The following is a 72,089-nucleotide window of genomic DNA, read 5'->3' as shown; positions in this document are numbered from 1 at the left end:
TGAGGCTATATCTGGTCTCTCATACCAGTGGGAACAAATTTCCTATTACAATCTTATCTATCCCTTTTATAATTGTATATATTGCTTTAAAATCCTACCTTATTCTTCTGAATTTGAGCAAGTGTATTCACAGGCGACTCAATCTCTCCTCATAGGCAAACCCAATCATCTTTGGGATCAGCCTGGTGAACCACCTCCTCACTACCTCCAAAGCCAGTAAATCTTATCTCAAATAAGGAGAGCACATCATGTAGGAGGACATAGGGGTTTTTCCCGGGGTAGAAGAGAGCATGGGGGTAAGGTGAGAGTAGAAAGACTTAACGGGAATCTGAAAGGAAAGTTTTTCACACAAACGGTTTGGAGTATATGGGCTGCCAGAGGAGGCGTTAAACTAAACGTTTAACAGTTTTAAACATTCTAACTACAATGTTTAAAGGATATTTGGACAGATACGTGAGTAGGTAAACTTTAGAAATTTTTGGGACAAGTGCAGGCAAATAGGATTAGTTGAATTAAGCACCTTGACTGGTTTGGTTGAGTTATCCATTGGGCCTGTTTCCATGCAATATAGCTCTATGAACTATTTCCTAACCTTCAACCATTTCCTATCACATCAACATTCTCCCTTAATCTCTCTTCTCATCTTTGGGATCTATGAATTTAAGGCACTTTGAGATTGTATCCTACTAGATTTAATATGAAAACTCAGGATTATTAGTGCAAATTACTACAAATGATTAGTGAAATAATTACTCTGCTCAGACTGGACACAAGAACACTGAATTTGAGATGTAGAATAGTGCATAATAGATGCCTTTTGTAAATTGCATATTAGTGACTGATGGAGGAAAATAAACATTACTTTGCACTGCATCCGATTAAAGAATATTTTTGTGTAGCATCAAATAAAACAACATAAATATAGAAAACAAAATGATACGAGAATAGTTGTTATGTTGAATAATACTAACAAATCTCAATTAATATCTGTTAATGGAATTGTATAATTGCTAGCTGGGATTATTATGCTAATAGCTTTCACCCCCTCCCTCCCACAATAGTCACCAGGTATTCCCACGCAGGGGTACTGTAGAGAACATGCGAGATGGTGAATAATTTTCCTATCTATCAGTTACTGTTAAAGCTGCTGTGAACTAACAGTGCTGTGGGCGTTAAACTGAAAATTATTTTGTTCAATCAGACTTTATCCGACTCACAAATAAAGTAATTTGACAGCACACTACATTGATTCCAGTAGAACATTAAATTCCACATTAATCATCCAAAAATGTTTACAATTTATTACAGATGATAGTAGGAGAGGTACAGGGACTTGAATCAGTTTGCTTAGATGGCACTTTCTGCAACAAACTTGTGAAGAATTGTTTCCATCTTCACTCCTCCCTTCAGTTTTCATTTCTGTTTTGACCCTCTTACATAGATCGAAACTACTCAAAAATGACAAAATACACATTTTTTGTAAAAATGGAATGCAAAATTTCTTCAGTGGCTGGATTCTGCCACGTGTTTCATCAGTTTTGTACACTGGAAAAAAAAGTCTATTCACCTCATAAGAAATTATTGAAACCTTGTGAATAATACCTACTTCAATCTTGTAGGCACTTTGCTTAAATTTACACCTACTGCATTCTGTTAGTTTCATATTCTGATTGTGCTTGTACTTGGCAGACATTTCACTTTACAGTTCTGTTCTTGTTGTCCAACAACTAACTTGAGCAAAACTACAAGGAACTTCTAAATAAACATGGAATTAGACAAGACCATCACATTCTTCAATAAGTCCCATAAATTATCAGACCATCTCTTCATATCCTGAATAAAATGTTCCACCACACCCACCCGAATTTGCGGACTGAGTAATATTTTCAGTTTACCACCCAGTATAGATCCATTGTTCTTCTGATTTCAGTCAAGAGGGATTGTGGTGCTTGAATGAACACGGGGCTGATGCCTTGTAGCAAATTAAGGCATTTCTCAATTGACAAACTATCCACGTGTTCAACACTATAATACATGAAGAATACGCATTTTTGAGTTTCGGCCTTGCAGAAGTCTAGTGCACATAAAGCAAAAACCTGCGTGGGCCGCCAATGTTTTTTACATCAAGTGGGAGGATACAGGTAAAGAGCAAGCAGAAGATTATCTGGCCGGAAATATTTGGCCTAGATCGGTTTGTCTGTGGAGTCTGGTGCTGGTACCCAGAGAGATAAAGTTATGATGGTGTCTCTAGGACAAAAGTTATATGAGCATTGACTACATTGAGAGCCGGAACTTCAAGTACATCGCCAGAGATTTCAACACACTTCTGGACACAATTCAGTGCCGGAATAGAGGAGGTGCCCTGTGATTCTGAATTTCAAAGGAGGGCTGAAATAACCACTTCTGGAAACACAAAGTCACAGAATGGAGGACACACACAAGCCCCATTACTGCATCCAGGTCATAGGTCGTATTCTGCACACATCACATTATGTTCAATCCCACGCTGTATTGTTAGGAGCAGGAGCAGGACACTCAGCTTGTTCAACCATTTAATAAGATCGCGCCTGTTCTAACCTCATATTCCTGTCCAGCTGCAGCAACACTTTATCCCCTACTATCTATCCACCATCTTGAAAATTTTAAAATGATCATCTTCTGCTGCCTTGAGAGCAAGAAGTCCAAAGAAACTAACCTTCCAGAAATTAAGATTTTGCTTCATCTCTGTGTTAAATGGACAGACCATTTATTTTTATAAACAGAGATCCCCAATTCTAGATTCTCTCACAAGAGAAAATGTCTATGTCAGCTCATCCTTCATCCAGATTAAGGACCCTAATGATGAGTTAGCAGAATTCATAATGTTTGTCAAAGTGACAAACTATCACTGAATATCTGATTGAGGACAAAGGATCAATTGTGGATAAGCATCAGGTCTCCCTTTTCTGGCACATCACATAAACGATACCTGTCTTGGACAGAGACACAGGCCTAAACATAAAGATTACCAGAAAAAGCCCTATGGTTTACGTTAATTTACCATAGGCTGCAATTACATATCTGCGAATAAGAAAGGTAGAGAATGTTGATTTGATTTAGATAGATAGATAGATAGATAGATAGATACTTTATTCATCCCCATGGGGAAATTCAACTTTTTTTTCCAATGTCCCATACACTTGTTGTAGCAAAACTAATAACATACAATACTTAACTCAGTAAAAAAATATGATATGCATCTAAATCACTATCTCAAACAGCATTAATAATAGCTTTTAAAAAGTTCTTAAGTCCTGACGGTAGAATTGTAAAGCCTAATGGCATTGGGGAGTATTGACCTCTTCATCCTGTCTGAGGAGCATTGCATCGATAGTAACCTGTCGCTGAAACTGCTTCTCTGTCTCTGGATGGTGCTATGTAGAGGATGTTCAGAGTTATCCATAATTGACCGTGGCCTACTCAGCGCCCTTCGCTCAGCTACCGATGTTAAACTCTCCAGTACTTTGCCCACGACAGAGCCCGCCTTCCTTACCAGCTTATTAAGACGTGAGGCGTCCCTCTTCTTAATGCTTCCTCCCCAACACGCCACCACAAAGAAGAGGGCGCTCTCCACAACTGACCTATTGAACATCTTCAGCATCTCACTACAGACATTGAATGACGCCAACCTTCTAAGGAAGTACAGTCGACTCTGTGCCTTCCTGCACAAGGCATCTGTGTTGGCAGTCCAGTCTAGCTTCTCGTCTAACTGTACTCCCAGATACTTGTAGGTCTTAACCTGCTCCACACATTCTCCATTAATGATCACTGGCTCCATATGAGGCCTAGATCTCCTAAAGTCCACCACCATCTCCTTGGTCTTGGTGATATTGAGACGCAGGTAGTTTGAGTTGCACCATATCACAAAGTCCTGTATCAGTTTCCTATACTCCTCCTCCTGTCCATTCCTGACACACCCCATTATGGCCGTGTCATCAGCGAACTTCTGCACATGGCAGGACTCCGAGTTATATTTGATTAATCAAATCATCATTATATTATAAAAAAATACATTTATTCCAAAATCTTATTCCAAGATGGTGGTGCAACGCAGTTTACAGCAGCCTCTCCGGAGTTGATATCTGTTATTTGTCAAGCAGGGTGTCGTGCACAATCCTAATCTGATGAAAAACGGACGTGGGAGAACAGAGGAACATCTGGAAATCTCCTAGGAAGGCCTTCTTCGTTGCTGCTGCTGTTGTGAGGTCTGGGTCTCTGCTGGGAAGAACAGGCCCCCAGTCCTCGGGGTCGCATTGCCGGTGGCCGGGTGGCGGAGGCGTCATAGTGCGGTCGGCAGAGGATGGTGTTCAGGGAGGCTGTGCCAGAGGGTATGGTCGGAGCCTCGGAGGTTCGACGGACTCGGAGTCTGCTGTGGTCGGGGCGCTTTCACTGTGTGCTGTGTCTGCGAGGCTGAGTCGGGCGGCGCCATGGAAGTCCATAGCGGGGGTACTCCTTTCTGCCGCCTGCATGGGATGACGAGTCTATTGGGACCCTGAGGACTTGTGGAAACTTTAATGGAGTTGTTTAATGGAGAATGTGTGGAGCAGGTTAAGACCTACAAGTATCTGGGAGTACAGTTAGACGAAAAGCTAGACTGGACTGCCAACACAGATGCCTTGTGCAGGAAGGCACAGAGTCGACTGTACTTCCTTAGAAGGTTGGCGTCATTCAATGTCTGTAGTGAGATGCTGAAGATGTTCTATAGGTCAGTTGTGGAGAGCGCCCTCTTCTTTGTGGTGGCGTGTTGGGGAGGAAGCATTAAGAAGAGGGACGCCTCACGTCTTAATAAGCTGGTAAGGAAGGCGGACTCTGTCGTGGGCAAAGTACTGGAGAGTTTAACATCGGTAGCTGAGCGAAAGGCGCTGAGTAGGCTACGGTCAATTATGGAAAACTCTGAACATCCTCTACATAGCACCATCCAGAGACAGAGAAGCAGTTTCAGCGACAGGTTACTATCGATGCAATGCTCCTCAGACAGGATGAAGAGGTCAATACTCCCCAATGCCATTAGGCTTTACAATTCAACCGCCAGGACTTAAGAACTTTTTAAAAGCTATTATTAATGCTTTTTGAGATAGTGATTTAGATGCATATCATATTTTTTACTGAGTTAAGTATTGTATGTAATTAATTTTGCTACAACAAGTGTATGGGACATTGGAAAAAAGTTGAATTTCCCCATGGGGATGAATAAAGTATCTATCTAAACTGTGTGGTGGTTTCTTTCGAACATAGTGTTTTAACATCTTTGGACTATTTTTACTGTGCTCATGATCTGGTTTTTATCAGTTATGGTATTGTCTGCACTGTTGTAACTATGTGGTTTTGTGTAGGTCTTGTAGCTTTAGTTTTTGGTTTGTTGGGTGGTAGAGTTGGTCTCCTGACTTGTTCTGTCTGGTGGGTTTGGAACTCCTTTCCGGGTAACACACTAAGATGGTAGCGTGATATTAATACGCAGCAGCCTCTCCGGACTCTGGATTTGGGGATTGCCAAACATTCTATGGATTTTCTGGTGTAGTCTGTTTTTGTTGTGCACTTTTGTGATATCATTCTGGAGGAACGCTGTTTCATTTTTTAAACTGCATTGCAGTTGTGGCTTCTAAATGACAATAAACCGAAATTCAATTCAATTCAATTTTATTTTAATTACTTTGTAAAATATATTTTTAAAGTTCTTTTCCCTTTACAAAAGCCCATTAGAATACGATAATGAAGGGATTCTCCATCCATTTCTGGTCCGTGGACCATGAGCTGCTCCTATTGAATCAGAGTCAGTATTCAATGTAGTTTACCTAATGAATTGACCATCCACATTAATGAGAACATCAAGAGCTGTCTGACCCCAGGAAATCTGTTGACTTTGGATGGATCCTGAAGCTGGCAGACTATTTTGCTCCTGGCGTTATGTAGCATTGAATGCCAATAGCATCTGAAGTGCTAACTTCATTGAAAGTGATCATATCTCCCCAGTACTTAGCTGGCAATTTGGGTTACTGGAGAGATGGAGTTATAACCAGACAGCTGTGTCAAGGGCACTAAAGCAATTGTTCTTTTTTTTTAAAACAGAACTGAGGGAATACTTTGATCACAAACAAGAGAAAATCTGCAGTCCTGCTGAAGGGTCTCGGACTGTACTCTTTGTCTGGCCTGCTGTCCCTCCAGCATTTTGTGTGTGTTGCTTGGATTTCCAGCACCTGCAGATCTTAAACAAGAGAAAATCTGCAGGTGCTGGAAATCCAAGCAACACACACAAAATGCTGGAGGAACTCAGCAGGCCAGGCAGCATCTACGGAAAAGAGTACAGTCGACGTTTCAGGCCGAGGCACTTCAGCAGGACTGGAGGAAAAAAAAGATGAGGAGTAGAGTTGGAGGGTGGGGAGAGGGGAGGGAGAAACACAAGGTGAGAGGTGAAACTGGGAGGGGAGGGGTGAAGTAAAGAGCGGGGAAGTTGATTGGAGAAAGAGATATGGGGCTGGAGAAGGGGGAATCTAATAGTAGAAGAAAGTAAAGGGGGAGGAACACCAGAGGGAAGTGACAGGCAGGCAAGAAAATAAGGTGAGCGAGGGAAAAGGGGATGGGCAATGGTGAGGGGGGGGTGCATCACTGGAAGTTTGAGAAATTGATGTTCATGCCATCAGGTTGGAGGCTACCCAAATGGAATATAAGGTGTTGTTCCTGCAACCTGAGTGCGGCCACATCACGACAGTGGAGGAGGCCAAGGATGGACATATTGGAATGTGAATGGGAAGTGAAATTAAAACGGGTGGCCATTGGGAATCCCGCCTAGATGTTCGGTGAAGCGGACTCTCAATCTACATCGGGTCTCACCAATATACAGGAGGCCACACTGGGACCCCAACAGACTCACTGGCGAAGCATTGCCTCACCTGGAAGGACTGTTTAGGGCCCTGGATGGTAGTGAGTAAGGAGGTGTAGGAGCAAGTGTGGCACTTGTTCCACTTGAAAGGATAAGTGCCAGGAGGGAGATCAGTGGGAAGGGATGAATGGACAAGGGAGTTGTGTAGGGAGCAATCGCTGCTGATAGCAGAAAGTCGTGAGGAGGGAGAAATGGTGGGATCCCATTGGAGATTGCGGAAGCTGTAGAGAATTATATGCCAGATGCAAAGGCTGGTGGGGTCGTAGGTGAGGACAAGAGAATGCTATCCTTGGTAGCATGACAGCAGGATGAGGTGAGAGCAAATGAAAGTGAAATGGAAGAGATGCAGTTGAGGACTGCATTGACGGAGGAGGAAGGGAAGCCCCTTTCTTTGAAGGAGGAGGACATCTCCTTCATTCTGGAATGCAAAGCCTCATGTTGTGAGCAGATGTGGTGGAGACGGAGGAATTGAGAGAAGGGGATGGTGTTTTTACAAGTAACAGGGTGGGAAGAGGTATGGTCCAGGTAGCTGCGGGAGTCCATGGGTTTACAATAGACATCAGTAGATAAGGTGTCACCAGAGATAGAGACAGAGATTCTGAAAAAAGGGAGGGGGGTGTCATGAATGGACCAGGTAACTTTGAGGACACTGTGAAAGGTGGAGGCAAAGTGGATGAAGTTGATGATTTTCGCATGGGTGCAGGAAGCAGCACCAGGGCAGTCATCAGTGTAGTGTAGGAAAAGTGGGGGACGGACACCAGTGTAGGTTAGGAACATAGAATATTCCACTTCGCCAATTGGAAGAATTGGATCAGCCCATGAGTGAATAGTGGAGCAGACTCGATGGGCCAAATGGCCTACTTCTGCTCCTATATCTTATGGTCTTAAAAAGGCAGGCATAGCTGGGACCCACGTGAGTGCCTGTGGCTACATGTTTTATTTGAAGGAAGTGGGAGGAGCCAAAGGAGAAATTATTTAGAGTGAGGACAAATTCCGCCAGATGGAGGAGAGTGGTGGTGGAGAGGAACTGGTTGGGTCTGGTGTCCAGAAAGAAACAGAAAGCTTTAAGGCCTTCCTGGTGGAGGTATGTAGGGACTGGACATCCAGAGCAAAAATAAGATGATCGGGGCCAGGGAACTTGAAATCATTGAAAAGATCAAGACGTGTGAGATGTCACAGATGTAGATAGGAAGGGACTGAACTGGGGGAATAAAACAGAGTCAACGCATGCAGATATGAATTCAATGGGGCAGGAACAAGCTGAAACAATGGGTCCCCTGAGCAAGCGGGTTTGTGTATCTTGGGTAGGAGGTAGAAATGGGAGAAGTGGGGTGCGAGAACTATGAGCTTGGTGACAGTGGATGAGAGATCCCCAGAGCTAATAAGGTTGGTGAAGGTGTAGGAGACAATGGCCTGGTGCTCCTTAGTGGGGTCCTGTTCAAGGGGTAAGTAAAAGGAGGTGTCTGAGAGTTGTCGTTGGGCCTCAGCAGGGTAGAGGTCAGTCCGCCAGACTGCTACAGCACCCCCACCCCTTATCTGCAAGTTTGGTGGGTGAAGTTAGGATTAGTACACAGGGAGTGGAGAGCAGAGCATTCAGAAGGAGTGAGGTTGGAATTGGAGAGAGGAGGGTTAATGTCCCCTCAGCAGTTCATCAGAAAGCACCATAAACATGGCTAGGATTCAACCTGTCTCTTGAGCAGTAGACTGCAAGCTACTGCTGGTCTGTTCATGCTTCATGGCCGTTAGGCTCCTGGTCCTCTGCACAATCCTTCTCAGGCACAAGATCAGCCTTCTTTTTACCCATATACACTACAACCATATATCACTATGAAGTCTTCATACTAGTCAGGCCTTTAACACAGTTTAACAACCAGACTGATGAAGACACTGAAATTTCAGGAGATGAACAGTAATTGCCATGATGACTTGTCTTACCATGTGGTTATTGTATTGATGCTCAAAGGGAATGGAGCAGGCCAAATCACTGAAATCCATTCTATTACACAAGGATGTCAGATAGCGAGGGATTTCTGAGTATGAACTTGGTGTACCAACAGTATTGGCAAATCCCAGTGCACAAGATCTTTCTCACTAACTATCTTCTCGCTGCCGTAAACAGCAAATCCATGCATGTGGCAAAAGACATTGATTTTTACCCTGTGAGTTCCGAAACTTGAGGGCAACTGTGACCATGAAGTCCACTGAGGTTGTAGCTCAGATGTAAGAACTCGATGTGGATTGTTACAGGGACTTGCAGGATTCCCTAAAGTTCAACTTGCAGGTTGAGTCAGTGGTAAGGAAGGAAAATGCAATGTTAGCATTCATTTCAAGAGAACTAGAATATAAAAGCAAGGGTGTAATGCTAAGGCTTTATAAAGAATTGGTCAGACAGTATTTGCAGCATTGTGAGCAGTTTTGGACCCCTTAGAAAAGACATGCTGGCATTGGAGAGGGTCTGAACCAGAGGAAGCTCACAAGAGTTATTCCAGAAATGATTCATGTATGAGGAGTGTTTGCTAGCTCTGGGCCTGTTCTCGTTGGAGTTTAAAAGAATGGGGGGGGGGGGGGGAATCTCACTAAAACCTATTGAATATTGAAAGGACTAGATAGATGTGGAGAGGATTGTTCCTATATTGGATGTTTCAATCCAAAGAGTACAGCCTCAGAATAGAGTGACATCCATTTAGAACGGAGATGAAGAGGAATTTTTTTAGCCAAAAGGTGGTGAATCTGTGAAATTCATTGCCACAAATGGCTGTGGAGGCCAAATCATTGCATATATTTAAGGCAGAGATTGATAGGTTCCTGATTAGTCAGGGTTTTCTGTTTTGCAGCTTCAAAACACTGTTAATTCAAATGAAGACAGAGGAAGTCCGATATACCATGTTTACTGTAAGCGTGGCATGCATGCATCACATGGTAGCATGATGAGATGCAATTATCGTATTTTTTACATATTACCTGTAATTAATTATTTAAATGAACAAGAATGCTTCATCAACAATATATAAACAAAATTACTCAAATATCATTGAAATATCAAATACACCACACTCCTCCCTGCTTAGCTATAAATTGCAACTCAGTAGAGGATACAGCTGAGCCATACGCACAGGATGCTATATGATACGACCACTATCTAGCGATGTCCACAGCGTAGTAAATTTCTGAAATTGTCCCATTCAGACTGTTGGTCCTGCATCCTCCTTCTGAGATTGGGCTTGAAGAAATCCAAGCATGAATGCAAGGGACAACCCAGGGACCAGTGTAGCTGGTGGAGTGTGTTGCATTACGATATGCAAGGAGGGAATTGGCAACTTTCTGGTTCAGTATTAGAGTAGTGTGTTCTACTGACATTGCCAGTAATACGTTCTTTAGACTCTGTACAAACCTTTCTGCCAAGCCATGTGTAGCTGAGTGGTATGGTGCAGATATAATATGTCTTCTTCCATTGATTATTAGGAATGATCGAAAATATTGAACCACAAACTGTAGTCCATTGTCACTGATTAAATGTTCTGGAAAACCAGTCCTCGTGAAGAGGCCTCTCAATAGATTAACAATATGAGAGACTGTAGTGGAGGCTGTTGGAAACACCTCTGGCCACTTTGTAGCTGCATCGACTACTAACAAGAAACTTGTGCCCATTATGGGTCTGGCAGAATCCACATGAATCTTATGCCAGGTCGAGGCAGGCCATTCGAAGAGATGGGGAGGTGCTGCAGGTGGCATCCCCTCAACATGTTGCCAAACCGTGCAGTGCATGGCAAACTGCTCGATCTGCTGACCCATCCCAGGCCTCCAGACAAAGCCTTGAGGCAATGCTTTCATTTTAATCACGTCTAGATGACCGGCATGCAGCTCCTCCACCACTGTAGCTCTCAGCTTGGATGGTACTACAACTCACAATCCCCACATAAAGCAACTTCCATCAAGGGCAAGTTCATTATAAATGGTATAAATGGGGGAAGTGGGATTTCTGTTGCACATTCCAGTCATTATAGACCCAGGACTACAAGACATAGGAGCAGAATTAGGTCATCCAGCCCATTGAGTCTGCTCCACCATTCTGTCTTGGCTGATCCTGGATCCCACTCAATCCCATACACAACTCTTGCCATACCCTTTGATGCCTTGACTGATCAGGAAACAATCCACTTCTGCCATAATTATACCCACGGACTTGACCTCCACCACATTCTGTGGCAGAGCATTCCCCAGATTTACTGCTCCCTGGCTAAAAAAAACCCTCCTTACCTCTGTTCTAAAGGGCTACCCCTCAATTATGAAGCTGTGCCCTCTAGTTCTGGATACCCCCAGCATAGGAAACATCCTCTCCACATCCACCCTAGCTAGCCCTTTCAACATTTGGTAGGTTTCAATGAGATCCTCCCCCCCCCCCCCCAACAATCTTATAGATTCCAGTGAGTACAGGCCCAAACCTGCCAAGTGGTTCTCAAATGTTAACCCCTTCATTCCTGGAATCATTCTCGTGAGCCTCTTCTGGACTCTTTCCAATGACAACACATCCTTTCTGAGATATGGGTCCAAAACTGTTATGCAGCCTGACTAGTGTCTTATGAAGGCTCAGCATTAGCTCCTTGCTTTTATATTCTACTCCCCTTGAAATAAATGCCAACATTGCATTTGCCTTCTTTACCACAGACTCAACCTGTAAAGTAACTTTCTGGGAGTCTTTCACGAGGACTCCCAAGTCCTTCTGCATCTCTGATGTTTGAACCTTCTCCCCATCTAGATTAATAGTCTGCACTATTGTTCCTTTTACCAAATGCACTATCATACATTCGCCAACACTGCATTCCATCTGCCACTTTTTTGCCCATTCTTCCAATTTCCCTGCTGCAATCGCATTGCTCTTCAGCACTACCTACCCTTCCTTCATATCATCCGCAAACTTTGCAACAAAGCGATCAATTCCATTATCTAAATCATTGACAAAGTGTGAAAAGCAGCAGACCGAATACTGACCCCTGAGGAACACCATTAGCAGCCAATGAGAAAAGACCCCTTTTATTATCACTCACTGCCTCCTGCCTGTTCAGCCATTCTGACATCCATGCCAGTACCTTCCCTGTAAGACCATAGGATTTTATCTTGTTAAGCAGCCTCATGTGTGGCACCTTATCAAACACCTTCTGGAAATCCAAGTAAATGACATCCACGACCCCTCCTTTGTCCACCCTATTTGTTACTTCTTCAAAGAACTCTAATGAGATCTGTTAGGCAATATTTCCCTTTTGTCAGGAACGGGGGCCGGATGGACCCAAACACAGGACGCAGGCACTGAAGTACTAAGGGGAGGACAGGATGGGGATGCCATGGCATTTAAGGGTTAATGCAGGCCGGGCTGGATCCAAGAGTTCAGACGGGGCAGGCAGGCAGGAGGATCCCACTGTTCAGACGGGGCAGGCAGGCAGATTCCTCATGGCGGGCCGCAGGGATCCCGGGCAGGGCCGCCTCTCAGGCGGGAACACAGAGGCCTGGGCCAGTCGCGGACACCTAGGCAGGTGCGGGGCACAATCCATGCGACACGAGGGGAGGCAAGAGTAGGAGTCACTAGGGCGGGCCGCATGGATCCCGGGCAGGGCCGCCCCCCAGGTGGAAAACACAGAGGCCTGGGCCAGTTGCAGACACCTGGGCAGGTGCAGGGCACAACCCTTAGAGAGCAATAGGTGGAAAAGGTAGAACCCCCGCCAGGCAGCGGCAGTCCGGCTGGATCCACCCGACAGAAGCAATGGGTAGGAGGCGGCAGAACCCCCGCCAGGCAGTGGCAGTCCAGCCAGATCCGCCCGACAGAGGCATCGGGTAGGAGGGGGCAGAACCCCCGCTGGGCAGTGGCAGTCCGGCCGGATCCACCCGACAGAGGCAACGGGTAGGAAGGGGTAGAACCCCCGCCAGGCAGTGGCAGTCCGGCCAGATCCGCCCGACAGAGGCAACGGGTAGGAAGGGGCAGAACCCCCGCCGGGCAGTGGCAGTCCGGCCGGATCCACCCGACAGAGGCAACGGGTAGGAAGGGGCAGAACCCCCGCTGGGCAGTGGCAGTCCGGCCGGATCCACCCGACAGAGGCAACGGGTAGGAAGGGGCAGAACCCCCGCCAGGCAGCGGCAGTCCGGCTGGATCCGCCCAACAGAGGCAACGGGTAGGAGGGGCAGAACCCCCGCCGGGCAGCGGCAGTCCGGCCGGATCCACCCGACAGAGGCAACGGGTAGGAAGGGGCAGAACCCCCGCCGGGCAGTGGCAGTCCGGCTGGATCCGCCTGACAGAGGCAACGGGTAGGAAGGGGCAGAACCCCCACCAGGCAGTGGCAGTCTGGCTGGATCCGCCCGACAGAGGCAACGGGTAGGAGGGGCAGAACCCCCGTCAGGCAGTGGAAGTCCGGCCGGATCCACCCGACAGAGGCAATGGGTAGGAAGGGGCAGAATCCCCGCCAGGCAGTGGCAGTCCGGCTGGATCCACCCAACGGAAGCAACAGGCAGGAGGCTGGGTCCAGGGTGAGCAGCAGAACTACAGTGGGTACATTGGTAAAGGCAACCAAAAGCACAGGCAAGACAAATAAGACAGAACAGTGGGACCAGCGCACCCGAGAGGAGCAGGAAAAGCATGACAAAACAGGTACAGAGTGGGTTGCAGAGCAAAATACAGAGCCAGTTACAGAACAGGCAAAGGGCAGGATACAGAGTAAGATTCAGAGCAGACAGGATGCAGAGCAAAACAACCACCCACCCAGTCTCCATCCCACGTCCCACGGCCCCTTATAATCACCTGCAGCCGAATTGGCCACAGGTGTGCCTCCTTGATCCAGGATGATCTTAACAGGCTCAATGGGGCCGGGAGGGACAGCTGTAAGACCCAGAGTCCGGAGCACTCGGACTGGATCGAGACCCGGAACGCGGATTCCGGACTGGACTGGACCTTGACACATTTACAGAAACCACGCTGACTTTGACTTATTTTATCATTAGTCTCCAAGAACCTCAAAACCTCATCTTTGCCTTCCTCCCTTCTTAAAGAGTGGAGTGACATTTGCAATCTTCCAGTCCTCCAGGACTTCGACAGGATCAAGTGATTCTTGGAAGATCATGACCAATGCATCCATTACCTCTTCAGCAACCTCTCTCAGGACTCTGAGATGTTGTCCATCTGGCCCAGGTGACTTATCCACCTTCAAGCCTTTGAGTTTGGCTAGCACTTTTTCCTTTGTAATAACAGTGGCACTCACTCCTTCTCCCTGACACTCACGGACCTCTGGCACACTGCTAGTGTCTTCCACAATGAGGATAGATGCAAAGTACCCATTAAGTTCATCTGATATTTCTTTGTCCTCCCATTTCTACTTCACCAGCATTATTTTACAGTGGTCCAATATCAACTCTCACCTCCCTTTAACTCTTTATATAACTGAAAAATATGTTTGGTATACTGCTTTATATTATTGGCTAGTTTGCCCTCATATTTCATTGTTTCCCTTGTTATAGCTTTTTCAGTTACATTTTGTTGGATTTTTTTTTAAATTCCCAATCATCCAACTTCCCACTGATTTTACTACTTTATATGCCCTTTCCTTGGCCTTAATGCAGTCCTCAACTTCCCTTGTCAGCCATGGTTGCCTACCCCTGCCATTTGAGAACTTCTTCCTCTGAGGGACATATCTATTCTGTATCATGATAACTATTCCCAGAAACTTCAGCCATCTCTGCTCTGTTGTCATCCCTGCCAGTATCTCCCTCCAATCCACCTGGGCAAGTTCCTCTCTTATGCTTCTGTAATTCCCTTTGTGACATAAACACACATAACTTATGCTTCTCCCTCTCAAATTTCAATATGAAGATCAATTATATTATGATCACCTAAGGGTTCCTTTACGTTAAGCTCCCTAGATACCCATGTACACCTGAGAAAGTCTGGGGTCTTTTCTGGTTTCCCTTTGGATCATCTCTGCCATAATAGGGAGACTTTCTATTTGCATTAGGAAGAATACATCAAGACATAGAAACATAGAAACCTACAGCACAATACAGGTCCTTTGGCTCACAAAGTTGTGCTGAACATGTCCTTACCTTAGAAATTACTAGGGTTACACATAGCCCTCTATTTTTCTAAGCTCCATGTACCTATCCAAAAGCCTCTTAAAAGACACTATCATCTTCGCCTCCACCACCGTTGTGGGCAGCCCATTCCTTGCACTCACCAGTCTCTGCGTAAAAAACTTACCCCTGACATCCCCTCTGTACCTACTCCCAAACACCTTAAACCTGTGCCCTCTTGTGCTAGCCATCTCAACCCTGGGGAAAAGCCTCTGACTGTCCACATGATCAATGCCTCTCATCATCTTGTACACCTCTATCAGGTCACCTCTCATCCTCCGTCACTCCAAGGAGTAAAGGCCAAGTTCACTCAACCTGTTTTCATAAGGTATGCTCCCCAATCCAGGCAACATCCTTGTAAATCTCCTTTGCACCCTTTCTATAGTTTCCACATCCTTCCTGTAGTGAGGGTAAACAGAACAATTCATCAGCATTTTCATATTTAATCATCCTTTTGAATTCAATGTTGTAATTGTGTCCTCCAAGAAACAAAGCCCACCTCTGCAATCATGTGACTGCTGTTAGTGGAACAACTTTCTGTGGATTGAAAATGGACACCAGTGGTTGATGGTCATAATGAGGACAACCTCTCTCCCATACAAGTAGCGGTTGAAATGTTTTACAACCCAAACCGGACTCAAGACCTCTCTGTCAATCTGTCTGTAATTCTTCTCTGTAGCAGTAAGGGAATGTGGTGTAAAGGCTGTGGGGAGTTCACTCATCACATGTGACATGACTGCACCTATCTCATATGGTGAGGCTTCACAGGTAAGCTTCTCTGGACGATGTGGATCATGATGTGTGAGTACAATGTCTGACGTCACCATTTCCTTTACCTTTCTGAAAGCCACCTCACTCTACTTGTCCACTTCTTCCCGATCTGTAGTAATGGGTTCAAGGGGTGGAGCACAGAAGCCAGGTTTGGCAGGAACCTGTTGTAGTAATTGACAAATCTGAAAAAGGACTGCAAATGCAGCTGTTTCTCACAACATTTCACTTCAAACATCTCACTCGCTTTAACAGGTCAGCAGGCTTCTTGGGTTCGTTTTAGAAACACCTCAACGTCAACGTTATGTTTTGTAACTTCAGAACACTGACTTAATTGAAATGAAGATATGGGAATTCCGAAATACAGGTGTGCCAAGTTTACTTTAAGTAAGGCACGCATGTATTACATGGTGGCGCGATGATGTATGTCATTAATGTATTTTTATATATAGCCTGTAATTAATTATTTCAAAGGTATATTTAATGTCAGGGAAATGTATACAACATACACCCTGAAATGTTTTTTTCTTTGCAACTGTCCACGAAAGCAGAGGAGTGCCCCCAAGGAATGAATGACAGTTAAGTGTTAGAACCCCAAAGTTCCCCCACCTTCCCTCCCTCCCGTGTGTAAGCGGCAGCAAGCAATGATCCCCCTCCCCTCACCAGCAAAAAAAAAGTGTCAGCGCCCACCACCGAGCACTTAAGTGTGCAGCAAAGCAATAGCAAAGTCAAAGACTTTGCAGTACCCAAAGACTACTCGTTCACCCAGTATTTGACATACTCTCTCCCTAATAAGGGAGAAAGAGGTGTCTCCGTTTCACAGCTGAGCAAAGACATAACAGACAACTCCCCGGTTTATGATATTAAAAGTCCATTGCATTGCTTTTTCCGAGCTCTGTGCCCAAACATCTCAGGTCTCTGGGCACACAGCCGTAGATCTTCCGACTTCCACGATGACACTGATCTCCTGCCGTGACACTGTCCTTCGATTTGCCTATCTCCAGAACCACGAAATCTCGAACCTCCAAAGGCGAATGAAGCTCTTAGGCCGTGCCCTAGGCATGTTGAATAACAGCCAGTCGTGAAACCCCGAGAGCAGGTCCCATTGCTGCAAAGAGCCGAAGTCAGTGTGTAACTCCAGTCAGGGTCTTCAAAAGAACCCTGAAAGGGGAAAATAGAGGAATTAAAGATAGAAATAGCGCTGTTTCCAAAGCTGCAAGCAAAGGAGTTGCCGTTAGGCACCATTGACTCTACTAAGTCCTCCCCTTATGTAAGGAATGCTTAATCAGGCAAAATATTATTGCTCAAATATTATTGAAACATCAAATACACAACACAGGGCATCAAAGATTGTGGAGAAAAGGCAAGAGAATGGGGTTGAAGCAATAATAAATCAGCTATGGTGGAATGTTGGGGAAAAGTCAAAGGGGCGCATTGTATTCCTATCTCTTATGGTGGAATGATCTAAAATCTAATTCAATGGAGTTGTCCCTCTGAGGACCTGGGCAATCACTCGAATGTTGTCATAACCAGCAAATTAATGCATATGGCTAAGGTCATTGCTTGTTACCTTGTGAGTTCACTAAGTTGAGGGTAACTGTGACCTTGACCTCCATTGTGGGTGTAGCTGAGGCATGAGAATTTGATGCGGAATGTTACAGATCAAAGTTATTACTGATTTGACATATCTGATGTTATGAACACATTGCTTATTGTGAGAGATCCTCAGATGATCTAAAATCTCACTTAGAATTGGGGCTTAACAGAACATTGTTTCTGTAGTCCACATCTTCCCCAATTGGCTTGTGATGTGAAACTTGAAGCTTCCATTAATGAAATGCTGTTGGCAGTGTTAGCACTGCAGCACTCATTGAATGAGGTGCTCAAAAGTTCAAAGCTGGAACATGACTTCTTAGTGTCGCCTCACATCCAGCTCACATTTCCGAGTGTCAACATCTCTAAAGGTTCATCCTAGACACAATGTATTGATACAATTGCAAAGAAAGCACGCCATCAGCTATATTTCATTTGAAGTTTGAAGAGATTTGGTATATTTCTACAGATGTACCATAGACAGTGTTCTGTCTAGTTGTATCACCATCTGATATGGAGGGGCCAATGCACAGGGTAGGAAAAAGCTGCAAATGTTGTCAACTCAGGCAGCTCCATCATGGACACTAGCCTTCCTATCACTGAGGAAATCTTTGAAAGGCAATACCTCAGGAAGGTGACATTCATCATTAAGGACCCTCACCAATCAGAACATGCCTTTTTCTAATTACTACCATCAGGGAGCAGGTATAGGTGGTTGCATTTCAGTGAGGATAACTTCACTTTATCTCATTCACCCATCACTGAACTGTTTCCACAACTATAAGACATAGAATATGAATTAGGCATTCGGCCCATTGGGTCTGCTCTGCCACTTCATCATGGCTGCCATCTCCTCATTACCTTTCACACCCAGACTAATCAAGAACCTATCAACCTCTGCCTTAGATACACCCAGTGACCTGGCTTCCACAGCTGCCTGTGGCAATGAAGTCCACAGATTTACCACCCTCTAGCTAAAGAAATTTCCCCTCACCTCTGTTCCTCTATTTTGAGCGTGCCCTCTGGTGCTAGACGCTACCACCAAAGGAAACATCCTCTTCACACCACTCTATCTAAGCCTTTTAACATTCAATAGGTTTCAATGAGTTACCTCCTCATTCTTCTAAATTCCAGTAATTATAGGCTCGGAGCCTTCAACTGCTGCTTATATGATAATCTTTTCATTCCCAGAATCTTTCTCTTAAACTTCCTCTGAACCCTCTCCAATGTCAGCACATCCTTTCTTAAATAAAAGGCCCGAAACAGTTTGCACTACTCAGTGACTTATCCAGGCACAACGTCAAAAGGACAGGCAGGATGCAAGATGGGGTGGGTTGCACTGTTGGCAAAAGATGAAATCAAATCATTAGAAAGAGGTGACATAGGATCGGGAGGTGTTGAACTGTTGTGGATAGAGTTAGGAAATGCAAGGGAAAAAAAAGACCCTGATGGGAGTTATACAGACCCACAAACAGTAGTAAAGATGTGGTCTACAAATTACAGTGGGAGACAGAAAATCCATGCCAAAAGGACAATATTACAATAGCCATGGGGGAACTCTAATGTGCCGGTAGATTGGGAAAACCAGGTTAGTGCTGGATTCCAAGAGGGGGATTTCTAGAATCCTTACAAGATGGCTTTTTAGTGTAGCTCATGGTTGAGCCCTCAAAGGGATCAGCTATTCTGGGTTGGGTGTCGTGCAATGATTAGAGAGCTTAAGGTAAAAGAACCCTCAGGGGTAAGTAATCATAATATGGTTGAATTCACTCTGAAATTTGAGAAGCAAAAGGTAAAATCAGATGTATCAATATAACAGTGGATTAAAGGGAATTACAAAGACACGAGAGAGGAATTGACCAGAGTTGATTGGAAAAGAACACCGGCAGAGATGATGGAAGAGCAGCAATAGCTGGAATTTCTGGAAGCAGTTTGGAAGGCACAGAATATATACATCCCAAAGAGGAAGAAGTATTTTAAAGGCAAGACAACACAACAAATGATGGCATTGATAGCTTTGTTGCAAAGTTTTGCAGATGATATGAAGACAGGTGGAGGGACACGTAGTTCTGAGGAAGTAAAGAGGCTACAGAAGGACTTGGACAGATTAGGACAATAGGCAAAGAAGTGGCAGATGGAATACAGTGTCAGGAAGTGTATGGTCATGCACTTTTGTAGAAGAATTGAAAACATTGACTATTTTCTAAATGGAGAGAAAATACAGAAATCTGAGGTGCAAAGGGACTTGGGAATCTTTGTGCAGGATTCCCCAAAGGTTCATTTGTATGTTGAGTCTGTGGTGAGGAAGGCAAGTGGGATGCTAGCATTCATTTCAAGAGGACTAGAATATAAAAATAAGGATGTAATGCGGAGACTTAATAAAGCACTGGCGAGGCCTCACTTAGAGTATTGTGAGCTAACTTTGGCCCTTTATCACAGAAAGGATGTACTAAAACTGGAGAGGGTTCAAAAGATGTTCACCAAAATGATTCCATGATTGAACGGCTTTTCACGTGAAGAGGCTCTGGGCCTGTATTCACTGGAATTCAGAAGAATGAGGGGTGTCATAATTGAAACGTATTGAATAGTGAAAGGCCTTGCTAGAGTGGATGTGGGGATGTGGAGTGGATGTGGGGGTGTGGAGTGGATGTGGGGGTGTGGAGTGGATGTGGGGGTGTGGAAAGGATGTTTCCTGTAGTGGAGGAGTCCAAGACCAAATGACACAGCCTCAGTGTAGAAGAGCATTCTTTTAAAACAGAGCTGAGGAGGAATTTCTTTAGCTATAGAGTGGTAAATCTATGGAATTCATTGCCACAGGCAGCTGTGGAGGCTAAGTCTTTATATATATTTAAAGCAGAGCTTGATAGATATTTGATTGTTCAGAGCATAAAGGAATATAGAAGGAAGGTAGGAGATTGGGGCTGAGGAAAATTGGATCAGCTATAATGAACTGACAGAGCAGACTTGATGTTACAAATGGCCTAAGTTTGCTCCTTTATTTTGCTGTCTTATGGTGTTAACTTTACATCCTTGCTTTTATATTGTAGTCCTCTTGAAATGAATGCTAACATTGCATGTGCCTTCCACACCACCAATTCAACCTGCAAATTAACCTTCCGGGAATTCTCTTCAAGGACTCTGAAGTCCATTTGATCCTCGGCTTTTTGAATTTTAGCTCCATTTAGAAAACAGTCTATGCTTTTATTCCTTCTACCAAAGTGCTCAAGTCTCCATCAAAGAGATCACCTAATTATCGGGGTTTTTTTGTTGTGGTTCTGGTCACTGTGGAAAAAAATTTGGGCAACATTAACGGGTAGAGGGAACATTAACTGTGCTACCCGTTTCAAGAATTAATAGTTTGAGGTTTGCTATCGTAATGGTGTACTTCCTATTAGGAGGATCACGTCATGTCAGAGGCCACCCTCAGTTAATTGTGCTACATGAAAATTGGCTGTGGGACTTTCAAATCAAAAAGGGGGAGATCCCATTCGTCAAGGAGGTTTGGCTTCACTTTGTGGGGGTGGTGTTTCATATTTGCAAACAAGGCATGCCTTTAAACTCACTTGTGGAGGAAACTAAATTGCAGGGTTCCTAAGCACTGAGTGCAGTGTTCAGACAGCTCCACTCATTCATGGGCCTGGTCTCCCTGAAGCAATGAAAGTGATGGCTATACGACTGTTTGCTCAGCAAATCTTTCTAGTACTCTTTGTGACTTTGAGGCAAAATGTTCTGGGTAAGTGCACGTTTTATTTTGTGGACTTTAGACATGTTCAATGTGGAGGAGGAATGTAAAATTTAAAGAAGGTCGATTTTTTTTCAACACTTTTACTTTCTCTGCTTTAATCCTAAGCAAATTCCATTCATATTCTTTGCAACAAAATGCATTTTGCTTCTTGAAATTAATTTGCAAGCTATCCTGGATGTTACAGAGAGATATGTCAACATGCACCTTCATTAGAGTCCTTTCCAATTTCGCAATAATTCCATTGGAATATGAAGGTGTTCATAAAGAGCGAAGAGTGGAATTTGACAAAGATGTACTGTCTTCATGCTATAACATTAGTCAGGGCAATTACAGAGGTCAAAATCAGTCCTCTTTTACTTTAAGCACAAATGTTTGGTGATTCGCAAATTTTCACAAAAAGGAATTTTTTCATCACTAAGTATAATGAGAGTTTTGATTGCAATTAATATCTCATTGCATGTGAGATTCTAAAGCAACACACACAAAATGCTGAGGGAGCTCAGCAAGCCAGGCAGAATCTATGGAAAAAAGTAACCAGTCGTCGTTTCGAGCCAAGCCGCGATGAAGAGTCTGGGCCCCAAATGTCGACTGTTTACTCTCTTCCATTGATGCTCCCTGGCCTGCTGAGTTCCTCCAGCATTTTGTGTATGTTGCTTGGATTTCCCGCACCTACTGATTTTCTCGCGCATTTTGAGATTCTGATTTTATTGATTAATATATACTATGAGGGAAAGGGATTAGCAGGAGATCTCTGAGTGCAGAATCAATGGGCAAAGTTATCTTGAATTAATGTAATATACTGTATATGACTGTACATGAATCATAAAATGTGACACTAATTGAAATATGTTGCTGGATAGTACTGATTCAATCAATATAACTGAATAATGGGTAGGTGAAGGAACTCACTTTAATGCTAATTTAGTGAGGCATACAATTCACATATGTGACTTTATCAGATTTTTAAAACATCTTTAGATTCATTTTGCAAGTAAAATAGGATGACAAACAGTACTGTTTCCCCTTGCTGTTTCTTTCCATGTTGTGGTTCAGTTGAAAACTGTGTCACAGTATTTCCTTGACTTACTAGTGTGCTGTGACTAGAAAACACATGAGAAGGTTTGAAATTGGGGTAGGGTGAGGGGAAACATAGCTTTGTTCTTGGCAGAACATCTCGTAGAATTAGGTGCCCCTCGACCCCAAAACTATAATCATTAGGATGATGTGTGAAAGCACACAGTATGTGTATTTAACCTATACCAGAAAAAAATAGTATTTTTCAATTCCCTGTGCATAGCCTTATGTGAAAGAGTAAGAACGTGACCAAATCCCATATCTATTTTGCTTAATTCTCTATATTTGTACGTGCAGAGTACCGCATTTCACTTAATCACAGAAAGTCAAACGACATAGAAACATGCCATTTGGCCCACCATGTGCTCACTGATCAGTGGGCATTCATCCTTATTAACCCTGTCTTCCAGCACAACCTTCAATGTCTAGATGATTCCCACACTCGCCTAGGCACTTTAGTCAGTGATTGTGCTTCCCCCACTCTCTGAGTGAAAAAGGTTTCTTCAAAACCATTCTAAGTTTCTTACCCTTTATCCCAAGTCAATGCCCTCCAGTTTTCTCTCTCAGAAATTTAGTTCCATTGACTTCTTTGGAATTAAATTTATAGGCCGGAGTACAATATATGGCATCAATAATGTTGCTTTAATAGTGGAATAGACGCTGGGCAAGTTTTAGATTTCATGAATAAAGCAGAAGTCAGAGAAAACCCCTGTGTGGGTGTTTGAACTCAGCACAAAGGGAAGAATGTGGATAAAGAGAGGTCAGGCTGAATATATTGAAGGAGAGTTTACTTATGATTCATTTATAATTTAAGTTCCAACATAAATAGTAATGCCTAGATATTTGTCCTCAGTTAATACAGCTAAATACAACACATCAGCATTGAAGTTTCTAGCTTCCAAATGGAACAGGTTCTGGAAGCAGAGTACAACACAATGACATGGTTGTAACATGCAAAAAGGATTGAATTTCTAGAAAATATTCAACATATTTAAATTGACTCCACATAAATCTACAAGCAAAATTTAACATAAAAATTAATTCATCAACTAAAAACCAACTTCAACAAACAGTATAGTGCAGGAACTGGCTCTTCAGGCCACAATGTTGTGCTGAACTAATTAAGCTAAAAGTTGGCCCCGCACATCTCCTCTGAACTTTCCCAATCTCATTTTAAATGCATGCCCCATGTATTTCAACCCTGGGTAAAGATACTGGCTGTCTGTTCCGTCTAGGCCTCTCATAATTTGTAGACTTTTATTAGGTCTCCACTCAGCTTCCGCCACTGCAGACCACTCCTTATAGCATATACCCTCTAATCCAGGCAGCATCTGAGTGCTGATGAAGAGTATAGGGCCGAAAAATTGACTGTTTATTCCTCTCCATGGATGCTGCCCGATCTGCTGATCTCCTCCAGCGCATTGTGTGTGTATTGCTCTAGATTTCCAGCAACTGTAGTACCTCTTGTGTCTATAACTTCCTGGTAAATCTCTTCAGTGCCCTCTCCATAGCCTCAAAGACTTTCGTATAATAGGGAAACCAGAAACAAATGTAATTCTCCAGATGTGACCATCCAGAGTTTTATAAATCTACAGCATAACTGCCAGCTATTAAATTCAGTGTCTCAACTAACAAAGGCAAGCATGCCATAAGCTTTCTTTATCGCTGGCAGTTATAAAGAACTTGTGCGACCTCTTTCAGGGCCTCTTTCTACTTCCTTGCATTTATTTCACTGTTTATGAAGTGCTTCCACAATGTTAAAACGTGAAAGAAAGCAAATAATTTCAAGTCCTCTCTTTATGTACAATGTCAAACATTGGTTGGAATTTTACCTCAGTTATGTATTCCTGCTAAAGATTCACCAAGTGATTTTACAACGAAGTTCTGACATGACAAAAGCTCCGTTTGTTTTCAAACATAATAGCCAATTCTATGGAGAAATCTGCTATGCCTCTCCTTTTGCAACATGAAGTATAGAAGAAAGGTGTGCTAATACAGTAAACCAAGCTTCCCTTAGGTAAGCCAGAAGGAATAACAATATATTCCTCAATTATTACAAACTTATAAAAACAACAATTTTAACTGCAACTTTTTCCACAAAAATTGTTCTCCTCTTTAAATGAGGTGGTTTGCTGAACACTAATGAATAGGAAAAAGCCATTACAGAAGTATTACACCGCATCAGCGTACAAAATATGTAATGAAATTTGTAAAATAGCTGCAATAAATTATATTGATGCTTTTTGAGAGTGCTTTTAAACCTTTCAATCCTGAAGGATGTTATAAATTATGTTCTTACATATTTTAAAAAAATATATAGTAATCACTAACCCACTTTTGCAGGAAATAGTACTTCTGCAGCTTCCTTGTGGTATATTATGCAGATTTGAGCTCTGTAAATGAGGCCAACAATATAATATGTGATCTGACTGATTTCATTTTAAGAAATAAAACAAATACAGTAAAGAAATAAAAGAATATTAGAGTCATAGAGTTATATATAAACAGGACCTTTGGCTCAATTCGTCCATACTAAACAAGATGTCTCTCCCAGTTAGTCCCATTTGCTTGTATTTGGCCCATTTCCCTCTGAACCTTTTCTAACTAACTGGATTTCCAGTTTAGTTTTGACAGCACATTCCATGTATCCACCTCCTTCGGTGTGGAATGAGTTGCCCCAATTGTACTCTTCAAATATTTTCCCTCTCAAATTTTAATCTATGCCCTCTAGTTTTAGACTCCCTGGCCTGGGGGGAAAAAAACTATGACATCCACCTTATTCATGTCCCTTCGTGATACATCTCTTTAAGGTTGCCTCTCAGTCTCCTATACTCCAGGAGAAAAGATCCCAGTCTATCCAGCCTCTCTGTATTATTCAAGCCCTCCTTCCCTGGTAATACCTGCATGAATCTGTTCTGCACTGACTGAGCTTAATGAAGTCCTTCTTATAGTTGGGTGACAAGAACAGCGCATGAATCAGTGTGGCGCAACCAATGACTTGTACAGTTGTAACATGATGTCCCAAATCCAATACTCAGTGCCATGACTGACAATGGGAAGCATGCCACATGCCTTTTTCACTATCCTATCCACCAGTGTAGGGTGATGGGGTGGAGATACATCTCTATCAAAGGAGGTGTATGGTCCTCCTTCCCTCTGCTAACCAGCAGGTCGCTCGTGGTCAATATGTAGCACCTGTTTAGCTGGCTTCAGGGCTGCATACAGCCATGGGAGCAGATAGTGGATGGTCATATGAGCAGCTGGTGCATGACACAAGCCCTGGTTATGCGACCACTGACGCCCGGCAGGCAATCTCTGAAGAGCAGTGATAATTGCTGGGGTCACCCATTTTGTACAGAAGGCAGCACTGGCCAGAAGAAGGCAATGGCAAACCACTTCTGTAGAAAAATTTGTCCAGAACAATCTTGGAAATAAGACCATGATCGCCCCCATCATATGACTCAGCACGATGATGATGATGATCTACCTGTGTTGTCTCCTTTAGGGAACAAGATACCTGTGGTTGCTGTTTTACAACACCCTTCATGGCCCTAAAACTTATTGTGCATGTCTTGCTCTGGTTTAACTGGCTAAAACAAAATACCTCTCACCTGTCTAAGCCAAATGCCATTTGCCCACTTCCCCAATTTATGTTGATCCTTTAAGAATCTGAGATAGCTCTCTTCACTATCCACCATACCACCAATTTTAGCATCATCCACAAACTTACTAACCATATTAACAACACCGTCATCCAAACTGCTAATATAGATGACAAACATCAATTTTCCCAGCACTGATCCCTATGGTATACCAGTCATCACAGGTCTCCAATCTGAATAACAACCTCCACCACTACCCTCTGCCTCCTTCATAAAGACAAAAGTTATAATTTCAATTTTAAAGAAGTATAAAAAGAAAAATAAAGTAAGATAAGAAAGACTAGATGAGTGAAAAAATATCAACAAAAAAAGTGAGAAAATGTTTTAAATTATATGTTAAAACATCTATAATGGCTACTATAGAAATGAATGGCACTGTACACTTTATCTAAATATAGAAACCATGCCATTCAGTACAATTGATGAGATTCCCTTTTCCCAAACTTAATGGTGAAACACTATAACTTGAGAGAAATGGGCTGACGTGCGTTCCCTTATCTATCTGTCATCTGAGCTTTCTGCGTCATTTAACCTTAAATAACAGTGAGCGTTAATATTCTCAGTAATATTTTGACAGGAAAACCTATGCTAATAATAGATACAGTTCCAAGATCAAAAGAATGATTGCCAGAGCATTAACATATTTTACTGGGTCTAGTCTTAAGTTCATGCTCTGAGCAAACTTCTAATATTTAGATTTTTATTGAGATTATTTTGGGGATGGGATAAATGTGTTATAGATGCTGAAGGCAAAAATCTTTGTCTAAATTTGTTCCAAATCTAATACTTCTGGCAGAATATTAAGGCCAGAAACCTACCACCGTTCAAGTACGTTTATTATTTTTATATAAATATATAGTTTCTGGAAGTGAGAGAATGCCATAACTTTTTTTCAAATCCGCTATGTGCATTTCATTTTCAGAACATTTAAGGTAACTTGAACAATGATATATTGTGGCTGCATTTTGATTTAATTCTTAGAAGTAGGAAATATTGCATTCAAAAGTGAATGTCAAACTGTTCTGAAGATTCACAAACAAGATAAAAGTAGTTGCTGGAAATCCAAGCAACACACACAAAATGCTGGAGGAACTCAGCAGGCCAGGCAGCTTCTATGGAAAAGAGTACAGTCGACGTTTCAGACCGAGTAACATCAGCAATCCTAATGAAAGGTTTTGACCCGAAACTTCGACTGTTCTCTTTTCCATAGATGCTGCCTGGCCTGCTGAATTCCTCCAGCATTTTGTGTGTGCTGCTTGTTTTAAAGATTATTACTTAGTAACTGTTAACAGTACGGGGAACCAATAAATTTTCACATTTTAGCAAAACATTTTTAGCGTAGTGGTTAGCATAACTAACTCTTTACAGTACAAGTGATCTGGGTTCATCTCCCATTGCTCTCTGTAGGGAGTTTGTACATACTCCCCATGACCGCACGTGTTCCCTCCGGGTGTTCCGGTTTCCTCCCACATTCCAAAAGATGTCCTGATTGGTAGGTGAATTGGTCAATGTAAGTTGTCCTGTGATTAGGCAAGGGTTAAATCGGGGGGTTGCTGGGTGGCGTGGCTCGAACGGCTAGCGCAGCCTGTTCTGCATTTTATCTCAATACATAAATAAATTTAAAAAGTCTGCATCTCACGTACTTAAGCCTACATACAGCAATAAAATAATGCAACACGAGTGAATCTGCAGATGCTGGAAATAAATAAAAACACAAAATGCTGGCAGAACTGGCATATAAAACCAAATGGCAGTTTTAGTTTGACCCAATTTTGATGGCTTCCTTTTTAGAAGAAGCATTTTGTAATTATGCAGAGAGTTTCACATCTCTCCTCTCATGGACATGCATGTGTAAAAATGTCAGGTTTCCAAATTGATTTAGTAAATAAGTTTTGATCACAATTTAAAATCTGATCACACTCATCTGTGTCATAAAAATTAAATGATGGAAACAATCTGCAGTTCAAGAATAATTGTGGAAAGAGAAAGAGAGCTCACTTATCAAACTGAAGACCCTTAATCATGTCAGCTCTCTTGCTGCCTTGCTTACCATCAACCCTTCAAGTGAAAAATCCGCAAAATAACTGGTGTTAAATGTGTTCCATGTATAAAACAACAGTGCTGTTAAAGCTTTGCAATCTACAATTGAGGTCAAGTGAACTAAAAGCTGTGCTGAATCCAACATCTCTCTCAATCTACATTAAGAACGTTGGATCTCACATGTCGGCAACCTTGACTCAGTAATCTATAATATAAATAACTCAACAACTTGGCAATAAGTTGCCAAAATTGCTCAAAAGCCTCGGGAATAGCTAATGAAAAGGTAATGAAATCTAATTAAGAAGGGACTACTTTGCTGTGGTTCACATTAAAGTTCATTATTGGGGTTATGTTAAAATAACAACTTTTTACAATGATTAGTTTGGTTTCTAATTTATCATTGTTAGCTGCTAAACAACGGTGTTTAGAACAGTTTTGTGTTGCCTAGAGTAAACATTCATTAATCACTGTTACTTTAGTCCGTTATTGAAGCAACCATGGATATGCAGATACTTTAACTGATTCTCCCTGATTAGGTAATGCAGTTGTGAACTTTCCTTTTACTTGGCTTTACCGTGTTCCTGATCAGTTTACTTGGTTTACTAGTGTTCCTGATCACCTTTGCTTATTCAATTCTGCCTAATAAGCATTCTGTGATGGCACCAATTCAACTAACCTCACAAGTGGGCAACTTGGTCGGCACAGACGAGTTGAGCCAAAGGGTCTTTGTCCTTGCTGTATAGTTCTATGACTTTCTGAGTCTGTTCGAGTCTCCCCTCTCTATAGCTGCGTGCTGTGATTATTCTATTTCTGCAGAGGAATGTGGCTTCACTATTCCTGGTAACTGGTGCCGCGCACATATGCTTGTTGAGCTCAATGAACAGTGTTAGAACTTTTAAGTCAAAGAATGTTATCTCAACAGCCATCTATTTTTCTTCTTATTTAGTTTCCTGCGGGGCCACAAAAGCTTATTCTAGGTAGTTAAGATTTTCTGTGCATTGAATATGTCAGTCTTTTTTCCTAATCAATACTCATACCAACTAATCTGTAAATTAAATTTCGACATGCTAACAATACATATATAAATGTTTACACAAGCTATACTGTCAATGAGGGATTGATGAAGACCTGATAGTTCCACAACTTGTTCTTAAAGGGTGTAATATTATTTTGAAGTTTGTATATCCGTACTGGACATTTTCCTGGTAAATCCTAAACACATGCTACTTCACTAACTTAGAACTAGTGTGTGTGTGCTGTAAAATACTTAATACCACTGTTTTAATATAATTTTATCAAACTGGAGCAGCAACAATTTGAAAACAGAAATGCACAGCACTTCAAGTTGTCCACTTTTTATTTGTAATATGCTGGCAGCTACTCGCAAAACAAACTTGCGGCAGAACACTATAAGTAAATGGGCGCCACCACTAAAAGCTAGCAGCAATCCCTCCACTGTGGAAATGGCAGTCAATGTCTTTGGTCACTTAATAATAGTAATATAAAGTATTAAAAGAAAATCATTAGCTTAATATTGTACCACTTGACTATTCAAAATTTATTGCCCAAGTTCAATCTTTATTCAATAGACTGTAGTTTATTAACATTAAAGGATACTTTTACAGAAATTATATTTCAATCAGCCTCGCATATTTGAGGAACATTTCTCATCTATAGTTAGCTAAAGCATACTACATCCAGTGCTAATTTTGCAATCCAAATCCATTTTAGAAATAAATGGAAATTAAGAATAATTGAAATCCATTTGTAAAAACAAAAACATGAGAAATAAAAACATAAAATATTGGAAATATGTAGCAGGTCAGGCAGCATCTGTGGCAAGAGAAACTGAGTTAGCTTTTCAGTCAATGATGTATTAGGAAAAACGGGGCTTCCTATTGCTTGTGGCTTTTATTCTCCACCTGACTCCTACTTACACCTTTCTAACTGCGACCTCCTGCATTGTTATATTGTAGTCCAATGCAAGTTTGAAGAACAACATTTCATCTTGCATCGGAGCACTTCGCAGCCATATTATTAACTTGATTTATGTACTTGCACTAGCATCATCAATTGCATTTTTGCATTGAGTTGTTTGCATTCTGCCATCATATCACAGTTTGTTCCTGTTCTCTTCAGCTGCCGTCATTAATCGATTAAATGCATGACTACATCTATAACCTATCTCCATGGTAACCCTTCTCTCACCCTTTTAGAGTTGTCTTCATCTTTACCCTATCTATCTATTTCCCACCCTATCTACAACTTCAAGTGAACTTGTTTCCTCATCTGATGAAGACTCTTTAGCTTGAAATTTAACTCAGGTTGCCTTTCCATACACGTTGCCCGGATTGCTGGGTATTACAGAATTTTCTGCCTTCAAATCAGATTTTCAGTATCTGCAGTTTATTTCCATACAGCTGTGCATATTTTGCACAGAACTTTCACTTTATTCAAAGAATGGATTTGCATTATAGAAAAATGCAATACCATAAATGTTAATATAAACATTTAATCTGGCCATCAGAAATTATAAATTATCCTGCCTTATTAGTCACTGAGTGAAGGATTATTCCCAGTTATCATTCACATTACTTTTGATTTATTTTGATTATCAATTGATTCTTTGAATAAATTTAACAGGACTGATAATTGACCACAATTGACCACAGTTAAGAAGGTTCAGTCGTTAGGTATTAATGCTGGAGTAATAAAATGGATTCAACAGTGGCTAGATGGGAGATGCCAGAGAGTAGTGGTGGATAATTGTTTATCGGGATGGAGGCCGGTGACCAGCGGGGTGCCTCAGGGATCTGTTTTGGGCCCAATGTTGTTTGTAATATACATAAATGATCTGGATGATGGGGTGGTAAATTGGATTAGTAAGTATGCTGATGATACTAAGGTAGGAGGTGTTGTGGATAATGAGGTGGGTTTTCAAAGCTTGCAGGGAGATTTATGCTGGTTAGAAGAATGGGCTGAACGTTGGCAGATGGAGTTTAATGCTGAGAAGTGTGAGGTTCTACATTTTGGCAGGAATAATCCAAATAGAACATACAGGGTAAATGGTAGGGCATTGAGGAATGCAGTGGAACAGAGATTTCTAGGAATAACAGTGCATAGTTCCCTGAAGGTGGAGTCTCATGTAGATAGGGTGGTGAAGAAGGCTTTTGGAACGCTGGCCTTTATAAATCAGAGCATTGAGTACAGAAGTTGGGATGTAATGTTAAAATTGTACAAGGCATTGGTAAGGCCAAATTTGGAATATTGTGTACAGTTCTGGTCACCGAATTATAGGAAAGATATCAATAAATTAGAGAGAGTGCAGAGACGATTTACTAGGATGTTACCTGGGTTTCAGCACTTAAGTTACAGAGAAAGGTTGAACAAGTTAGGTCTCTATTCATTGGAGCGTAGAAGGTTGAGGGGGGATTTGATCGAGGTATTTAAAATGTTGAGAGGGATAGATAGAGTTGACGTGAATAGGCTGTTTCCATTGAGAGTAGGGGAGATTCAAACGAGAGGACATGATTTGAGAGTTAGGGGGCAAAAGTTTAAGGGAAACACGAGGGGGTATTTCTTTACTCAGAGAGTGATAGCTGTGTGGAATGAGCTTCCTGTAGAAGTAGTAGAGGCCAGTTCAGTTGTGTCATTTAAGGTAAAATTGGATAGGTATATGGACAGGAAAGGAGTGGAGGGTTATGGGCTGAGTGCGGGTAGGTGGGATTAGGTGAGATTAAGAGTTCGGCACGGACTAGGAGGGCCGGAATGGCCTGTTTCCGTGCTGTGATTGTTATATGGTTATATGGTTAATGGAAAAACTTCCTAAACTCACTATGTGAATAATTCTGTTACTTTTATTTGTAGGTAAACCCTTTATTCTGTCACAGTACCCGAAGACCATTGAGAAGAACACAGGGGAATCAGCTACTATCTTCTGTAAACTTTCCAATGAAACAATCACTGAAAATATGATTCTGGTATGGTACAAGTACACATGTAAGGACAAATGCAAACTTGGAGAAATCAATCTGAAGACAAAAAACTTTACAGCAATTGACCATATTCAGTTGATATGGGACCATGGCAACCACACAGCAAAAATGTCAGTGCAGCAGCTGAAGGTGAATGACTCCGGAATTTATGGTTGTGAGCTAATTGCCTTTGGTAACGATGTCGATATCAAGAAAGCCAATGCAACAAACATCACTGTTGCCTTTGCTGGTATGTCTGCTCATTCTTCGAATATCTAAGTAATTGCTTGATAAATCTTTGCATAGAGAGTCATGGAGAAGTACAGGTCAGAAACAGGCCTTTTGGCCCATCTAGTCCATGCCAAAACCATTTAAACAGCCTAATGCCATTGACCTGCATCGAGACCATAGCCCTCCAAGCTAACCACTCTGAGAAGATAGAAAAATTGTCAATGATATATTTTATGGTTTAAATTCCACTGAATTTAATGCATCTGTGCTTCACAGCTTATCTTGCAGTTCATAGAGTAAGATCCTGTAGATGGGTGCTTCACACCTTATCTTGCAGTTCATAGAGTAAAATCCTGTAGATGGTTAACTCAATACTCATAGATACTGTATCATAGATAGAGTAGCAGAACAAAGAACTCGAGGTACTCAAAGGCTTTATGAACAACCCCACTAGCGATCAGGAGTACCTTCAAATTTTGCCACGGCCATATAGTGAGTTTTATACCTAGATATAGCGTCCAAGTTAAATCATAGGAGTTTTAATTTTGTTTTTCAAACCCTTTGTCAAACTCTCCTCATGTAATTTATTGCACGTTTCTTTTATTATTTGCTAAATTACACTTAATCATTCACTACTTATCCTTTCATGAATGTTGCTGAGGTTAGTGAAGTTTATTTGAAATAATGCAATATTATAAAAAGTGTCTTAAAATTCATTTGATATTCTTCAAACTCTTCTCGATTTAGGGCAAGTTATCATCATTGTTTAAGATTTCGAGGTTTACTGTTATTACCAGCTCTCAGTAATGCACATTAAAGCATTTTGAATAATATTTTGAGTGAGGCATATAAAGAATGAGATTCTGGGGTGGGAATTATAGCTTGTATCAATTCAGAAAGTTTAGTTTTCTTGAAGAACACATGCTACAATATGGATTGTCAATGGCTATTTAATGCTTTCTATAAAACAAATTATAATATTCATTCTAGGTTGCTTTCATTTCTGAGAACAAATTGCTCATTTTACAAAAATAATTTTAAAAATAAGACAATAAGACATAGGAGCAGAATTAGGCCATTTAGCCCATCAAGTCTGCTCCTCCATTCCATCATGGCAGATTTATTATCCCTCTCAACCCCATCCTCCTGCCTTCTCCTGTAACCTTCAACACCCTAAATAATCAGGAACCTATCAACCTCCACTTTAAGTATACTCAGTGACTTATTCTCCACAGCCGTTTGTGGCAATGAATTCCACATATTCACTACCCTCTGGCTAAAGAAATGCCTCCTCATTGCTGTTCTAAATGGATGTCCCTCTATTCTGAGGCTGTGCGTTCTAGTCCTAGACTCGCTCACTATAGGAAACATCCTCTCCACATCCACTCTATCTGGGGCTTTCAATATTTGATAGGTTTCAATGAGATTCCCTCTGTTTCTACTACACTCCAGTGAGGACAGACCCAGAATCATCAAACACTCCTCATATGTTAACCCTTTCATTCCCAGAATTATTCTGGTGAACTTCCTCTAGACCCACTCCAAATACACTGATTTCAGCCACTCATCTGCCTTCATCCCCTGAGTTTATTGACATGGAGGTGGGCTTTTATACTTCCTGAGATTAGCTGGTGGTAAACCTATCTCCTGAACAAAGAGAAAGTTATATTACATAGACAATTAAAAGTGCTTGTAAGGTCGTATCTTTTGATGACAATATACTACCTTCATTTGCTTAAGGATGACTTTTTAATAACAATTAAACACAGAATGAATTGCTTCTACTGTGGTCCTTTTGACAGAAAGACAATAGTAATTTGTCTAGCAGAACTAATGTAAACATTTGAAACAAAGTCCAACACCCATTATATTATGTATATAAACATGCTGCATCCTTAGTAACACCGCAATCCTGGATTAGATCTGTATTCCTAAAGGAAAAGTAAACATTTGTATGAACATAATATAAAGCATTTGAAAAGAACAGAGTGACTATCCCAGTCCAGAGTCTAGTCAGAAATTATATTGCTTCCATTCTTATCAGAGTGATGTCATGTAAATGACATGACCTTTCATATTTTATGGCTCACTAAACAGCCAGATATTTATTTATTAAGGTTTCAATTAATACATTTAACATGCTTTATTGACATTAATCCATACATAATGGAAAGAACAATTGTTTACTAGTTCCAAAATATTTAATCAACAAAAAATCAATGATTTTGTACTTAGATGCAAATCAGGCAAATAAGAAGCAGGCAGGAAAACTTTAAATAAACCTTACTCACTGAAGATATTACTCATCATTATTAAATATTAGATTTCTATAAATCTGAAAATGGAGACGGTGAGTCATAAGTCAGTGTACTATATCTTTCATAGACTCGTAAACAACCTCCAGAATCATTTTCTCACAATGAATATTCCATTCATTCGTTCACATACAGTATGTGGGTTAGGTACAAAAATGGTCAATGAGCTAATGTTGCATTAAACCTTGTTAAGGAAAGAGTAGTTTCCGTGGTTTTTTCAAACCACACACTGCAAAGAGTGACAGGTAAAGGAGTTTTCCAGTGTACTGTACATTACACTCAGTGGCCACTTTATTAGATAACTCCTGTACTTGATAAAGTGGCTGCTGAGTGAATGTTCAATCTTCTGCTGCTGTTGCCCATCCACTTCAAAGTTCAACGTGTGATGTATTCAGGGAAGCCCTTCTGTACACCACTGTTGTAATGCATGGTTATTTGAGTTACTGTCACTTGAACCAGTCTGGCCTCTCTCATCAACAAGGCATCATCACCCACAGAACTGCTGCTCACTGGATGCTTGATTTTGTTTTTCACACCATTCTCCATAAACTGTAGAGACTGTGGTGCGTGAAAATCCCAGGAGATCGGCAATTTCTGAGATACTCAAGCCAAGGCGTCTGGCACCAGCAATAATTCCACAGTCAAACTCACTTAGATCACATTTCCTCCTCATTCCGATGTTTGAACAGAGCCTCTTAATCATGTCTCAGTGCTCTCCGTGCTTAGAGTTGCTGCCACATGATTAGCTGATTAGATATTTGTATTAACAAGCAGGGGCACAGGTATGTCTAATAAAGAGGCCAGTGTGTGTACTTTTAATTAAGTATAATACCTATTTGTTGAAAATTACATATATATATTACATTGACACAAAGGATTTGGATGATGTAGGAAAATTTAAGTAACACACACAAAAGGCTGGATAATTATATAATTACTTTATATGTTATGGCTCAGTACAAAAATAAAATACACAGAGATTGTCAATGTAAATAATATTAGCTTTAATAAAAATGCCAGATAATCACAAGAACTAGACTGAGCAAACTAATCACAGAGCCTATGTTTTACTCAAGTACTAGATTTCAGGACACTCGTGCAAATTTCCAGGAAAAGTTCAATTGTAGAGGAAGTTTAGACTTTCCAGTTAAAGGCATAGAGTCACAGAACCCTCAGCATGGAAACAGTTCTGACCTATCTAGTCAGTGCTGAACCATTAATCTGCCTAGTCCCATTGATGTGCCCTTATCCCAGAGCCCTCCACACCCCTCTCATCCATGCACCTATCCAAATTTCTCTTAAATGTTGACATCGACCACACATCTACCACTTACACTGGCAGCTCACTCACCACCCTCTGAGTGATGAAGTTACCTCTCATGTTCCCCTTAAATGTTTCACCTTTCACCCTTAATCCATGCTCTCTAGTTGTAGTCTCACCAATCTCAATGGAAAAAGCCTGCTAGATAGGGAAAAATCCTATCTATACCCTTCATAATTCTGTATACGTCTATTAAATATCTCCTCAATCTTCTACATTCTAGGGAATAAAGTCCTAGCCTATTCAACCTTTCCCTATAACTCAGGTCCGCAAGTCTCCGTAAAGCCTTGTAAATTTTCTCTGTACTCTTTCAATCTTATTTACATCTTTCCTATAGTTAATTGACCAAGACTGCACAAAATACTCCAAATTGGGTCTCACCAACATCTCCTACAATTTCAACATGTCAGGTTCACCGGCCTATACTCTCATGGTTTATTCTTTGAGCCTTTCTTGAACAACAGAACAACTTCAGCTACCCTCCAGTCCTCCGGCACCTTACCTGCAGCTGAGGATGTTTTAAATATCTCTGCTAGGACCCTTGCAATTTCCGTACCAGTCTCCCATGGGGTCTGAGGGAACAGCTTGTCAGGCCCTGGGGATTTATCCACACTAATTTGCCTCCTCCTCTGTAATCTGAATAGGGCCCATGACTTTGATGCTTCTTTTCCTCACATCTATAGACTCTGCGTCCAACTCCCGAGTAAATACAGATTTTTTAAAAAAATTAATATTTCCCCATCTCTTTCAGCTCCACGCAGAGATTATGATGCTGATCTTCCACAGGACTAATTTTGTTCCTTGCTAACCTTTTGATCTAAATATATATATAGTTCTCTAGCATTTCTTATACTCCTCAAGCACCTCATTTGTTCCTACCTGCCTATACCTCCTATGCACCTCCTCCTTTTTTCCCAAGCAGGGCCTCAATATCTCTCAAAAAGCCAAGGCTCCATAAATCCATTATCCTTGCTGTTTATTCTGATTGGAACATACCAACTCTGTACTCCCAAATTTACACTTTTAGAGGGCTTCACACTTACCAAGTACTACACGGCTTTGACAAAAAACAACCTAACCCAAACCACACTGGCCAGATCCTTTCTGATTCCATCAAAATTGACTTCTCTCCAGCTCACAAACTCAACTCGAGAGCTGGGCCTATCCTTTTCCATAATTACCTTGAAACTAATGGCAATATGATCACAAGCTAAAAAGTTCATCTTGTCCAAAAAATTGCAGCGGCCCTGCAGAAAGTTATGTCACCTGCCCTGTCTCATTTCCTAATAGGAGATTTAACATCACACACCCTCTAGTTGGGACTTTTATGTACTGATTAAAGAAGCTTTTCTGAACACATTTGACAAATCCTTTCCAATCAAGCCTTTTTACAGTATGGGAGTTCCAGTCAATATATGGAAAGTTAAAATCACCTATTACCATAACCGTATATTTCTTGAAACAGACTGCATTCTCTCTACAAATTTACTCCTCTAAATCCCGTGGACTATTGGATGATCAATAATATAATCCCATAAATGTGTTTATACCTTTTTCATTTCTCAGTTCTACCCATTAAGCCTTACTGGACGAGTTGTGCTGTCTGAGTACTGCCGTGACATTTTAACTGACCAGTAATGTCACCCCTCCACCTTTAATGCCTCCTGCTCTATCACAACCAAAACAATGGAACCACAGAAGACTGAGCTGCTGGTCCTGCAAGCAAGTCTCACTAATGGCTGATCCACACTGATCCATGCCCTAAGCACTTCCGTCTTTCCTACAACACTCCTTGCTCTGAAAAAAAATGCAGCTCAGAACATGAGTCACACCATGCTCAACGTTTTGATTCCTGACCTTGTACGTAAGTTTAAAAACATCTTTCTCCACAACCGCTCCACTATCTGTTCTGGCGATGCAGCATTAGCAAGCAAACCTTCTCGCTAGGAAAGTCTTCAAATTTTTACAACTTTAGAACTTTACTAAAATCTTCTTGTTTAATGAGTATCTCTACTGTGTAACAGGAAGCAATAAAAAAAAAGCTCTGTATAATTTGAATTGATATTTTTGTAGACTATAGCCTACACGTAAATGCAAACTGTCACACATTTTCTTCAAAATTTTCAGTCTTTACATTGCAGGAATATGATTATAATCTAACAGACAGACGCAGATGTTTCAGCTCACTGAACTCACACTAACAATCAAGCGACCATGGGTTTGCCAAGAATAGCATCTGTTGATGTTTTGACTCAAGACTCTGCATCAGGACTGAGACTGTAAAGGAAAGATAGCCAATATATGGAAGTGCGTGAGTGAGGTGAGGCAGAGGATGGAAGGTGATAATGAGGTGTGTAGGATGGGGAGATGAAGTCAGGAGAAGAGGGGTGAAGGGGGAACAACTAGACAGATGCTGGTGGGAGATAGGTGCAACCAGAGATGGGGTGAAGAAGATGAATTAGAAAATAAAAGAGGGATGAAGGGCAATTGAAATCAAGTGGGGGAGGTGATAAGAAATGTAAGACAAAGGAGAAGAAATCCCACTGCATAGAAGGTGGGCTGACGGAACCCGATGGTGTTAGAAGGGGTGCGGGTATTGAGCAAGATGGGGAGAAGGAAGAGAAAGGTGAACAAAGGGAAAGATCCTGAGAGGACTGTGGCAAAGGATGGGTTACCTGAAGCTGGAACCTTGCTGGCTGTATGATTGGGTTTGTTAGATTAGGGTTTAGAATCATTATTTTTCTTTTATTTGTAATTTAACTTTATTCTGTTTGCTTCCTATTTCTATATAATCACCTATATTCATGGAATTGTTCAGTAAATGCTCTAGTTTTTGTAGTATCTGATCTGTATTTTCTAGAAGCTTCACAGCTTTTCTGCGGCAGCTGTCATGCCTCTTGAATCTTAGGTTACATCTCATCAATAGAATGCACTTTTATCTTTAGTCTCAGTACGGGCTGATCACAACTTACTTTGCTTGCTCTTTGTTCTTGTAATACTTAATAAAATAGCATTTCTATTTGGCCTCACAATGCCAGTGAACGCAGCCAAGGAGAGACAAGCTGTCGTGGGAGTAGGAAGGGGAATTAAAGTGACATGTGACCAGAACTAGAAGCTCAACATAGCCACTGCGCACAGAGCACAGGTTCATCCCAAAGTTGCTGTGTCTCTGTCGAGGAGGCACAACTCTTAGCCCTTCATTTTCCCTCTCACCACCATACAGGGACATTAGCAGCTCTTCCAGGTGACTTCTCCAACCTATCGAATGCATTCAGGCCTTGCAATGTGGCCTGTGAAGGATGTAAGAAATAAAGTCAATTCAATTCAAATGATGACATATGAAGAAAAATCACCCAGTAAATGAGACACTCCGAAGGTCTACTGTCCGCAGTAAAGGAGAGGAAACTGGCATGGTATGGCCTTGTAACAAGATCAAGTGGACTGCGCAGGGAAAAAGAAAAAGGGGCAGATGAAGGAAGAAATGAGCAGAAAATATTGCAGAGTGGACTACAGAGAACTTTGTGCAGCCCAAGCACTCGCCCACAACCATGAGGATTGGAGGCAACTGGTGCCGCGGTCAGTCGTACTCGCCCCTATGACCCAGGCGGGTTGCGGGATTCATAACCGTAACCATAATTCAATTATTTACATAGGCTCCTGCAAAAAATTGAGGGTAAATAGTGTAGGTCAGAATTCATGTGAATGCTTTAACATTTGTAGTGCAACTTTAGTAGGAAGAATTAAACAGCAATATGTTGGAAATGCTGGCACAGAGAATGCAATTATCAATCAAAATGCTCTTTAAATGTATGCCTGTTAATGAGACAAAAAGTTCTTCAAAAGCATTAATCTGGAATTTATTTTTATATTGCCCTTTCTTCATTATTTTACCCATATTTCTCCCTAACTAGATCTGATCTGATTTGCTTCTAACTGTCCATATACATTGCTTAAAACAAATCACTGAATATGATCTTTCAATTCGATCTCATCTCTCAGTTCTATCAATCCCTTTCTTTCTGACAGACAGCATTACAATTCTTGCTCACAATACTGCTGGAAGTTATGGCAAAAGTACTTCTATTTACTGTTAACTAAATATTCAATCCTGATCTTACAAATAATGGCATAATTTCAATTCCAGGCAAATAAGTGTTAGTATCAGGTCAAAATATAAGAAGGTAACTGGGAATTAATTTTGAATGAAATTTATTAGATGAATTTAATTCAATATATTAAATATTATTAATTGAGTGTGGCTATCAAATGAAATGAGATATTACTCCTTTTTTTTTGTAGGACAGACAACTACTCCAGAACCAAGGAACAACACGAACAGCACAAGTATTGTGACAGATTCCACAAGCATGGAAACCAGTATTAACATAATACTTGCAGCAGTAGTAGCTACTTTTGTCATTATCTGCCTATTAATTTTTATTTTTATCAGATACCGACCAAAAAAACAAGGTGAGTTGCATATCATTTTTTCTTCTATTGATCTAATTCAACATCTTAAGGAAATAATCTGCTCATTGCCTGAATATGTCTGTTCTGATTTTACCTGACTGGAATATTCAAAGCTCCAGCTTCCCAATCACACACATCTTGCCCAGTTTGTATCATCTGCATGAGTGACTTCCAGCAGCCACTGTGTACTTGTGGAGAAGGAGAATAGAATACAAATCACTTTTACCACAATATTTGGTCATTTATCATTTTCCAGGTTTCCTGCAGTTTTTTGTCCTGATGCAAATGGACATAGCCCCCATTAAATGTAATCACACTTCTATATTCCACCCATCCATCCAGAATCCTCTTTGACTTTCTACCATCAGGCAGGAGACTATGATGCATGAAAACAAGAATGGTCAGGAGGAGTAACAATTTCTTCCCCAGGCCATTAGGTTTCCGAACTGTCAGTTGCATTGTATTCGAAGTGTCACTGGTTAATCTGTTCCGTACTTTACAACATTTGTTAATAATGCACTTTAATTTTATTTATGTGTGATTCATCTGTAGATTTTATCCTTACCTTCATAACTTATCGTACGCTGTGTGTGTGTTATGTGCTTTAAACCCTGGTTCAAAGAAATGTTGTCTTATTACTTTACTTTACCCCTCCCCCTCTCCTGGTTTCACCTATCACCTACCACTTACCACCTACCACCTCGTACTTCTTCCTCCCTTCCACCCACCTTCTTGCTTTAACTTTTCATCTTTTTTCCAGTCCTGATGAAGGGTCTAAGCCTGAAACAAAGACTGTCTACTTTTTTCCATAGGTGCTGCCTGGCCTGCTGAGTTCCTCCAGCATTTTGTGTGCGTTGCTCACATTTCATAGCACCTGTTTGTATCATTCATTTGGCATCATTTCATTAAGAATTAAATAAACTACCAGTGATATTACTATATAAGACCAAAGAAAATATAGCAGAATTAGGCCATCTCAACCGAGTCGGCTGATCCAATATTCCTCTCAGCCCCAATCTCCTGCCTTCTCCTCGTATCCCTTCATGCACTAAACAATATGTTGTAGAAAAGCTTATTTAAAGAGCACAAACAGGGTCTGAATGATCACTTGGCTACCTTTATTATTCAACCTTTAGTTATAGATCATACAAAGCAAAAGACCTGCTGAGAATTGATTTTAAAAGCTCCTTCTTGAACATTTTGCGTTACTGGGGTGAGGTCCACAAATTAAACACATTTGACTGGAACCTCTCACAGATAAAAGTGGCAAATAAAATCCAGCCTCATTATTTTTCACTGCTGATGGGCCGACCATGCCAAACTTAACATAACCTAGTAATTAAAGTAAAAACATTAAGAAAGCTCATACCTTGAGGGAAGAAGATGGCCCCTTCCTTGCAAGAAGGATGAAAATTAGGAGCCAGTAGAATGAACTATTTCTGCATTCAAAATGAGATTGGCACAGGCCTTGGTTAAATCCTCCTCCTCATCAAGGTGGATGGTAGTAAAAAAAAAGAATTAAGATCCTAAAATGTACAACAATGCCTCTAAAGATAAACTGTCACAAAACAAGTTGAAGTTATAATGTCCTCAGGATCAAATTATCTCCATCCAGACAGATTAAAATGCAATGAAGAAAGTTTCAATGTGACGAAAGGAAGAAGTCATTAAAAGGCCCAGATGCTCTTCCATTGGTCGCCATTATTCATGCATGGCATGTGGTCATTGCTGGCAAAGTCGGTGCTTATTACTCAATATTGCTCATATGTTGCTCACCTGCCATGAACATCTACCAATATAACAAATGCCTTGCTGAGACACTTCCGACAGCAATCAGCCATGCTAGTTTGGGACTGGACTTACACTTAGAAGAGACCAGGTGGAGAAAGTGGGCTTTTTACCCAAAATGACATCAATGAATTTATTGGCTTTGTGACAGTTTTATTGTAACTTTCTAACATCAGCTTTATGGATTGCTAATATAAATAAATAATTGTAAATAAAAATACCGAATTTCAATAAAAGCATGTTTTAATGAATTGCATCCTCACCCAGTCTAATCTGTATATTATTGAGATCCGCAGCAATGCAGCTGAATCTTAATGCCTCTCGTAAATAGTCTAAGAAGCCAGACAGCTTAACTGGTAAAAAGGGATGGGCAGTAAATGCTGGATTAGGTTTCCCACTTTGAATGAACTAATAAATAATTGCCAGTCACTAAAACAATTCCTCAAATTGTGTCCTGAACTAAAGCAGCAAACTTCCATTGAAAGAAAAATTTAGTCTGACAAAAATATAAAGACAGACAAAGAAGTTAATTCATTGTTTACAGAGTTTGAAATGACCATCACTGTTCATGCGTCTCTGTCTTTCATAAGTGTAAACACACAAAATATATAGACAATTTAAATAGCACCTGAGATTGAAATCATGTACCTAATATAAATTTATTGTCTCTGCCAATGATTTTTAGAGTTATTATATTCTGAATGCCTTGAACAATGATTAGAAAGTAGAAAATCATTACTGGAATGCGAGATTAGCTATACCAAAGACCAAGAAAATAATTGAGATCCTCATGAAATTCAAAATCTATTTGTGATTTGGTTCCACTTCAGCTGTTTCATTCTGTTTTAAAAATGTTATTATACCCCACGTTATTCTAACAGAGCATGAGAAATGACCTCAGCAGTGCCCAATCATTTCTTTAATCAGCTTTTTCTCTGAAGCTTTGCAAATAACTTATTCAAACTTAATTAGAGTCCAATGCCTGATCAGCAACGTGGTGTACAAAACCACCCTCGTCAAATATAGGAATAAGGTATCGGTGTTAAAAGTGATCATTTACTAAACTTACAGAAATTGAATGGGATAAAAGTTGTTTTACATGTATTGAGGGCTTTATTTTCACAGGAGGTTTCTACAAATGTTCCAGCACTAGCTCCAGGTAGCACGGTGGATCAGACTTGGTGGGCCAAAAGGCCTAATTTTGCCCCTATATCTTATGGTCTTATGGTAATGGTTAGTCCTGCAAGTTTTATTATACTCTATACTGGACTTTTGAAGCAATATTTTGCAATTTTCTTTCCCTTGATAGATCCAGACACCAGTCCCCCTACAGTGGATGCCAATTGTCAGGTAAATATATTTCACACAGTTACTGTACAATATCAAAGGGTATCATGAGAAAAATAGTAAAGAGAGAGAGAGACAACGAGGGGGAGAGGCAAGAAAGGAAAAGAGATGGCAATACACAGATGGTTATTAAAGTGTCTCTTTGGAATACTAGGTTGGAATACCATGGAAACAGATGGACAGTCAAGCTGTTCCCCATTGTGCCCACACCTGCAATAACCCAAGAAGTAGTATAAATATGCATTTATTGGTGGGACAAGACAGATGCATAAATTTAAGACTTGTATATGTGTACATATTTGTGTAAGTGGAAGCCTTTGTCACTTTCAGTTGTGTTTCAGTGGTAAAATTATCACCCCTAAGTCAAAAGCTTATTGTGTCAAGTCCTGTCCAGCAACCTGAACACCAACCCTATGTTGACACTCCAATCCAGAGCTGAAGGAACATTGTACTGAGGTGTTGTCCCTCTAATAACATCCTGCCATGTAAAATATCCAAGGGCTTAACTTGATGAATAGCAGTGGAGTCGCCACCAGCATATTGGAATGTTCTTTCCATTAAATATCTGGGCATGATCACATGATCCTTGTGTGAAAATTGGTAGCCAATTTTCTTGCATTTCTTTCTTTTATCTTATAATATCCATGGCTAAATGTGCCTGATGAGGCAAATTTAAATTGCTGAAGTAAAAAGTTAAGTGAAAAACTGATGTGGCTCCATTGAGACCTATTTTAATCAAACACGAGGAAATCTGCAGATGCTGGAAATTCAGGCAACGCACACAAAATGCTGGTGGAACACAGCAGGCCAGGCAGCATCTATAGGAAGAAGCAATGTTTTGGGCCGAGACCCTTCATCAGGACTAACTGGAATAAAAGATAGTAAGAGATTCTGAAGGTCTTGGCCCAAAACGTCGACATTGCTTCTTCCTATAGATGCTGCCTGGCCTGCTGCATTCCACCAGCATTTTGTGTGTGTTGTTCCTATTTTAATCAGTTTGTTTCCAGTTTACAGATAATAAAGGGAATCAAAGTCATGGTGATTGACATGATTGATAGACGGATACTTCATTGATCCCAAAGGAAATTAATGTCACAGTAGCATTACGAGTGCACAGACAGACAAATATAAGAAGGAAAGTAAGAAAAAATAAAAAATAAGTTACCTCAAACAGAATAACAGGAAGGGGTCATCAATTCCCTGGCTATAGGTTGACTCATTATAGAGCCTAATAGTCAACGATAAGAATTACCTCATATAGCGCTCTTTGGAACAGCACAGCTGTCTTAGTCTGTGACTAAAAGTGCTCCTCCCTTCAGCCAAGGGGGCATGCAGAGGGTGAGAAACATTGTCCAGAATTGCCAGGGTTTTCCATAGGGTCCTTTGTTCTATCACAGCCTCCTGTGTGTCCAGTTTGACTCCTGTTACAGAGCCAGCCATTCTAATCAGTTTATTGAGCCTGTTGGCATCACCCATGTTGATGCCATTGCCCCAGCACACCATCACATAGTGCGCTTGGGCAGATCTCAAGTGGACAGACAGACACAGTCCCCGGGCAGGAATAGTCTAGCTGGGCACAGGATGGCCCTCTGTGGCATCTTCCAAGCATTCCTGCAGTGGCAAACCATGGTTCTGGCGGGACCTCCACCATGGGAACAACAGGGGTTTTAGCCATGAAGCACTTCAAAGGGTGACATACCCATGGTAGAGGAGGTGTGTAGGTCACGGGCCAGCTCAACCCAGAGCAATTACTTCTTCCATGTGGATGGATTAGAGGCAGCGAAACATCGCAGAAACCTATCCACTTGCTGCCCTTCCTGACTGACTGTTGATCTGTGGATGATAGCCATGTGGAGTTTAGGGTGGGCAATGAAGTGGACCACCTTGGAGAACTTGTCCACCACTGTCATGACCACAGCGGTCCTATCAGAAGGTAGCAAACCCATAATGAAATCCATTGGCAAAGTGGGACCATGGGTGTCGGGGCCCAGATATGCTGGTTGGAGGAGTTCTCTGGACACACTAAGGGCAGGCAGTGATGAATTGACATACTTTTGCAATCATGGTGGGCACTGCAGAAAATCCAGAGTTGGTCGTGTGTCTGAATAGCCAGAGAGGGTTGAGGAGTGGGCCCACGGAGTACCTCAGAGTACATACATGCGGTTATCAGTTGTATCCAGAAAGGCTCATGAAGTAGCGCCTGGCAGATCTGGTTCCCAAGGTCCCAGATGATCAGGGCGAGTATCTGACAAGATAGGATAATGGGCTGAGGGTCAATCTCCACTTCTGCTGGGTCGAACTGTTGTGACAAGGTGTCTGCCTAAGTGTTCTTGGAACTGGGTTAGTACGATGGTAAAGTTGAATTGCTCAAAGAAGCCTGACATGGGTTGAGTTGGCCTATCAGTTGTATGGATTTGAGGGTTTGGTGGTCAGTACAGATCAGGAAGGGTTCAGTGTTTCCAACCAGTCAATGTCTTCATTCATCAAGATCCATTTAATGGCTATAGCTCCATGTCTTCTACCCCATAACAGCACTGTGTGGAGTTGAACTTGTGTGAGGAGAAGGCACAAGGGTCTGTTTTCCCATCCGGTCCTCGCTGGGAGAGGATGGCACATCACATGCATCCGCCTCTACCCAAAAGGTCGGATAGTGGAGAATGGGAGTGGGAGTGAAGTGTCCCTTGAGCAGGTTATCCCTGAGGGAGGTGACTTGGTGTGGGAGGTTAAAAGACTGGTGATTTGGCTATGGTTTCTGTCAGAGAAGCTCAAAGAGTGATGTAGCTGTTTAAGGGATCACAGTTGGGACCATTCAACAACAGTGCACGCTCTCCCTGGGTCCATGGTTATGCCTTGCTGTAAAAGGATGTAACCCTGAGTCAATCACTGGTTCACCCATCCTGTCAGGAAATGTAGAGCACGTTTGGCCCAAGAGCAGAGTTAGCGGAGACGACTTAGCAGTGAGCGATAATTTTAATAGTAAACTGCAAAATTAGGTTAACGGAAATGAATCCAGGATTGAATGACTTGCCACATGAAGAGCATTTGATGGCTCTGGGCCTGTATTCACTAGGATTCTGAACCACATTGGAACCTATCGAATGGTGAAAGGCCTTGATAGAGTGGATGTGGAGAGGATGTTTCCTATCGTGGGAGAGAACACAACCTCAGAAGAGAGTGACATCCTTTTAGAACAGAGGTGAGAAGGAACTTCTTTAGCCAGAGAGTGGTGAATCTGTGGATTTCTTTGCCACAGGCAGCTATGGAGGCCAGGTCTTTATGTACGTTTAAAGGCAGAGGTTGATAGACTGGACAGGACTTGAAGTGATATGGGGAGATGGCAGGAGACTGAAAATCTTGTCCTTTTTCAAGATATATGCCATTTTCATTTGAAATATTTTCCCATTCCTTCTTCATCTAAGTCCTGGAATTCCCCATCCAACAGCATTAGGGGACAATCTTCACCAAAATAACTGCAGCAGTTCTAGAAGGGACTTCACCATAATCTTCACATGGGCAATAAATGCTGACATTGTTAGATCTTGTAAAGTGATTTTATTTTTATTAGAAGGACCTTACTGCTCTCCATCATCTGTGACATTAAGTAATTTAAATATTCTAGCAAGTAGTTGGAGGAAGTCACAGATGGCAAAACCACTTCAACTGGTATTTTAATTTTTGCTAATCTGATAAGACTGTAGCTGGTTTCTCAGAACAGAACTGTCAGAGAAGAGCAGTTGGCAATGTTGCTACAGATACCTCTTTCCTCAAACTTCACTAACTCTCAGTGGGGCCTACAGTGAGGTGCTTATTTCCTAAATTAATAAATCCATTTATTATTGTCACATGTACTGAGCTACAGTAAAAACTTGCATAGCAGTCAAACAGATTATTTCATTATAATAGTAAAGTGAGATAGCACAAGGTAAAAAAAAAATCAAAGTTCTAAATAAAATGTTCTGGTCCTGAGAAAACGCAGGGAAGGTAGACAATAAGGTGTAAGCTCATAATGAGGTAAATTGTGAGGACAAGATTCCATCTTACCATATTAAGGAAACACTCGGTAGCCTTATAACAGCTGAACAAAAATTGTCCTTGAGCCTGATGGTATGCCTTTACTGGCTTTTGTATCTTCTGGGAGGGAGAAGAGAGAATATCGAGGGTGCATGGTGTCTGATTACACTGACTGCTCTCTAAAGGAAGCAGGAAATGCAGAGAGAGTCCGTAGAGGGAAAGCCAGTTTCCATGATCTACTGAGCTATGTGTATAACTCTCTGCAGTTCCTTGTGGTTACATGCCGAGCTGTTGCCAAACCAAACTGTGATGTATCCAGGAAGGATGCTTTCTATGTTGCATTGATAGAATTGGTGTGCGTCAAAGAGTACATACAAATTTCTTTAGCTTCTGGAGGATGCAGAGACGCTGGTGAGCTTATATCAATGTGGTGGCCCAGGACAGGCTGATAGTGATGTTTACTCCTCAACCCTCTCAACTCAGCATCACTGATGTAAACAAGAGCATGTACGACCAATCCTTCTCCCCTGTTCCCAGAAGTCATTGATCAGCTCTTTTGTTTTTCTGACATTGAGGGAACAACTGTTGTCATGACAGAGTGTCTCTATGTCCCTCCTTCCCTCTGACTAATCGTCATTTGGCATACGGCCCACTGCAGGGACATCACTTGCAGGTGGAGTTAGAGCAGGGTCAGGCCATGCAGTCATGAGTGTATGGGACAGAGTGGGGAGCTGAGGACGCAGCTCTGTGTCGCCGTTAATCATGGCGGAGGTGTTCAGAATCATTTATAACTTCACCGACATATGTTGTGTTGTCTTTACATAATGATAAAAAGGAGTGGTGAATTATAGTAAGTATATATACTGTATATTAAATAGTTAAAATAAATAAGTAGTGCAAAAATAGAAATAAAGAGTAACAAGGCAGTGTTCACAGGTTCATTGTCCATTCAGAAATCAGATGGCTGAATGGAAGAAGCTGCTCCTGAATCATTGACTGTGTGCCTTCAGGCTTCTCTACCTCCTTTCTGATGGTAATAATGGGAACAAGGGATGACCTGGGTGATGGGGATCCTTAATGATGAAGCCACCTTTCTGAGGCATCACTCTTTGAAGATGTGGAGGCTAGTGCCCATGATTGAGCTGACCAATTTTAGAACTCTCTGCAGTTTATTTCAATCCCGCGCAGTAGCCCCCCCCCCCCCCCCCCACTCCATACCAGACAGTGCTAATGCTTATTGATTGTGGTCTGTTAGTCAGGAAACCAAGGATCCATTTATAAAGTGACGTGTTGAGTCCCAGGTCTAGGAGTTTGGAGATTAATTTGCTTGGAATTGTAATATTGAAGGCTGAGCTGCATCCCTCTGCTTTACCTCATACTGCATAATGTCCATTGTTGCACTGGTGAATGCAGAGACCCTCCAAGTTCCTTCAAACACAGTAATTACAAAGCCTTTCTCTATAAGTTTTAGCAAATCTTCTTAATCAGACCAATTCCCTTTTTCCTCCAATAAACCTGCACCCTGGCAGTAATGTTTGTTATATCTGGAGCCTAGTCCAGGAAATGTCATGTACACAGATCCAGAGCAGGGTCAGATAATATTTCTACTTGTACCTTTATCCAAACATAAAGTCTCATCATAAAGGGAGAAAGGCAGTAGAAATACTTAACGGGCAAAGCAACACTTGTGATGAAGAAAAAACACAGGTAATAGTTTGACTTAATGATAATTCAGCAGTTCCGACTGTCCATAGTTTTCAGATTTCAGGAGTATGCTGCATTTTCCTTTTGGATAAAATTTGGCCATGTCTATTCATAGTCATATTTTTCAGAGTGTAATTGCAGCTGGAAAGGTTGTCATTTATTGCTTATCCATAGCTGTTCTATAGGAGTGGTGGTCAGTCCTCTTCTTGAACCATCAATTCTTCTGGTTAAAATAAGAGTTGAGGAAGTCCCAGGAAGTGCTATAGCTCTCCTACCAGCCCAGGTTGTTACCAATTGTACTCCAGATTTGTACAGATCTAAGTGATGTGTGAAGATCACTCAGGATTTGACAATGATGCATTCTGGAATCAGGTTATTGATAAGATGTTAGTTTAGTTCTATGTGTTGTTAAAAAGCATTTTTCAGTAATGCAGAAGCAGCAATAGAATTGCAACCCAAACTGTTGAAAAGACAGAATGTTCTGGAGTGCAAACACAAGCATTTTCAGAAGGTGGATGGTCATTTGAGAAGCTGGTGCATATCACAAGTACTGGCTGTGACCACTGACACCAGGCAGAAAATCTCTGAAGAGTATTGGTAATGGCTGGGGTCACCCATCTTGTAAAGACACTGCCCAGAAGAAGGCAATGGCAAATCACTTTGGTAGAAAAATTTGCCAAGAACAATCGTGGTCATGGAAAGACCATAATAGCCCATGTCACACGGCATGGCACATGATGAACGAACGAACATGTGCAAACAGTTTAACAGGAATGCGCAGACTAAAGATCATTCTTACTTATATTCAATTTCTTTTGATTGTATTTCAGAAACCGAATGATCAAATTTCCACCGTGTTCTCCGTCGACTATGCTGTACTCCAGGTCCCCGAGAAAAATATTCGTCAGAACCTAACAACATCTGTTGCTTCCGATGATTCATACTACGCTACAATTATCTTTGCTCCTCAATAGCAAACTGCAGGTGTGCAGAAAACTACCGGTCATTACAGAGAGAATTCTGTGTATGGCTTAGTAATTATTTAGCTTTGTGAGATCTTAGACATTACATAATATAATCACATGACCTTCTCTTATACTCCTTTTTACTCGAATATCTCATTTTAAGCCAAGAATGGGATTTTGACCATGAAGGGGAGTATATGCCTAGCCTGTACATTCCTAAATAAAAACAGTCAATGCTGGAAACAGTATTTTTGGAACAAGAAACAGATTAAACATTTAATGATGAAGACCCTTCATCATACAGTCATTTTGTGGTGAGAAGAATTAACTAATGCTGGGGAGAAGATGGAGTGTTTAAAAGCTGCAGTAAGGACATGTAGATTCCATCAATGGCAACTTCAAGATGATTATCGTTGAAGCTTCATTCATTCATTCATTCACAGACAGGTGGAACATACAGTTGCTGCCTCCAGCTTTCCTTATCCTTGGACCATAAACATTACATATGTGACTCATGATCTCATAGATTGGGTGCTGGATTTTATTTTTATGGTTAAAATCCTGACTGATAACACTGCACATATTTGTAGCGCCTCTATGATTGAATGACATTTTCCTATAACAATGTCAAATTTTTTAATATTCTTCACTTAACCTGAGATGTGCAGAATATATTAGATTGCAATAGATACCAGTTACTGTACACACCTGAGCACATTCAGATGATTTATATAAAAATACTGGAAATGTACCTGCACTTTGAAAGCTGTAAAATAGCATTCTGAAATTCAACATTGATATTACAGGTGCCCACACATTTAAAGAGTGCATCTGTGCTTCGAAAACTTAGTGATTTAATCAAGTTAATTAATGCAGTTTATGTTAGCCTGTATCTTTTGTAAGGAATCAGGTGTCTGAGTTCTAACATTATGCTTCATAAGCTATAGCTCTCCTGAAAAGGTGTTCATTTTATAAAATCAACAAAATCATGTTTACCTTTTACCTTGAGCATCAAGCAGGAGTCCATGTTGCATCATAATTAAAAATATCAAATTACAAGATACACAGTGATGTATTACGAAATAAATAATGAAAGAAGGACTGACCAGCAAGAAAGGCTTCATAAATTAGGAAATTCCTCAGACTCACCCATACCTTTCCCAAAATTGTGATGGAAATACTATTTACAGAAGATTATGCAGCCCTTAGGGACACATTCCAAGTAATTCCTTGTGTAATAGCTCTTGCGCACAAACTGTGGGAAAGACTTGATGAAGGCTGGGAGTGTCTTATACAGCAAGGCCTATGATTGTTAGCCAATCTTCAAGGAATGTCCTCAGCAAGGAACTTCACCCACCCACCACTGAGGCACACTATAAGTTCATACACACTCAGTGCTTGGACAGACAGCTATCTGAATAATGGTCAAAAGTTGGGCATTGCACTCACTTTTCCAAACTGCCTTCCTTGTACTAAGGTTTTGTATAGAGCACTCATGTCAGTAAACATAGAGTCATTGTAAATGTTAGAAACTATGTGACTTTATATCTGCACTTTTGCTACTCTGATGTCATTGAAAAGTCCAATAGCAAGAACTCACATTCCCATTTAGCTAATAGTATCAAAATATAAATGAAAATGTGGTAAAAATACTTCAGATTGCACTTGCTAACTGTACGGATTGCAATCCTTACAAAACATGTCAATTGTATTATTAATTAATTACATTCTGTAAGACATGGGTTGCAATAGGATTCAAATATTTTGATACTTACGGCAATAGAATAATCTGTCCATGGACATTTAGTGTGTATGGTTTACAAGGAGATAGCCTATGAGCAGATAGTTACGATTTCACATGTTCACTTTCTAAGAAATACTAATCACAATTGATTTACAAGATTTGAACAACATAAGAGATCCAAATTGAGAAATCTTTGTCTTTGAGAGCTAGAGCTATGGATAAGATCAGCTTAATGTCTAATGGTGTACTGCTTGGTTTCCTTAAGTCTCACATGAAACACATCGCTGTGTTTGGGAGTCATTAATCAGAATAGTTTTTTTCATAAATCCATCCGTCCTGTGTTCCAATAAGTCTTGGAAGATTGTACCAAATGTTCTGAGCGACGTATAGAATGTAAATAAAAGACAGCCTATTTATTAAATATATAGTGGGGGGGGGGAAATGCTGATGCAACAATGTAACCTCTTTCCATCATTAAATTTATTTAAAATGAGAATATTTGACTCTGTGGTGTTTTTGTTTAGAATAGTTATTTGTTCATTTTATTGACAAGATTTGCACTTATCTTCCATCCTTAATCTCCACTCAACTAAGAATGCAGTTAAGAGTTAACCACATTGCTGGGACTGAAATGACATGAAGACAAGACCGTTATTCCTTTCCCTGAATGACATTGTCATTTGGCTTTTGAGTGATACTTGGGTTTGAGGTTATCATTACTGAGAGTTGTTTTTATTCCAATTCTAGGATTATTTAATTACCTGATTTTAACTTCCTCAGCTAATCTCATAGGATCTGAACTCATTCTGATTCTCATCTCTAGAATAATCTTTAGAATAAGGGAAGAACGTGCCTCATGAGCCTGATGGAGTTTTTTGAAGAGGTAACAAAAGAAATTGATGAGGGTAGGGCAGTGGGTGTGGTCTACATGGACTTTAGCAAAGCATTTGACAAAGTCCCTCATGAGAGACTCATCCAGAAAGTCACGAGGCATGGGGTAAGTGGAACCTTGGCTGTTTGGATAAAAAATTGGCTTAAAGGAAGGAAGCAGAGGGTAGTTGTGGAAGGAAAGTATTCTGCCTGGAGGTCGGTGACTAGTGGAGTGCCGCAGGGATCTGTCCTGGGACCCCTGCTATTTGTGATTTTTATAAATGACCTGGATGTAGAGGCGGAAGGATGGGTGAGTAAGTTTGCGGATGATATGAAGATTGGAGGAGTTGTGGACGGAGCTGTAGGTGGTCGAAGGTTACAAGAGGATATAGACAGGCTGCAGAGTTGGGCAGAAAAATGGCAGATGGAGTTCAATCCGGACAAGTGTGAGGTGATGCATTTTGGAAGGACAAACCAGAAGACTGAGTACAGGATTAATGGTCAGTTACTTAAGAGTGTGGATGAACAAAGGGACCTTGGGGTTCAAATCCATACGTTCCTCAAGGTCGCTGCACAGGTTGATAGGGTAGTTAAGAAGGCCTATGGGTTGCTAGGCTTCATTAACAGGGGGATTGAGTTCAAGAGTAGAGAGGTCATGTTGCTACTCTACAAATCTCTGGTGAGACTGCACTTAGAGTACAGGCAGTTCCCGGGTTACGTACGAGTTCCGTTCCTGAGTCTGTCTTTAAGTAGGATTTGTAAGTAGGTCGGAACAAGTCCACCCAGTATTATTTAGCATCAGTAAGTCAAACGTTTGTCTTAGTATATAGTACATATTTTACCTTTCTATGCATATAAAACACTTAAGATACGTATGTATTCCAATAATTAAACTACTGCATTGTTTAGTAATAATTGTAGCTTTCATCGGGGCAGGGCCTTTCACATGCTCCATTATTCTCATTTTACCCATTATCCTTTAAAATTGTTCTGATTGTTGACCAACTGTAGCCTGATACGTTTCCAATGACCGATGGCGTTTCACCTCTTTCCGATCACTTTATTATTTTCACTTTATTTTCAATCGAGATTGCTTCCCATCAATGGAACAGAAACACTGCAGGCGGTGGGTCCCAAGCTGCGCCGGCTCCCGAGGCCCGCTGGGTCCTAAGGACCACCGTACTGAGACAGGCTAAATGGGACAAGTGGGGGTTGTGCTTGGTTTGGATATTAGATCCTCCACAATATTCCACGTGGGTATTTAAACTGGAGGTGGCAGTGTTTTTTTTATGAGGTCGAGTTGCGAACTCAACATCAACCCGGCATGGATGGTACGGGAGTCCCTGGATCGACATCAACCCAGCACAGGAGCGGAATGTCACTGAATCGAACCTCCGTTCTCTAGCCCAGCGCTGATCTCACTGCGCTACCATCCGACCAGAACAGGGGAGGGGAGCCGGGTCAGGGTGAATCTTACTAAGAAAAATTTAAGCCAAATACAAAGTTAAACACTCAACACAATGTCAATGGCAATGACTTAAAATGGCGGAAGGCGTCACGATCCAACTTAAAATGGCGGACAGCGTTCTCCTTCCTCGGTTTGTAAGTACGAGTTGGCCGTAAGTCAGACATTCATAACTCGGGGACTGCCTGTATTGTGTTCAGTTCTGGTCACCTCATTATAGGAAGGATGTGGAAGCTATGGAGAAGGTGCAGAGGAGATTTACCAGGATGTTGCCTGGATTGGAGAACAAGTCACATGAAGCAAGGTTAGCAGATCTGGGACTTTTCTCTTTGGAGCATAGAAGAATGAGGGGGGACTTGATAGAGGTCTACAAGATTATGAGAGGCATAGGTAGGGTGGATAGTCAGTACCTGTTTCCCAGGGCACCAATAGCAAACACCAGAGGGCATAGGGAGGGAAGTTTAGGGGAGACATCAGAGTTAAGTTTTTTACACAGAGGGTTGTGAGTGCCTGGAATGACTTGCCAGGGATGGTGGTGGAGGCTAAAACATTAGGGGTATTTAAGAGCCTCTTGGACAGGCACATGGATGAAAGAAAAATGGAGGGTTATGGGGTAGTGTGGGTTTAGTACTTTTTTTAAGGATTATATGGGTCGGCACAACATGGAGGGCTGAAGGGCCTGTACTGTGCCGTAGTGTTCTATGGTTCTATGGTTCTAATAATGGCTTTAGTCCAGCAATTTAACCACTGTGTAATCATGCCTAAATTTTATGGCAATGCTAAGTATTGTTCTTTGTTTTCTTTGATTTGTAGTTATTTCCAGTGAGGAAACTGTGCCTCTTCTGTTGTGCACTTTAAAATTCAATCTTCATATTTCCCACCTTCTTCTGTGAACTGCCCACAAAAGCATTGCTGAATGTATAAACTTCAGCCTTCGGCTTTAGACCTGAAAGTTTCCTATCTTCCAAATGTATATTTCCTTGAAATGGGTTGTCATATGAAGAGTATTTGATGGCTCTGGGCCTGTATTCACTAGAATTCAGAACAATGAGGGGTGACATCATTGAAACCTATTGGATAGTGAAAGGCCTTGATTGAGTGGATGTGGAGAGTCACATGGTGTGAGAGTCAACAACCAGAGGACACAGCCTCATAATAGAGGGGCGAACTTTTAGAACGGAGATGAGGAGGAATTTCTTTAGCCAGAGAGTGGTACATCTGTGGAACTTGCTGCCACAGGCAGCTGTGGAGGCTAAGTCTTTATGAATGTTTAAGATGGAGGTTGATAGATTCTTTATTGGTCAAGGCATGAAGGGATATGGGGAGAAGGCAGGAGATTGATACAGGGGCTGAGAGGAACAATGGATCAGCCATGATGAAATGCTAAACATTCTCAATGGGCCAAATGGCCTAATTCTGCTCCCATATTTTATGGCCTTATGGAAACAATTACATGATTCGAGATTGTTCAACTGCATTATGGTTGAATTTCATCTCACCTCTAAGTGATTCTGGTTCTGTAATCATTCAATACTAAAAATTAATTTGTCCCAAAGTTTTCAAATTTTCAGTTGGCTTGGCATTCCCTTTTTGGCGAAAGAAATTCGAGATTTCTGCTATGCAGATATGTTGCCTGATATTATCCTGAAAGACTAGTCTTACATTTAAGGTTATCCCACTTTGTTCTGGCTTTGCTCCATCCCCACTGAGAACTCTTTTCATCATTTTAAAAATTCCACCTTTACATCTCAAATTGGCTAAGTTATTTCAGATAAGATAGTAGGATGACTGTGGAACCAGGGCTTGGAGGAAGAGAAAGAAGAAGAAAATATTTAGAGGAACATCATACTGGTTGTATGACAACCATCTTATCTGCTGCCAACATCTTCCACCCTTGACAATGTTGAATTTTATTCTTGGTCCTCTTTAAACTCAACCGTAACATCAAACTCTTCTTTTTAGTGTGACATTTGCTAAGATTTTGAACGTTTCTTGCATATAGTATATTAGATAAACATCTTAAGTAGTTAAAGACAACCTTACATTTGTGGTTGAGTTTTGTTCTACCAAACAGCCAATGTAAACCTGTTACACAAACAAAGCCATTATTTTCCAGTATATGCACAGTACCATTCTACATAATCTATTTTGCTGCATCAGCAATAAGTTCTGTAGTGCTTGGTGTTTTAAAACAAAATTGAAATAAGAGAGAAACTGAGTTTGTTCACTATATAAAGACAATTGTAATTTTTTTTCTTTTGATAATACTACTGCCTCGTTTGCTTATGTCTGCCAAGTTGCACATCAACATACTGACAATGGCCTGTTCTGCTTTTTGGAAAGGGGCAAAAAGACTTTTATTGTAGATAGGAAGGGTAAATGTGGAAGCATTTCAGTAGATCACCTTAAATCAGCCTACTAAGACCTGGATGGTTCCACTATCATTCCCCCAGCACACCCCTGGATGAGATGGAGGCACCTGTTGTTACTCCAATCAAGGACACGAGCTCCAGACATACTCACAATGCTGGTTTTGGAGAATTTGGGGGTGGGGGGTGGTCTGTGTAGGGTAATATAATGGGTGAAAGATGGCACATATTGTTCATAATAGAAACTGTTCTACATAATTCACAAAATGACATCATTGAGTTGCTGTGTTCACTTTAACAGACAGTGTTTGATGTAGTGACTTCAGCATAAGTGACTGATTTTGTAAAGGGCTGTAGCTTTTGTTAATCACATAAAGCTACCCTAGCATGTTTTATTCATGAAATCTCACATCACTTTTAGCATGATCCTAGGCTAGGTGTTCTTGAAATGTGTCACAAAGAGATGCAAAGGTTAGGCAGTCTGCCTGCCAAATGAGTACATCCCCTAATTTCATTATACATTAGCATATTCACCTAACTTCTGATTGATTTATACTATTAAATATTCAAATAAGCTGACTAAGAAAACATCAGCACAGACAACTGAATGTACAAAATTTATTCCATTGTAAAAACGGCACAACCCTACAGGTGGAAATCCCACCACCCACTACCACTGCAACTTTTCTACATTTTGTATTAATTAGTAAATTCATAGCAAACATGTTTCCTGTTTGAAATTGCTGTGGTTTCAATGAGGTTCTTTTTTCCAGGCAGGAAGAGAGTGGGGTGTGCCAATGAAATGTATTACTTATCTTTCCTGTTTTGAGGCCTTATTGTGCAGCTGCATTTGTATATCAGCAAGACCCCATCTCCAGTAAGAAAAGAGTCTGAGTGGCTAATCACAGCAAAGAACAGTAGAGAACACAGAACAGTCCTCACTGAGGGGCCAGTGGTGAAAGGTTGGGCAGCTGTAAATTTGTGAGTGTTAGCATCTCCTAGTATCTGCTCTGAGCCTACCCCACTGATGTAATCATGAGGCAGGCATGCCAGCAGCCATTCTTCATTCAGTGTTTAAGGAGATTTCAAGTATCACCAAAGACCTTTGCAAATTTTTCTAGAAGCATGCTGGAGAGCATTCTGACTGGTTGCATCACTGTCTGGTATGGAGCATCCAATGCACAGGATCACAAGAGAGTTACCGAGTTACAATTGTGGGGGCTACATTCGGGATTGATTCCGTTGGATGCTGTGTGATTACCCGGAGCATTGAACCAGTGGGGTAGATATTTGTACTCCGATTGAATTGCTAATTCACCCGTTAAGTACTGTTAAAGTGCCATTGTGGGTGGAGGTTTGATAAAATGGCGGGCACAACTCTCGCTTTGATGCAGACCAGCACTAACATAATGGTAGCTGGGGGTGGAGGTATCAAAGACAGGGTTCTATCATTTCTGAAGAGTGAAGGGAAGGAGTGGTCGGATTTGGAATGCCTAATTAGTCCATGTCCCCTGGTGAAGAGTGAGAACTCTGAGGTAGTATCCACCCTTACCCTCTCTGGCAAATAAATGGAAAAATCAGCAACGGTAGGCTCCGCCTATTTTCTAGAATAACACCCACCCCTAAAGGGGAAGAGGAGTATGAGACTTGGGTGGAGCGGGCCTCTCAATTGTCAGATGAGTGACAGTGCTCTGATGGAGTAAAGTGTCAGAGATTGCTTGAAAGTTTGACTGGGCGGCCGCTGACATTGTGAGAGCTGTCAGGTTAAAGTGTCCCATAGTGACAGCTGTCAATTATCTGCAAGCACTGGACAATGCTTTTGGCCCGACAGGAAGCCCAGAGGAGCTCATGGTGGGGTTTCAGAACATGCGTCAGGAGAAGGGGGAGAAGCTTTCTGCTTTCAGTTTTAGGCTGAAGCTAAAGCACAGAGGGGTTATTCAGGCCACTGAGGTGGATTAGCTAAGCGTGGACCAGATAGCCAGGGGTGCCAAGTCCCAGGACCTGATCTCTTGGGGTCTCTGACAGTCTCATAAGATGCACCCCCTCTGTCTTTTGTTGAGCTGATCAGAGAAGTGTGGGAAGAGGAGAATGCGTCGGAGGCGTGGGAGGGCTCAGTAGTCCCCTGTGGTGACGGATGCTGTAGGGGAGATTGTGGCAGAGTTGAGAAAGGAGATGTCTCGGCTGTTATCAGCAGGTGTGACCCCCCCCCCCCCCCCATATGATGGAGCTGATGAGGGGGGCGGATCCCCTAACGGAACGAACAATGCGGAGGGCTGCTGGCAGCAGGTGTCACGCCAGAAGGAGAGTGAGCCCCCGAGCACCTCGGCAGGGAGAGTCGCTGGGACCCAGTGAGGGAACGGCCTGGTGTCTCTGGGGGAGCACGTTCCCAGCAATGTGCCAAGGAACCCCCAGAAGCAAAAGGCCCAACTCCTGAAGGCTTAGTGGGACCACGCTATGGATAGAGGGTCACAGGTCACATTGTCATTTTACAACCTGAATCTGACGCGTTTACCATTGACACCATTCAGTGTACTGGAGATCTGGGGTCTTAGTGTGGGTGATTATCCATACAACGGTTATTTGTCAGTGAAACAGGAGTTTTCGGAGGCCGATGTGGGAGCGGCTGAGGTCCTTGATACGTTGGTGCTGGTTTGTCTGGACCCCATTGAGAAGGGTAGTGGTTCAATCCTGGTGGGGGCCAACACTCCTCTGGTGAGGAGGCTCATGAGGACCTGCAAGGAGAAGGCTGGGGAGAGTTTTCTGGGAACATTGTCTGTGCACCCAGTGTTTCGAGCTGCTTTTGAGGAAGTGTGTGGCTGCATTAGGCCAGATACCGCATTTAGACGAGGGACTGTGTGGTTCATCCAGTCAACCCCAATGGTGGTATGGCCCAGGGAAGTAGCAAGAGTGATGGGGACCCCCAAATTTCCCGGAGTGCCTGAGGGCGAGGTCCTCTTAGTGGACGCTCCAGAAGACCACGAGGAGCAGTCGGGATTTCCTGCTGGGGTACTGGTGAGGCCCAAATTGCAGAAGCCCTCGGTTGTACAGGCGAGCAGGATGGCAGTGATTGTCAGGAACACTACGAAGAGGGAGGTCACCTTCAAGCGGGGGATGCCCCTGGAGTATCTGTTCCCAGTGACGGTAATGTCTCGTGTCCCTGTGAGACAAGCCGGGGAGAAGCTATTGGAAAAAGGGGGAAAGTTGAGTCATTCACTGGTAGAGAAGATGTTGAAGCTGGAAGGTGTCTTTTCCACTGACAAATTTGATGTGGGTTGTTCCAAGAGCACTTGTCACACTATCCAGGTAACTGAGGGACACCCCATTCAGAGAAAGGTCGCGGCGACTGGCCCCTGCGGAGGTAGAAGACGTTCGGCAGCATTTGTGTAAGTTGAAGGAAGCTGGGATCATCACCGAGTCCTGAAGCCCTTATGCAGTAGTAGTGGCCCGAAAGAAGAATGGGAAGGTACAGATGTGTGTGTGGACTATAGGACTCTGTACAGGCGTACCGTTCCTGACCAGTATATGGTCCCAAGGATTAAAGACGCACAGGCCTGTCTGAGTGGTGTGAAGTGGTTCAGTGTGCTGGACTTGAGGAGTGGATATTACCAGATTCCCATAAATAAGGCCGACAAAGAGAAAATAGCATTTATAGGTCCCCTGGGATTTTTTCAGTTTGAAAGGATGCCCCAGGGCATTTCGGGAGCTCCTGCAACCTTCCAGCGGGTCACAGAGAAGACTTGCTTGAGGTATTGGTATATCTGGATGACCTCATAGTATTTTGATCCACCTTGGAAGAACATGAAGTGAGGCTGCTGAAGTTGCTGGGCCACCTGAAAGTGAAGGGTTAAAACTTTTCCTGGACCAAGTGTCAGTTCTGCCAAACATCTGTTAGCTATGTAGGGCACATAGTCTCATAGTTTGGAGTAGTTACAGATCCTGCTAAGATAGAGGTGGTTACCACTTGGCCAAGATCTCAGATTGTGAGCGCTCTGCGCTGATTCCTCGGGTTCCGTGGTTACTATCAGAGGTTCGTGACGGGCTACACAGAAGTGAGTCACCCGATGAATCAACTTCTGTTTGGTTACCCTGCCTTGGGGAAGAAAGGGAGGGGGAAAATAGGAGAGGAGGGTAGAGAGTATCTTAGCCCGTTGGAGCCCTTCGGACTGAGGTGGGATGTAAAATGTGAGGAGTCGCTGAAGGAGCTGCTGACCCAGGTGCCTGAGCCGGCTTTTGCGGACCCGATTGCCATATGTAATGCATACGGATGCCGGCCGAGAGGGCTTAGGGGGCATCCTGTATCAGGATCAGGGCACTGGGTTGAGACCCGTTGCATTTGTCAGCCAGAGTCTGACGCCCTCCAAGAAAAACTATCCCACGTACAAGTTAGAGTTTCTGGTGTTGAAATGGGCTGTGGTGGATAAGCTGAGTGATAGCTATATGGCACCAAGTTAGAGGTGAGGATGAACAACAATCCCCTAACTTATATCCTGACCTCGGCAAAATTCGATGCCACAGGCCATCGGTGGTTGGCGGCATTGTCTGCCTATGATTTCAGCCTGAAGTATGGCTGGGAAGCAGGAACATTGATGCTGATGCTTTGTCATGACAGATGGTCAGACGCATGTGGGACTGGTCAGGGACGAGGAGTGGGGAAGCGTTCCTGCCCCAGGGGTGAAGGCCATGTGTCAGTTTGCCATCACCGTGAAGGCAGACGGAAAGGAGGGGCAGGACTGAGCGGTGGATCAATTGGGGGCTTCTGGTGACGCCATTCCACAAGTTTACTGTAACCTGACAGCTCCGAAGACAAATCAGCTGCCGGAATTGAGTTCTGGGGAAGCGGCAGCTGCTCAGCGAGATGACCCGGGCATTGGCACCATTTGGGCGGCGGTCGAAAAGGGAGACTTGGCTCAGGCGGAGAAGACGAAACATGCATCAGTGCCTCCATTACTGCGAGAATGGCCTCGGTTGGGGTTGAAGATCCAGATCTTACACCGTCACCTTCAGACCGACCCCGGCATTGCCAGCTGGTTCTGCCCGAGAAGTTTCGGAAGATTGTACTGAAGTCACTTCATGACGATTCTGGACATTTGGAGGTTGAAAAGAACTATAGATTGCTCAGAGATCGGTTCTACTGGCCCCAGATGAAATCAGAGGTCAAAGAATACTGCAAGTCATGCATTCAATGCATAAGCCAGAAGACACTGCCTATGAGGGCAGCTCCCTTGTCCCACTTGCAGAGTGTGGGGCCTCTGGACCTGGTGTGTATGGATTTCCTGTCAATAGAACCTGATGCCAGCAACACGGTGAATGTCTTAGTCATCACGGACCACTACACCAGATATGCTCAGGCTTTTCCTATCAAGGACCGGAGGGTGTCTATGGTGGCCAAAGTGTTATGGGAGAAGTATTTCATCTATTATGGGCTTCCCAGGCAGATACATAGTGATCAGGGACGGGATTTCGAGAGCAGACTCACCCATGAGTTACTGGGCATGCTTGGAGTCGAGAAGTCGAAGACCATGCCCTATCATCTGCAGGGTGATCCCCAGCCAGAGAGGTTTAATCAGACATGCTCGGGACCCCGGAAATCAGCAGGTGGAGTCGACATATTGGACATCTGGTTCACAGTTACAATTGTACACGAAACGAAGCTACTGGGTACTCGCCATATTATCTGATGTTTGGGCGCAAGGCGAGGTTGCCCATTGACCTTTGTTTTGGGACTGATGAGGGTGACTTACTACCGAAGCTTTATCTGAAGTATGTGTCTGATATGAGAAGAGAGCTGAAAAGGGCTTGTGAATTAGTTGGGGTCACGGCTGCCAAGCAGAATCAAGGAAAGAAGAGGAGGTATGATCAGAAGGTGAGGTTCTCCCAACTCCTGCCGGGAGACTGAGTCCTCATAAAGAATTTGGGGCTACCTGGAAAGCATAAGTTGGCTGACCACTGGGCGGCTACTCCCTATGTGGTGGAGAGTCAGATGCCAAACCTACCAGTTTTCTAGGTGAAACCAGAGGATGGGAGTGGGCCTATCAAGATTCTCCATCAGAACCACCTGCTGCCCCTGGGACAAGAGGTGCTGGCTGACCCAGAGTCTCACCTGGAGCCTACACCCAGTAAGAGGACTCTGCGGAAGCGCAGGGCGACTGTGGGGCCAACAGCAGGTGAGGTTAGGCTGGCTCCTACCCCTGAGAGGGATACTGATTCGGAGGATGAGGACCTGGATGTGTGCTATATGCGGCCTTACACTAACTCCCCATTGATTGAGGAAGAGCTTCCTGGCCCTGGGTTACAGCAGGACTCTGCAGGGGAGGAAGCGGGCCTTGGTCATGGGACAGAGGGGTTCGAGTTGCAGGTGGGCACAAGTGATAGGCCGGGGGAGGCCTTGCCAGGTAGACTGGAAGTATCCCCAGTAGTATCCATACCTAAAGAGTTAGGTGAGGAGGTGCAGAGGTCTCAGAAAATTAGGAGACCATCGGATAGGCTAGACTATGTAACACCAGGGGAACAGAATGTGACCCTTACCGCTTTGGGGAGCTATGTCACCGCCTTGTACACCTGGATTGGACTTTGTGTTTTGCAGGAAGAGTTGGCGAATTATCTCAACGTCATGAGGACATTACTAAATTTGTGGGGGGAGAGTGTAACTCACTGTAAGGTTTCACTGCTAATGTAATGGCCTCTCTGTAATGTTCCACTGCTAAGGTAATGGTTTCTCCGTAGCAGTAGTGTTTGGGTTATGACTAGAGATAACGGGGCATATTCGCCAATCAGAGGGTTGTTGTTCTTTCTTGTGTGTCTGGGAGCTGGGAATTTGTGGTCTTTTGCCAGGGAGAGATGAGGAGAGAAGACGTGAATGGAGAGAGTTGGTAGACCACCGGACTGAGTGGATTTGGAGCGAGGGTCTGAAGGTTAGCAAAGATCGGAAGATGAACAGCCTTATCAGTGAGCTCCAACGTTGCGCATTAGACTGTTTCATGAGATTGGGGCCTTTTCTTTTTTTGTTTCTTTACTAACCATATAGTCAAATTAAGAATTACAGTATAAAGCTCAAACGTTTAATCGCATATTGTGTACTGTTTATTTCGGGGTACTGATTTGTAACAGGGGACACATCGCGCAGCGTCCACCCAAATGAGATTTCTTAAGTTTGGCTGGGCTGGAGGCTATCATCCCCTATATCAAGCTGCTAGCCAAACTGAGGGTTACAATTCAGAAGTGATAATAAATCTGATTGTGATTATGATATGGACCTTGCTATACACTGAAGCAAGCAGTAGAGAATGTCCACTTGTAAGAAATTTGTAATGATGAAAGGTTTTCTCTTCTTGAAAATATAGTATTGAAAACAACTTTTGAGGTGTTCAAAGTTACAGTCGAAATAGACCAAATGGATCAAACAACATTGAGATGAAAAGTTCAAAGAACAATACGGTGGCAGATGAATGTGGTGGAAAGTTGGCCCACAAAACTTACTGCCTTCTCCTTGCCACAGAGATATTTCTGAGAAGTTTGCCACTTCTGTGCTATGTGTCACACTTTGAAATATCATTTTGATTCAGTAAGCTTTCTTTTCAGTTAGCTTTTACTTTGATCTGAGCGAGACAGTAGTGTGAGTCAGTCCCGGGAAGTCTGGGTGTAAAGGAGATGGTTGTACCCTTCCTCTGGCTGCCAAGTTAATTATCACACGGGCATTGGCAAGAGTGATAACTTCAAGATGGTGACATTGTGCCACCATGAATTTGACACCCATGTGGTCAGTCCTTCAGACTGATCCGGGCAATGGCGTCATGGTTTCAATATTCCAAGGATTTGTTTAGTCATATTTCATATGGCAGCATTACTTCTGAATGCATGTTTCTGAAGTGCGGTTTGTGTAAGTGCCGTGAAACTTATTGACAGTGTATTGCCTTTATCATCCTGCAGTTACCCTTTAGTTGGTACCCTTAATTGTACTGGGCTCTGGTTGATAAGAACAAAAGAAGTGTCTGCTTTCATGCTGCAGATATTTCCAATATCACCCTGAAAGTATTCCCTCTCCTGAAGCTTCCTCTTCCAGCAGTTTTCCACTGTTCTCCTCCATTGAACCTCTCAGTTTTACTAGTATTCCGGTCTCTGCTTTTAATGCGCAGAAGTCTAGTTGCAATGATGCTTTATTGCAGGTCCTTCCTGAAGGTTAAACTGTCGAAGCAGTGGTAATGTTAAACCTGCATTTTCCATGGTTCATCTGCACAATGTGCCTTTGCATACTCGTAGCAATTATTAGCTGCACTCTTGCTAATACAGGTTGAGCTCCCCTTATCCATAATTCAAAAATCAAAAACCTCCGATTCTTTTTGGAGCCTTGACAGGACGCCACAAATGGGAATTTGACAATGTGCTGGGAAGGCTCCAAGCAATGCGCAGGTCTCTGCACACCACAGGCAGTTCTGAGAAGTAACCTCTCATATGTCATGAACAGAAATGAATGAAAAATGGAAAAACGCTGCATAAAATGAAAATCCCAACATGTACTAAAAGAGTGGATTCATCAGCATTGGTGAGAACATATACCACTTAATGGTATGATGATCATGAAACAAGCAAAGATCTACCAAGACAAACTGATAATTGAAGCTGATTGTGATTCAGCAGGCTGGTTTCAGAAATTTAAGAAAAGGCACAGCATTAATTTTAAAGGATTTGTGGTAATAAAGTATCTACTGATCATAAAGCAGCAGGAAATTCATTGATGTGATGCCAAGATTGTCACTGATGAAAATCTAACATGCTGAATGTCTGCATTAGTACATAAGTGCGAGCAACACATGTAAGACAAAGACTGCTTAGCGATAGAAAATAAATTCAGAGTCAGGAATAAAATTGATGCCAAACGGCAACTAACTATCCACCTGGATATCTGAGGTAGTGATAGTTACTAAAAATAATACATAAAACTACCTTCAGGGTATATGTATAAGCCGTGTATGTAAAGCATTTAGATTTGGTGTAATGAATTTCATGTTTAGACTTGGGTTCCATCCCCAAGGCATTTTATTATACAGATTTAAATATTCCAAAATCCAAAAATAATCTGAAATCTTTAATACTTCAGCCTCAAGAATTTCAGATAAGCAGTGCTCAACCTATACCTCCATCAATAAAGAATGAAATGAGGCTCACACTGCAAGTACACTCAATGGCAATTCTGAACTGAATCATCACCCATAGCGCTAAAAATCTTTGCAGTAATTATTTTTAAAAGCATGCATATAAAATTGCAGACTTTTACACTTTGCTAAAGTGACCACAACTGACTCAATGGAATAACTATGAATCTAATTAGTGATAAGCAACATTTTAGCTGACATTGCAAATTGATTCTTTTTCTCTTCACCACAGTAGCCAACATGAACTAGCATATGATATTCTAAAAGCTCTTATCTAACATTTATCATCTTTATTGAGGCTAAATAATCTTAGTAGAAAGGATAACCAAGGGACTTACTGTTGTCATTTCTGAGAATTCCTCCAAGAAGACCATAATCTTGTTGTGGTTTGAAGGCTTGCATGCCTCAATGATCTAGAGAGCTATGTTGGTTGGAGTCAGGACTTTATGCTTTGGCTCTTGGCTCTTGGTAGGGTCACCCATGCCAAATGGGTCAATGGGTAGAGGACAGAATAAGCATGGTCCCCTGTCCTCTGGGTTCAGGGGTTTAGCTCAGGGCTAACAACCCTGATTAGTAAGATAAAATTGTTACGGAAACAGCAATGAAGAATCCTTCTACAGTATTCCTTAGTCTCCACTGGGACTGCGTGACTGACATTAGTGAAAACCAAGAGGAAATTCCTGACATGATGAAGGAAGCCCTGTACACCGACAGAGATGGAGGACCTTCACTGCTGCTCCAGATGCCAGTGACATAACAGGCAATAAGTAGTTCTGTTTGAGTTTGATTATTGGGTTTGATGTGTGGTGGGAAGTGTGCCATTGGCTGCATTCTGGCCTGGCATGCAAACACTAATACCATTAAGTGGAAAATCCTTACAAAAGGTAGTGGTTTCGGCCCAGTACATCGCGAGTAAAACCCTCCCAGCCATTGAGCACATTTACATGAAACATTGCTGTAGAAAAGCAGCATCCAATATCAAACATTCTCACCACCCAGGCCATGCTCTTTTCTCGCTGCTGCCATCAGGTAGAATGTACAAGTGCCTCAGGACCCACACCACCAGGTTCAAGAACAGTTACTACCCCTCAACCATCAGATTCTTGAACAAAAGGGAATAACTACACTCATTTAAGGACACTGTTATCTTGTTATTTCATGCTTATTATTTATTACTATCTATTTATATCTGCATTTGCACAGTTTGTTTACAGTTAATACTACCTGATGTCTAGAGTTTACAGTTAATGTTCTATAGATTTGCTAAACATGCCCGCAGAAAAACATCTCAGGGTTGGATGTGGTGATCTGTATGTACTCCGATAATAAATTTTACTTTGAGCTTTAAACTTTGATTATTCCCAACAGAGTCCTGCAAGGTAATAAGAATTTTCATGAATTGTTTTTTTCTTTTCACAATATTTTTATTCAGAAGAAAAAAAACAAGATTTACGGAGTGCAACACATAGATACATCTCAACATAAATTGTGTACATTCATATATTATAATAAAATTGATCAAAATGTTATAGCATAACACATAAAGGTATACCACTCTGTAATCAAAAATTTAAAGATAAGTCATACATCGTAAAAGAAATTTTTATATAAAAAAAGTCAACCCCCTACCAACTACCAAAGAAAAAAGCTGATGGATGACAATGGATAATTAGAAAAAAAAACATATTCACTTAAGAAGAGAAGATAAAAATATACATAAAAGTCTGTGCACTGTTAAACTTTATAAATTGGAAGAGTAATTTAGGAAAGGTCCCCAGATATCATAAAAAGATTGTTTCAAATTTAAGACTGAGCAGCGGATCTTTTCTAAATTGAATTAAGACATAATATCACATAGCCATTGAAGATGTGTAGGAGGGGTAGACTCCTTCCATTTAAGCAAGATTGCTCTCCTTGCTAAAAGAGAGGTAATAACTAAAACCTGTAGGTTAGGAGTATTTAAAGTTATATCTTCATTTGCAATAATACCAAACAAGGCAGTAAGGGGATTTGGGTCAAATTGGACCCTAAAAAGTTGTGAGAAGGTATGAAATACTTCCTGCCAAAACTTTTCAATTGTAGGGCAAAACCAAAACATATGAATTAAAGAGGCATCAGCAGAGTTGCATTTATTAAAGTGGAGAAACATTTGGGTAAAAACTGGACAGCTTCTGTTTAGAAATGTAAGCTCTATGAACCACTTTAAATTGTAGAAGAGATTTTCTTAACTACTAGATGAAGAAAAATTCCCAATATCAGATTTGACAAATCAGCTGGAGTTCTGGGGTAGTAACTAGTGAAGAGCTGAAAACAAATCTGATTTCTTTTCAAAACTCCTGATACTGTTCAATTCTATTACTATTTTAAAAGATCCTTGCCACTTTTTATTAATATTGATTCCAGGATATTCCCTATTTCTGACCTTGAAATAAAATTAAAACATAAATGCTGGGAAAATGCAGCGCCTGTGGAAGGAGAAGCAGAGTAAATGTTCCATCAGAACTAGGAAAATGAGAACACATTTGTTGTAAGTTGAGGAGTGAGTGGGAATTGACAGTAAACTCTGTCACCAAAGCTGCCTGGATGATAGATATGATTGGGCTTCTGTTCAATGAAATGTCAGATCACTATCCAATCAGAAACTAGGAACATGATTAAATAATTTACTAAATTTTCCTAACTTTAATTTAGCAAATCCGTTCCTGTAATGATAAAGCCCCATGATGAGTAGTTCTCCTGTTAATTAGAAAACATGCGCCTACTGGTGGCAAGAAAAAGGTATTAATTCTAAATCTAAGTACCCTTGCGATTCATGATTAGAGTAGTCACTGTGATAGTGTATTGAAGTAAGATACACCTTTACCATGAGAATTCAGGCATAGGGAGCAGACTGGATAGGTGAGACAATCAAACTGCACATTATTTGCTTTGGTCATAAGTTCCCAAGTATCTTCATTGCTTCTCTTTTCAATCAGTATAAAATGCAACTTAAAATATTGTAAATCTTATTGCAAAAGTTAAGCCACAAGAAAAAGAAATCACTGAGTCCACAGATGCTGTTTGAACCTCTGTGTTCTCTCAGCTTTCACTATGTCCCTGGACCCAGCGTCTATATGTTTTTCTCTTTGAGAACTTTTATATTAAAAAAATTACAAATCATTATCATACCTCAATGGAGTCAACCAAAATACTGATCAACAGGGTAGAGATTTCTCTAAAAAGAAAAGTGCTAGAATGGCTTATGGAAAGGAATTCTGGAAACTAACATTATGGCAGATCAGTGGTGGAACAAATATCATTGAAACTGTTCAGTAAGCTTTGACTGAAGGAGAATAGATATCTCAAAGGGTTATGATTTGGGACAGATGCAACCATGCAGGGATGTGCCAAAACAAAGAGAACTTCAAGGTGCTGCTTAACTGAAAGCCAGTGCAGGTATGAAAGCCCAAGGCTACTGAATAAATAGGACAACATGAATGTGGTCATAAATGACAGAATTTTAGATGATCTGAATTGGATGTTAAGGGAGATCAGCCAGGACCATGCAGCAGTGAAGTAGAAGGTCAAAAGACATGGACAGGTCCAATAAGGAAAGTCAAGTGAAAAATCTTTTCTTAGTAATACAAGAGATATCTGGTCAAAAGCCCAGAATGGCATTATGTCACACCAGAGTTATAAATATGACATTGATATCAGAATGTCTTTCAAGAATGTGAACCTTCACAAGACAGCAGGCACTGATGGTGTACCTGTTGAGGCTCTGAATATATCTGCCAATCAACTAGCGGGAGTGTTCAAGAACATCTATAGTCTCTCACTGCTGCAGTCGGAAGTACACACCTGCTTTAAAAGGATGTAAGTCACACCAGCACCCAAGAAGAGCAGGGTGAGCTGCCTCAATGAATATTCCCCAGTGGCATTCACATCTGCTGTAATGAAGTGCTTTGAGAGGTTGGTCATGGCTAGAATCAGCTTCTGACTAAGCAAGGACCCGAACACACTGCAATTTACCTTTCATCACAATAGGTCTTCAGTGGATGCAATCTCACTGGCTCTCCACTCAGTCTTGGATCATCTGGACAAAAGCAATTTAATGCCAGGCTACTGTTTATTGACTACAGTTCAGCTTTCAACACAATCAGCCCCTCAGTTCTGATCAACAAGCTCCAAACCTTGGGCCTCTGTACCTCCCTCTGAAACTGGATCCTTGACTTCCTCGCCAGGAGACCACAGTCTGTATGGATTGGAAATAACATGTCCTCCTCACTGAGAATCAGCACTGGGATAGGTCAGAAAGTGTGCTTAGTTCACTGCTCTACTCTTTCTACACATGTTTGTGTGGCTTGGCACAGCTCAAAGGCCACCTATAAGTTTGCCGATGATACAGCTATTGTTGGTAGAATTTCAGATGGTGATGAGGAGGTGTACAGAGATGAGACAGATCAGTTGGTTGAGTGGGTCACAGCAATAACCTTACACTCACTGTTAATAAGACCAAGGAACTGATTGTGGACTTCATGAAGGGGAAGTTGAAGGAACACATACTAGTCCTCATCGAGGGATCGGAAATAGAAAGGGTGAGCAGCTTAAGTTCCTGGGTGTCAGGATCTCTAAGGATCTATCCAGGGTGCAACATGTTGATGCAAGTACAAAAAAGGCTATATTTCATTAGGACTTTCAGAAGAATTGATATGGCAACAAAGACATTGGAAAATTTCTTCAGATGGAACTTGGAGAGCATTCTAGCTGGTTGTATCACTGTCTAGCATGGATGGAGCACTGCACAGGATCAGAAAAACGTGCAAAAAGTTGTAAACCCTGCCAGCCCCACCATGGGCACTCGTCTCCCCGGCATCCAGGACACCGTCAAAAGATGATGCCTCGAAAAGGACCCCATCATCCAGGACATGCCCTCTTCTCACTGTTACCATCAAGGAGGAGGTACAAGACCCTGAAACACACTCAACATTTTAGGAACAGCTTCTTCCCCTCTGCCAGCAGATTTCTGAATGGACAATGAACCAATGTTTTCTTTTTGCACTGCTGCTCCAAAACAGCATATTTCATAACATATGCCAGTGATATTAAACCTAATCCTGATTCCTATACAGCCTCAAAAGTTAATAAGGAGAAGGATGAAGTCAGAGGTTATGGAATGGACTTCATCAAAGGCAGGGGTTCCCAACTATTTTTATGCCATGGACCAACAGCATTAAGCAAAGGGTCCATGGACCCCAGGTTGAAAACCCCTAACCTAAGGAATGAAAGACAACAACTACAGTCATCCCAGTATTTACCTGAAGGAATCTTTTATTCAGCCAGTACTCAATGCCCGTCAATCCTCCCATCGATTATTCTATTGCCATCCGTATTCAAGGTAATCTATGGTCCCAATGCACCTCAAAACCTCCAATCTTTAAGATAAGGCAGAAACTGTAGCACTTCTGAGAAACCCACATGGTCTTAGGGCGGATGTGCTGTTATTAGATCCTATACTGGAACAGCTGCCCTCACACAGCACTAAACTGCAACCTAGTGGCTCATTACTGATCTTCATCTCCAGCACTACCTTTCAGTTCTGTAGCTTCATTCTAGTACTTTCAATGATTATTGATTAATCACTATTTTGAATAAGTTAAATGACTCAGTTTTCGTGAGTAGATAATTCCAAAGTGTCACCTCCCTCTGAGTAAAGATATTTTTTCTCATCCAGTTCTAAATGGCTCACAACTATTTTTAAACTGTGCCCTAGGCTAAGAGTTGCATCTTCCTATAGTTAGCCTGCCAGGCTTACAATTTTGAACAGCTTAAGCTTTAGAGAATGTAGTCTCAGTCTATTCATACTCTCCTCATATGACAGACCTCTGAATCCCCGCTAGTCTTGTGAATATTTGCTGTGGTCCATCTATGACAAATGCATCCTTTCTCATTTAAGACCAAAACTGCACAATACTCAAGTGAGAATTCATCAAGATCTTTTATAATTGCAATAAGACTTGTTTGGTCCTGTAATCAGACTCTTTTGTTATCAAGACTAACATTACTTAGCCTTCTTAATTACTGGCTTTCAGTAACATGTTAGTCATCAGTAATTTGTGTGCAAGTACACCTGGATACCTTTGAACATCAATGTAACACAGTATCACACCATTTAACACGTCTTTTTCTCTGTTCACTTAGCAAAGATAATACCCGCTTCATTTCCTACATGATATTCCACCTGTCATATTCTTGCATACTCACTTGAATTGGCAATATGTCTCAAAACAGCTCTGCGTCCTTCTCCTTACTCACAATCCCACCTAGTGTTATATCATCAGCAAACTTGGAGATATGGCATCTAGTTTTTCATATAGATTGTGAATAACTGGAGCCTTTGCACCAATCCCTGTAGTATACCAATAGTGATAGCCCGGCAAGTTGAGATCAATTTGTTTACCCACATTAGGGTCTTTGATTCCTACC

At 41.8% G+C, this 72,089-nt stretch overlaps 1 protein-coding gene across 1 annotated transcript; it reads left to right on the top strand.

Annotated features, from left to right (window-relative positions):
• The first annotated feature begins 21,023 nt into the window (after window positions 1-21,023).
• Window positions 21,024-52,198, top strand: LOC140724375 (uncharacterized). The gene is made up of 6 exons (XM_073038825.1): window positions 21,024-21,113; window positions 31,769-32,125; window positions 38,294-38,296; window positions 40,042-40,212; window positions 43,310-43,350; window positions 49,893-52,198. Exons 1-6 carry the CDS (start codon window positions 21,035-21,037, stop codon window positions 50,034-50,036), a joined length of 795 nt encoding a protein of 264 aa, XP_072894926.1. The 5' UTR covers window positions 21,024-21,034; the 3' UTR covers window positions 50,037-52,198.
• The last annotated feature ends 19,891 nt before the right edge of the window (window positions 52,199-72,089 follow it).

Source organism: Hemitrygon akajei, chromosome 3 (assembly GCF_048418815.1).
Source record: "Hemitrygon akajei chromosome 3, sHemAka1.3, whole genome shotgun sequence".
Taxonomy (NCBI): Eukaryota; Metazoa; Chordata; class Chondrichthyes; order Myliobatiformes; family Dasyatidae; genus Hemitrygon; species Hemitrygon akajei.
This window is presented reverse-complemented; position numbering and strand designations above follow the sequence as displayed.

Coding starts and splice junctions, on each gene's coding strand:
- LOC140724375 (XM_073038825.1), top strand. CDS start 21,035: ATGAAAGTGATGGCTATACGACTGTTTGCTCAGCAAATCTTTCTAGTA. Junction 21,114..31,768: donor TTTGAGGCAAAATGTTCTGG/GTAAGTGCACGT, acceptor TTTTATTTGTAG/GTAAACCCTTTATTCTGTCA. Junction 43,351..49,892: donor CAGTGGATGCCAATTGTCAG/GTAAATATATTT, acceptor ATTGTATTTCAG/AAACCGAATGATCAAATTTC.